General features: G+C 31.5%; 6 protein-coding genes and 1 long non-coding RNA gene across 11 annotated transcripts; 4 read left to right on the top strand and 3 right to left on the bottom strand.

Annotated features, from left to right (window-relative positions):
• Positions 1 to 938: 938 nt before the first annotated feature.
• LOC111419996 (dihydroorotate dehydrogenase 2) lies at positions 939 to 3,059 on the bottom strand. The gene is made up of 5 exons (XM_023052900.2): positions 2,981 to 3,059; positions 2,330 to 2,923; positions 2,072 to 2,278; positions 1,621 to 2,015; positions 939 to 1,569 (listed from the first exon to the last, which is right to left on the bottom strand). The coding sequence occupies exons 2-5, from the start codon at positions 2,348 to 2,350 to the stop codon at positions 1,023 to 1,025; spliced, it is 1,170 nt and encodes a 389-aa protein (XP_022908668.2). The 5' UTR covers positions 2,351 to 2,923; positions 2,981 to 3,059; the 3' UTR covers positions 939 to 1,022.
• Positions 3,060 to 3,127: 68 nt separating this feature from the next.
• Positions 3,128 to 4,537, top strand: LOC139429215 (THAP domain-containing protein 1-like). 2 transcript variants are annotated; one of them, XM_071194712.1, is made up of 5 exons: positions 3,128 to 3,431; positions 3,489 to 3,534; positions 3,602 to 3,747; positions 3,818 to 3,883; positions 3,944 to 4,537. In XM_071194712.1, exons 2-5 carry the CDS (start codon positions 3,522 to 3,524, stop codon positions 4,352 to 4,354), a joined length of 636 nt encoding a protein of 211 aa, XP_071050813.1. In that variant the 5' UTR covers positions 3,128 to 3,431; positions 3,489 to 3,521; the 3' UTR covers positions 4,355 to 4,537. The 2 variants fall into 2 exon arrangements, with proteins under 2 accessions (XP_071050813.1, XP_071050812.1); XM_071194711.1 differs by having other exon boundaries at positions 3,489 to 3,747.
• An 8,361-nt stretch (positions 4,538 to 12,898) lies between these two features.
• LOC111419994 (glucosidase 2 subunit beta) lies at positions 12,899 to 14,693 on the bottom strand. The gene has a single exon (XM_023052899.2). The coding sequence runs from the start codon at positions 14,655 to 14,657 to the stop codon at positions 13,050 to 13,052; it is 1,608 nt and encodes a 535-aa protein (XP_022908667.1). The 5' UTR covers positions 14,658 to 14,693; the 3' UTR covers positions 12,899 to 13,049.
• Positions 14,694 to 15,341: 648 nt separating this feature from the next.
• Positions 15,342 to 26,482, top strand: LOC111419993 (ADAM 17-like protease Tace). Of its 4 annotated transcripts, none has more exons than XM_023052898.2 (6): positions 15,342 to 15,449; positions 15,496 to 16,376; positions 16,793 to 16,931; positions 25,121 to 25,804; positions 25,860 to 25,975; positions 26,026 to 26,482. In XM_023052898.2, exons 1-6 carry the CDS (start codon positions 15,389 to 15,391, stop codon positions 26,359 to 26,361), a joined length of 2,217 nt encoding a protein of 738 aa, XP_022908666.2. In that variant the 5' UTR covers positions 15,342 to 15,388; the 3' UTR covers positions 26,362 to 26,482. The 4 variants fall into 4 exon arrangements, with proteins under 4 accessions (XP_022908666.2, XP_022908664.2, XP_071050810.1 ...); XM_023052896.2 differs by lacking the exon at positions 16,793 to 16,931 and adding an exon at positions 16,510 to 16,651; XM_071194709.1 differs by lacking the exons at positions 25,121 to 25,804; positions 25,860 to 25,975; positions 26,026 to 26,482 and adding an exon at positions 16,510 to 16,651 and having other exon boundaries at positions 16,793 to 16,881.
• Positions 26,483 to 33,999: 7,517 nt separating this feature from the next.
• LOC111419998 (uncharacterized) lies at positions 34,000 to 40,140 on the top strand. Its single transcript, XM_023052903.2, has one exon. The coding sequence runs from the start codon at positions 34,042 to 34,044 to the stop codon at positions 40,102 to 40,104; it is 6,063 nt and encodes a 2,020-aa protein (XP_022908671.2). The 5' UTR covers positions 34,000 to 34,041; the 3' UTR covers positions 40,105 to 40,140.
• A 5,349-nt stretch (positions 40,141 to 45,489) lies between these two features.
• Positions 45,490 to 45,950, top strand: LOC111419992 (uncharacterized). Its single transcript, XR_002707034.2, has 2 exons — positions 45,490 to 45,579; positions 45,633 to 45,950. It is a non-coding gene; the product is annotated as an uncharacterized lncRNA (long non-coding RNA).
• Positions 45,649 to 52,538, bottom strand: LOC111419991 (glucose dehydrogenase [FAD, quinone]-like). The gene is made up of 4 exons (XM_023052895.2): positions 52,144 to 52,538; positions 51,920 to 52,090; positions 45,975 to 47,257; positions 45,649 to 45,922 (listed from the first exon to the last, which is right to left on the bottom strand). Exons 1-4 carry the CDS (start codon positions 52,340 to 52,342, stop codon positions 45,719 to 45,721), a joined length of 1,857 nt encoding a protein of 618 aa, XP_022908663.1. The 5' UTR covers positions 52,343 to 52,538; the 3' UTR covers positions 45,649 to 45,718.
• Positions 52,539 to 71,868: the final 19,330 nt, after the last annotated feature.

Genomic DNA, 71,868 nt, shown 5'->3' with positions numbered 1-71,868 from the left:
ATACGTACCGTTATAAGCTATAATAACACTTCCTATTCACATTAAACGTTTCAAAAATCTTCAATTTGAAAACCCTCCTCCAAATTAAAAAATAGAGTATAAACAATTTAAAAGTAGAAAATTTTGAAAACTTTTAAATTCGATTATAGGCAACCAACTTCACAAATTGATTCTCCAACTAAAAATGACACCGAATTTTATAAGAATTAAAAATCATGATAAGAATTTCACATCTTACTTTTAATCTTCATATCTAATACACTTCCTTCGCAATATAACGTAATTATTAAATAATTTTCAGCATATTTCGTATATGTACTTGCTTCTGAGGTTCAAGAAATTGTCAAGAGATGGCGCTCTATGGTAATTGTCAAATTATATTTTTACATTTCATATTGTTTTATTTTCCCAAATATTCGAAATATATGAAGTGAAAGTATTAATGGGGTAATATTCGAACAAATTCACCAAGTGGAAATAGAATTTTACCTGAAAATATATCGCATATTTTTCATAATGTTTAAAAAAGAAATATATCATTAAATACTAACTAAATACTACAATACGTACCATTGTAAGCTATAATAACACTTCCTATTCACATTAAACGTTTCAAAAATCTTTAAAATCACTTCAAAAAGTTATAAACTTAATTATAATTGACAGATGAGTTAACTTGACAAGTTCAAAATGGTTTCTCTTTACTTTAATGATTCAACGTTAGATGGCAGTACAACTTGACAACAATTTTATAATGAAAATTTTTATACCAAATATTTTAAATATCTTTCTTACTATAATAACACATTAATAAATACATTATTATGTTTAACATCGAATTAAGACGTTTTCTTTTTTTCTAAAACTTATAATCTAAAAAGTTCTATATCATTTTGTTAATTGATACATAGATGGCGCTGATAAATAAAAACTTCAAATGCAAAATAGAAAATACTTTAATAAAGGCACTTTAATACAAAATAAAGAAAAAGAATAATAAATAATACTTTCGAAAAAACTTCTTATAGAACTTCTTTTCCAACAGCTTCATCAACACATTTATAACCATCCTTTTCCAACAATGCACTCAATTCCCTTTTAATTTTATCAACAATTATAGGCCCTTCGTAAACTAAAGCGGTATAAATCTGAACGATTCTCGCGCCAGCCTTAATTTTTTCATAAGCATCCTGTCCTGAAGAAATCCCTCCAACACCAATAATCGGCATTCCTCCAGTTAATATGAACATGTTTGAAATCATTTGTGTTGAGATATCTTTCAAAGGTTTTCCACTTAAACCCCCAATTTCGGATTTTTCCTCACTTTTTAAATAATCTGGTCGATCAATCGTCGTATTACAAATGATTAACCCATCAACTTTACATTTTTCCAATTTGACCACATCAGCAATATCTATTTGTTCTTCTTTAGTTAAATCCGGGGCTAATTTTAATAAAAGTGATGGTTTATTTTTAAATGGTAAATTATTTCTTGCTTTAACCACCTCTGATAATAATGCGATTAAATTTGATTTAATTTGCATGTCACGTAAACCTGGTGTATTTGGACTAAAAATAACATTTTTAATAAAACAAAAAGAATAAAGATTTAAAAATTACCTGCTTATATTAATAACTAAATAATCAGCTATTGGACCAAATTTTTCTATTCCTTCAACATAATCATGTATTGCATTTTGAGAATCTTTATTTTTGCCTAAATTAATACCCAAAATCGAATCAAGTTTATGATTTGATTTTAAAGATTCAAGTCTTTGAAAAACAACCTGTGAACCATCACTATTAAATCCATATCTATTAATAACAGCCTCATCTTTTTTTAGTCTAAAAACCCGAGGTTTTTCATTCCCAGCTTGAGGAAATAAAGTTACAGAGCCAATTTCGACAAATCCAAACCCTAAATCTTGTAAACCCAAAATTGCTTCACCATGTTTATCAAAACCAGCCGCTATTCCAATTGGGTTTGGAAATTCTTTACCAAATAATTTCACTTTCTATAAATTTAATAAAACATTTTAAGCATTTGAATGACATATTTGTGTTTCTGTACCAAAGAATCTGGATCGGAAAAGCTACTTTTTGGATATAATCTATATTTTCCAGCGAAAACGGCTAATTTATGAGCCGTTTCCGGTTCAAGAACATGAATTATAGGTATTAGACGTTGATAAAACGATTCCTTGTTTTTCACATAATCCATCGCCCCATAAAAACCAAAACCTCCCGCAGTGACAAGAAGCAACGATCTTATTTTGTGCTTAAAAAGAAATATTATTTTTAAAGGAAATTAATAGAAAATTATACTTACTCTACTTGACAAACGATTCATTTTGATTTTTCGGTATTTGAAAGATTAAATTATTAAGGTTATCTTAATATTTGAGGTTAAATTAGGTTAGGTTATAATTTTTTTTTAAAGGTTGGTAATGATTTCAAAATTTAATTATAGGTTATTTATTTCTATTCAAACAAATTTTAAAATGGTTTTAGTTTTTTGGGCCTTGCTGGTGATATTCAACAGCATTTTAGTCCTGGAATTTTGCAAGTATGCCCATAGAAAATAGCTTTGTAAAAATGCAACTTTCTAAACAAAAACTTCGTACTAAAAATTGAACGTATGTGGCGCCATCTGTTGGGGATATTTTGGAATTATTCAGCTAAGAACCGAACCACTAGAATACAGGTGGATTGGGTTTATATATAAAAGCTCCAACCACAGAATAACTGTTTGGAAAGTAGTTACATAGCGGCTCCAATTAACGTTTCGACTGGTTGGGAATTCCTCAGATGCAATTACCTATGGCAATTACACCTGTCAAATAATTCCGCCACATTTGAATATCACTGTATCATATGACATGTGAGTTTCATCTGACGAGCTTCCAATCAGTTATAACGTTAGCTGAAACAAAGTTATAATGTCAATTATAATCTAATTATTTAATCATACCATTATTACTTTATTATACTCTTATCAAAAAATCACTTTAAAATGACGTTTTCATCTGTCATTCTGAACAAACTTCAACTTTTTAAAAGTTGAAGTTAGCGACAAATTTAAAAATATAACACGAATAGAAATCTATACTTTTTAAATTAGAAGAATGATACTGGTAATAATTGTTATTGCTGTCTCTCATCATTCCCACTATTAATAATAAAATTGTTAGTTTAATTAAATTATTTCAGTATAGACGCTAATGCCATCTTACGGTGGGATTTCGACATACAATCAGTTCCCTATCTAACCTATCTAACAATAAGATCCCTGGGGCTGGATTGCATTAAATACATTTTTTTATAAACTTTTTAAATATTGTATTACCTAAATCTATAAAGATGGTAAATTCTTGTTCAGCATTCGGATGTACAAATAGACAGTCAACAGGAAGTGGTTTACAATTTCATCGGTAAATTACAAGATTCAGGTTTGTGGTGATATTATAATATATGTATAAATGTTGCAGATTTCCATTAAATAAGCCTGAAGTTTTAAAAAAATGGATAAAGGAAGTACGCAGGAAAAATTTTAAGCCAACAAAGTATAGTTTTCTATGTAGTAATCATTTTCTTGCTACAGATTACCAAATACGACCAGGTGCCAGCAAAAAATTGCTAAAAGAAGATGCATTTCCTTCAGTGTTTAAAGAATCTCCAAATCACCTTCAAAAGCCTACTCCATCCAAAAGACGTTTATTGTCTAGAGTAATTGAGAAAGAGGAACAAGTAAATACCATTTATATTAAAAATATGTTGAAAATTAAAATATAAATTAGTGTTGTTTTAATCTTTATAGGCTGAAGATATTGAGACCATGCCAAGTACAAGTACTATACCAGACTTATCTGAAATATCTGGACAGGTAAAACTTTATTATCTATTATAGAAGACTTTATTATCTAAATTATAAAATATTTTTCAGAATTCAATGCAATGTGATGTGGGTATTCAGTGTATTATTCAGTCACCAACTAATATAAAATTGAGACAAAAAATTAAGATCTTGCAGCAACAACTAAAACGTCGGGATTTACGAATCAACAGTTTGAAGAATTTACTTCAAGAAATTAAAAAGCGTATCTCAGCTTCTCGTGATGTAGTAACCATGTTGGAAGAGCAATTTAGTGGGTTTCCATTACAAATACTATTACATGAGCGTAAGAGTAACAAAGTTAAAAGCTCTGGTGTGCGTTATAATGATAGCATCAAAGATTTTGCTAAAACTTTGTTTTATTGTTCTCCAAAGGCTTATGCATTTGTTGGAAAATTATTTACTTTACCCCATCCTGCCACAATTAGGAATTGGATGAATAGTTCCAAATGTCAAATTTAACGTTATTAAATGCGCCAAAGAAAATAATTGTGATAAGCATTCATTATTTTTCTTCCCAAACATTAATTTACTAAATGTTTTAAAGAATAATTCCTGTTCGCCAAAAACTCACTAAATTAATATTATTTAATAATGTATAATTTAAGTATAGGTTATATTTCTAATAAATCTAATGAAAAATAAGCTTTGAAGTATTTTTTATATATTTCCTAAATTATAATAACTTAAATATGTATTATTTGGTATTTTTCATCATTATTGAATAATATTATTTGAATTACTGACAATTTTAGTGGAATGTGGACCTTTTGATATATCTAGGCACGTAAAAATAGGCTCTGTAAAGAGGAAAAAGAAAATATACCTTCGACACCATCATCACACTTCAACACCACACCAACTACACTCGGAGGTACTAAACAAAAAAGGCGAAGATAGGAATGAAACTGTTGCAACGAAATTTTCCTCTGTGGCTGATTTTAAGCTAGAATTGATCTAAATGCAAAATGCCAAATTAGAGAGGGAAATTAAAGAAAAAGAGTTGCAAATAATCCAAAATTGTGAATGAAGAAGAGGCCCACCAATTGGATATGAAAATTAAAAATTTGCAATATAAATATTGTTGGAAACACTTATTTTAATCTTAACACGTAATCTTCATCTTGGTTAGGTATTTCATCTCTATATGAGGCAATGTTGTGAAGGATAGCTGTCGCTACTACAATTTGTTGTTGTAGAATCTCCTCTTCCAAACTCCAAATGTCCTCTCAACATTTCTTGTTGTTATATCAGATTTTTGATATCTGCTTTCAGTTTTCATCTGTTGTTCATTAAATATCGGCATTGTGGATATGCACTAATAAAACTTTGTCTCCCATTTAATCGGATACAAATCTAGCTTTTTCACAATTTCGCGAATTATTAATTGTGCATTGTTTTCTAAAAATTTCTCCACCTACAACAATTCGAATAAACATTACTGAATGTTATCTTATTATTAACTCACCTGGAAATTGACGCCGAATATGTGTACCATCTATAGCACCTAAGACTTTTAGAAAACGGGCAATTTGGAAAAACTTTAACCTTGTTTCCATTTTTTCTTAGTCATTTCTTGGCATATATATGTATTAATCTCTCAACTGACATATAGCTTTAGTTGTACGCTTTATAATTAATCAAGCTGCATTCTTATGTATATTCACAAAATTGCTCACAGAAATATAAAAACGTCCAGTAGCATAAAACCACATAGTTAACAAAAATTGCTCAATTGGAGGTATCGGGTTATTCTGAATATAAAAGTATTATGCTTGTTTAAACAGTAGATTTGCTAATATTTAATTAATTGGTTTGATTTCAAACGGCGTCTCTTAAGACGACTAAACCTGAATATATCTCGTTCTAGGTCTAATGTTAGGACTAGTGACAGTGGTAGGTTTTTATTGCAGTAAAACAAGAACTAACACTAGACCTAGAACTAGAAAGTATCGGGTTTAGCCGTCTTGGGAGACGTGGGGCTAAACCCGAATGTTTCTAGTTCTAGGTCTAGTGTTAGTTCTACTTCTAAATGTTATTCAGCGTTAGATTGTAGTATATTTTTATTGAAAGAAAAGTAGAACTGACACTAGACCTAGAACCAGAAACATTCGGGCTTAGCCGTGCGTCTCTTAAGAAGGCTAAACCTGAATGTCCATCAGGTCCATCGCAGTTAAAAGAGGATATTTTATTAAAATCCAAAATTCCAAAATATACTAGTACATCGTTATCAGCCATATATTTTGCATTTTTGTATACTTTCTTTTTTAAATTAAGATTTCTTGCCATAATTCAAAAGTACGTGATGAAACAGTATCTTGTGAGATCCATCTTGCTTTGCTATAGTACAACAAAGACCAGTATTCGACTCTCACATTCTAACACAGTTATAAAATTTACATGCTCTATCACCTGATTCAGTGTGGACTCAGGTGCTTTGATGCAAGAGCTTCTCTATGAATAATGCAATGGGTTCATAGAAACTACATGTGTCCACAATTCGTTGTCTGCATCAGTTATCTATCAGAAAGTAAAAGAGTTATTATTTAAAGAGTATAATTAAGATTCAAAAGAAAATCGACATTCCTTCATGCTATAATTAGGGTTCCAAAACAAAACTGACCTATCGTAACATTCCTTCACACTATAATTGCCGTTTCTTCACGATATAATTAGGGTTCAAAAGAAAACCGACATTCCTTCACGCTATAATTAGGGCACCAAAACAAAACTGACCTATCCTAACATTCCTTCACGCTATAATTGGAGTTTCTTCACGCTATAATTTGGGTTCAAAAGAAAACCGACATTCCTTCACGCTATAATTAGGGACCAAAACAAAACTGACCTATCCTAACATTCCTTCACGCTATAATTGGAGTTTCTTCACGCTATAATTTGGGTTCAAAAGAAAACCGACATTCCTTCACGCTATAATTAGGGACCAAAACAAAACTAACCTATCCTAACATTCCTTCATGCTATAATTGGAATTTCTTCACGCTATAATATGGGTTCAAAAGAAAACCGACATTCCTTCACGCTATAATTGGGGTTCAAAAGAAAACCGAGATTCCTTCACACTAAAAGAGGAACCCTTGCCTGGTATGCTGATGATTCAAAGACAGTTGGATCTGGATTGGTGGACCAAATAGTCTCATTAAATTATCCCTCAGCTCGGACATAACCATTTTTCAAACAGAAGTTCTTGCTAAAAAGAAAACCGACATTCCTTCATGCTATAATTAGGGTTTCAAAACAAAACTGATCTATCCTAAAGCTAGGTGTTCACTTGCGATAAATGCTCCCAAGAGAAGCTATCGAGAGTATTTTTTCTGGTGAACACACATCTAAGAGTAACTATCAGAGAGTCACCACCAACGTTCGGAGAGAGAACAGGTTGAGATTTGTACTCAAGTGGACACGCACTATTATTTATCTATCGTGAAAGTAACTGTCAAAAAAGGAACACTATTCGAATTTTGCTGCGAGTATTCTCAGTATAACACGTTTAAAGATGACGCCTAAAAGAAAATGGTCTCAAGAAGAATTAATTGAGGTGTATAAAGAAAATTCAGTTCTTTGGAATACTAAATCTAAGGAACATAGAAATCGGGAAGCGAGGGATGCAATTTTAACAAATATTGGACAGAAATTTAAACGGGATTTCTACCATTGGTAATATCTAGTTTTCTGACAACATAATTTGGTCTTCTGACAATAAAATTAATTCTTCTGCTAAGAATGTTTGGTTTTTTAATAGTAGTGTGTAGTTTTCTGTAAGAAGGATGTGCTTCATTTGCAATATTTAGTTTTTCACTAGCTATATCTAGTCTTCTACCAACAGTATTTCGTCTTCTGGTAGAAGTGTGAAGTCTTCTGTAAAGTCTTCTGCCAGCAATATCTAGTCTCTTTCAGTAATTGAGGCGTTTAAGTTTACATTTTCTAATAATTTTCCAAAATCGGGAAGCGAGGGATGCAATTTTAACAAATATTGGACAGAAATTTAAACGGGATTTCTACCATTGGTAATATCTAGTTTTCTGACAACATAATTTGGTCTTCTGACAATAAAATTAATTCTTCTGCTAAGAATGTTTGGTTTTTTAATAGTAGTGTGTAGTTTTCTGTAAGAAGGATGTGCTTCATTTGCAATATTTAGTCTTTCACTAGCAATATCTAGTCTTCTACCAACAGTATTTCGTCTTCTGGTAGAAGTGTGAAGTCTTCTGTAAAATCTTCTGCCAGCAATATCTACTCTCTTTCAGTAATTGAGGCGTTTAAGTTTATATTTTCTAATAATTTTCCAAAATCGGGAAGCGAGGGATGCAATTTTAACAAATATTGGACAGAAATTTAAACGGGATTTCTACCATTGGTAATATCTAGTTTTCTGACAACATAATTTGGTCTTCTGACAATAAAATTAATTCTTCTGCTAAGAATGTTTGGTTTTTTAATAGTAGTGTGTAGTTTTCTGTAAGAAGGATGTGCTTCATTTGCAATATTTAGTCTTTCACTAGCAATATCTAGTCTTCTACCAACAGTATTTCGTCTTCTGGTAGAAGTGTGAAGTCTTCTGTAAAATCTTCCGCCAGCAATATCTACTCTCTTTCAGTAATTGAGGCGTTTAAGTTTATATTTTCTAATAATTTTCCAAAATCGGGAAGCGAGGGATGCAATTTTAACAAATATTGGACAGAAATTTAAACGGGATTTCTACCATTGGTAATATCTAGTTTTCTGACAACATAATTTAGTCTTCTGACAATAAAATTAATTCTTCTGCTAACAATGTTTGGTTTTTTAATAGTGTGTAGTTTTCTGTAAGAAGGATGTGCTTCATTTGCAATATTTAGTCTTTCACTAGCAATATCTAGTCTTCTACCAACAGTATTTCGTCTTCTGGTAGAAGTGTGAAGTCTTCTGTAAAATCTTCTGCCAGCAATATCTACTCTCTTTCAGTAATTGAGGCGTTTAAGTTTATATTTTCTAATAATTTTCCAAAATCGGGAAGCGAGGGATGCAATTTTAACAAATATTGGACAGAAATTTAAACGGGATTTCTACCATTGGTAATATCTAGTTTTCTGACAACATAATTTGGTCTTCTGACAATAAAATTAATTCTTCTGCTAAGAATGTTTGGTTTTTTAATAGTAGTGTGTAGTTTTCTGTAAGAAGGATGTGCTTTACCTGCAATATTTAGTCTTTCACTAGCAATATCTAGTCTTCTACCAACAGTATTTCGTCTTCTGGTAGAAGTGTGAAGTCTTCTGTAAAATCTTCTGCCAGCAATATCTACTCTCTTTCAGTAATTGAGGCGTTTAAGTTTATATTTTCTAATAATTTTCCAAAATCGGGAAGCGAGGGATGCAATTTTAACAAATATTGGACAGAAATTTAAACGGGATTTCTACCATTGGTAATATCTAGTTTTCTGACAACATAATTTGGTCTTCTGACAATAAAATTAATTCTTCTGCTAAGAATGTTTGGTTTTTTAATAGTAGTGTGTAGTTTTCTGTAAGAAGGATGTGCTTTACCTGCAATATTTAGTCTTTCACTAGCAATATCTAGTCTTCTACCAACAGTATTTCGTCTTCTGGTAGAAGTGTGAAGTCTTCTGTAAAATCTTCTGCCAGCAATATCTACTCTCTTTCAGTAATTGAGGCGTTTAAGTTTATATTTTCTAATAATTTTCCAAAATCGGGAAGCGAGGGATGCAATTTTAACAAATATTGGACAGAAATTTAAACGGGATTTCTACCATTGGTAATATCTAGTTTTCTGACAACATAATTTGGTCTTCTGACAATAAAATTAATTCTTCTGCTAAGAATGTTTGGTTTTTTAATAGTAGTGTGTAGTTTTCTGTAAGAAGGATGTGCTTTACCTGCAATATTTAGTCTTTCACTAGCAATATCTAGTCTTCTACCAACAGTATTTCGTCTTCTGGTAGAAGTGTGAAGTCTTCTGTAAAATCTTCTGCCAGCAATATCTACTCTCTTTCAGTAATTGAGGCGTTTAAGTTTATATTTTCTAATAATTTTCCAAAATCGGGAAGCGAGGGATGCAATTTTAACAAATATTGGACAGAAATTTAAACGGGATTTCTACCATTGGTAATATCTAGTTTTCTGACAACATAATTTAGTCTTCTGACAATAAAATTAATTCTTCTGCTAACAATGTTTGGTTTTTTAATAGTGTGTAGTTTTCTGTAAGAAGGATGTGCTTCATTTGCAATATTTAGTCTTTCACTAGCAATATCTAGTCTTCTACCAACAGTATTTCGTCTTCTGGTAGAAGTGTGAAGTCTTCTGTAAAATCTTCTGCCAGCAATATCTACTCTCTTTCAGTAATTGAGGCGTTTAAGTTTATATTTTCTAATAATTTTCCAAAATCGGGAAGCGAGGGATGCAATTTTAACAAATATTGGACAGAAATTTAAACGGGATTGCTACCATTGGTAATATCTAGTTTTCTGACAACATAATTTAGTCTTCTGACAATAAAATTAATTCTTCTGCTAACAATGTTTGGTTTTTTAATAGTGTGTAGTTTTCTGTAAGAAGGATGTGCTTCATTTGCAATATTTAGTCTTTCACTAGCAATATCTAGTCTTCTACCAACAGTATTTCGTCTTCTGGTAGAAGTGTGAAGTCTTCTGTAAAATCTTCTGCCAGCAATATCTACTCTCTTTCAGTAATTGAGGCGTTTAAGTTTATATTTTCTAATAATTTTCCAAAATCGGGAAGCGAGGGATGCAATTTTAACAAATATTGGACAGAAATTTAAACGGGATTTCTACCATTGGTAATATCTAGTTTTCTGACAACATAATTTGGTCTTCTGACAATAAAATTAATTCTTCTGCTAAGAATGTTTGGTTTTTTAATAGTAGTGTGTAGTTTTCTGTAAGAAGGATGTGCTTTATTTGCAATATTTAGTCTTTCACTAGCAATATCTAGTCTTCTACCAACAGTATTTCGTCTTCTGGTAGAAGTGTGAAGTCTTCTGTAAAGTCTTCTGCTAGCAATATCTACTCTCTTTCAGTAATTGAGGCGTTTAAGTTTATATTTTCTAATAATTTTCCAAAATCGGGAAGCGAGGGATGCAATTTTAACAAATATTGGACAGAAATTTAAACGGGATTTCTACCATTGGTAATATCTAGTTTTCTGACAACATAATTTAGTCTTCTGACAATAAAATTAATTCTTCTGCTAACAATGTTTGGTTTTTTAATAGTGTGTAGTTTTCTGTAAGAAGGATGTGCTTCATTTGCAATATTTAGTCTTTCACTAGCAATATCTAGTCTTCTACCAACAGTATTTCGTCTTCTGGTAGAAGTGTGAAGTCTTCTGTAAAATCTTCTGCCAGCAATATCTACTCTCTTTCAGTAATTGAGGCGTTTAAGTTTATATTTTCTAATAATTTTCCAAAATCGGGAAGCGAGGGATGCAATTTTAACAAATATTGGACAGAAATTTAAACGGGATTTCTACCATTGGTAATATCTAGTTTTCTGACAACATAATTTAGTCTTCTGACAATAAAATTAATTCTTCTGCTAACAATGTTTGGTTTTTTAATAGTGTGTAGTTTTCTGTAAGAAGGATGTGCTTCATTTGCAATATTTAGTCTTTCACTAGCAATATCTAGTCTTCTACCAACAGTATTTCGTCTTCTGGTAGAAGTGTGAAGTCTTCTGTAAAATCTTCTGCCAGCAATATCTACTCTCTTTCAGTAATTGAGGCGTTTAAGTTTATATTTTCTAATAATTTTCCAAAATCGGGAAGCGAGGGATGCAATTTTAACAAATATTGGACAGAAATTTAAACGGGATTTCTACCATTGGTAATATCTAGTTTTCTGACAGCATAATTTAGTCTTCTGACAATAAAATTAATTCTTCTGCTAACAATGTTTGGTTTTTTAATAGTGTGTAGTTTTCTGTAAGAAGGATGTGCTTCAGTTGCAATATTTAGTCTTTCACTAGCAATAGCTAGTCTTCTACCAACAGTATTTCGTCTTCTGGTAGAAGTGTGAAGTCTTCTGTAAAGTCTTCTGCCAGCAATATCTACTCTCTTTCAGTAATTGAGGCGTTTAAGTTTATATTTTCTTATAATTTTCCAAAATACTGCCAAGCCACTATTAAGCTTTAACGTCCACATCCTCAATGTTATCAAATTGCAAATATGAGAGTAGTTTTTCTAAACTTTTCTATTTATTTCTATAATTTGATTGTAGAATAACAACTCAAAGCATTGAAATGGTGTTTTCGCATTTTTCCGGCTCTTTTGATGCCTGGCAAATGTGTAACAATATTTTGTTTCCGCGTCCTTACATCTCTTGGATAATACATTTTGTTCCGCCTTTGCCAAAATAATAGGTTGTCTTTGCATGTTTGTTTGTGTTTAGTTCACTTGATGCACAATCATCTTGCTCGTCGTCATCTTCCTCGCTCCCACTGTCATGATTACTTCCACTTACGTTGTCTTCCTCACTTTCAGGATTGGATCCAATCGATTTTTCATCCTCTTCTAATTCATACACATGCTAAGGAAACATCGAATTACTAATATGCATGTACATAGCAAAGATGGGCTCTTGCTATAAATAAATTTGCAGCGAATTTTTTAGTTACCTGTGTGGTAGGGATCCAGGACGATTTGGAATCTTTTACGTTTGCTCATAAAGTTGTGGAAAGGTACTGTGGCGTCTGAAATGATAGGGCATAAAAGTAAAAACGCGCGAGGATTTTAAAACTTTGGGGTATGATACCCCACCACACAGACGCCTGGTTAAGACGGCTAAACTCAAATGTTTCTAGTTCTAGTGTTAACTAGAATCCATTCGGATTTAGCCGTTTTGAGAGACTTGCGGCGATTTTTAAACCACGCAATGATTCTTGAATTTTTCCCACATTACTTGAAGATGAATATACCGGGCCTAAAAAATAAATTAAAGGATAAGAAAGGTTTAAATCAACTTGAACACTTAAAGTATAAATATTTATTTATTCATGATAAATCGCGTAGGAAAAATGGTGTTAACCTCAAAAAAAAAAGAAGAAAAATAACCTACACTTCTTATACAAAAAAAAAGTACAGTATCAATGAATTTTTCTATTCGTATTCAAAAGAGCACATTAAAGTTCATCATGTATATCATCATGCGATTCGGAAGGAACATCTTTACACGCGGCCGGCGTCATAAAATCAAATAAATATTCGCACCTATTCGGCTCAGACACGGCAGTAACCTTATTTTCACCGCCGCAACTTAAACGAACTTGTGTTGACCTTTGGGGTCCATTCCAACAAGATTGGCCCCTATCGTATAGCATCATTGAGTAGTGATCATCTTCAGGACCTGTCCATTTCGACCAAACACCTAACCTAGTTTCTGATGAGCTTGATTTTGGTTTTTGTACTGCACTATCAAAGGGACATAACTTATAAATGTATTCATAATCGGTGTATTCGAAACATTGACCATCTAAGGTTGCGAATTCTTCTTCAGGACCAAAATCTTTCTCTAAATAATCTTGAATATCTTTAACTTGTCTTTCAATATGATTAACTTCTTTTTCTGCATCACCAAATTCTTTACGGGCGTGATTAGCTTGATCAATGAGTTTTTGAGTGTCCTCATCGTATTGAACGGTGGGGGTTGGTTCTGGAGCTTTTTCAATGGGTTCTTCTTCTTCATCTTCCTCTTCTTCGGGTTCTTCGTGATCAAGATCATCAGAATCTTCGGTTTCATTGTTTGTTTCAATATCATCTATGTCTTCATTACCTGCTTGAGTTTGAGTTTCTTCTCTGTCAGTTTCTTCTGGTGGTTTATAAAAACCATCTTCAATCAACATGTATGGTTTAATTTTGGTCCAAGAATCAGCTAAAAATTCATCAAATTCAACTTCTTCTTTTGAGTTCAAAAAATATTTTGCTTCTTCCTCAGAGACCTCACCATTACGATCTTGATCAAATGTCTTCCTTGTTTGTAACTCAGAGATATCAATTTTACCATCACCATTTGAATCTAATAAGATAAATTTCTCTGTTGCTTCTTTTTTATTTTTTTCGGCTTCTTCCTCCTCTTTTCTTTTTCTTTCTTCCTCTTCAATTTCTCTGTATTTAGCCAAAGCAGCATTTTCTAACTCCTCAATTTGTTTTTTTAACAACTCCTTTTCTTCTTTAATCTTTTCAGCTTCACCTCTATTTTTTTCCAACTCGGTTAATTGTTCTTTCTTTTCTTGTCTTAATTGAACACCTTTTTGTATTAAATCAGCTCTTAACTGTTTACCAGCTTTTAATAAATCCGCCTTTTTTTGAGCCTCCTCTCTGGCGCTTCGCCCCAATTCATTGCAATTATTAACACAACCCGTTTTTTCATTGGAATATTCATCAGAACCATCACAACAATCGCAAACACCGTCATTAACACGTGATGATGCGATATTTAGGGATTTATGACCGGCGTTTGTACAGTGAAAAACACCGTTGGGGCAAGCCGCTGTACCTGGTTCATCACTTCCATCCAAACAATCACAATAATCATCGTTTATATGTGTAAATGGAATTGTTAAGCTACCATCGAAACATGTAAAATCTTCGCCTGGATTATAAAGAGAGGCTCTTGATAATGACACTCCGCGGGGCCTTGGCACTTCAGATGATGAGATTAAACTAATTAGGGCTAAGTAAGATAATAAAATATGGCAAAAATTCATGTTTTTTTGTAAAAAACTTGCCATGTTTCACCTTCAGTTTCGCCGGTTGTATTACGAGTGAAGTGAGGTACAATGTTGATATGTCACAGTTATCACACGTCATTATCATAAAAGTTTATTTAAATTCACTTTTAAATTTACTTAATTATTTAGATTAATAATAAGGAAATAAATGTGATTAATAAATAAATATTGTTTTAAATGATTTACTTAAATTTATTTCGGTTTAGAGTGAAGTTAGATTATAATGCACAAAGAAAATTAAGTTAATCAAATAATAAATTAATCTTTATTATAATACCAATAAAAATAATTACGATTTAATATTAAATTTTATAATAAAATCATTTCGTATTTAATCAAATAAAAAAATTAATTGCAACAACTTCAAATCACTTCAAATGTATTGATCATCATGTAAATGTAAATGTAGATATAATGATACTTAATTATTTAGATTAATAATAAGAAAATAATTCTAATTAATAAATAAATATTGTTTTAAATGATTTACTTAAATTTAGTTTCAGTTTAGAGTGAAGTTAGATTACAACGCATAACGAAAATTAAGTTAATCAAATAATAAATTAATCTTTATTATAATACCAATAAAAATAATTTCGATTTAATATTAAATTTTATATTAAAATCATTTCGTATTTAATCAAATAAACAAATTAATTGCAACAACTTCAAATGTATTGATCACCTGACAACTGTCAAATGTCAAATATGTACTTAATAAATTTTTAAAAATGAACTTCATTTTCAAATATCTCTTAATTTTACTTATTAATTTCGCTTTTTGTATAAACGGTAAGTTAAATATGTTACAATTACAAAATAATAACTTTTATTTTAGCTTCTATTTATAAAAACTTGAAATATTTCGAAACACTCCATGCTGATGACCTAAACCATAAAATAGTTAAAAGAGGTTTAAAAGAATCGAACCATAAATTCAATAAAATTAAAGAAATCAATTTTCAAACTTTGGGGAAAGATTTTCGTTTAATTTTAACCCCTAAGAAAGATGTGTTACATTCGAAATTTAAGGCATATTCAGTTGACGGTGATGGAAAAGAATCCTCCATCCACATTGACCATAATTCGTTTTATGATGGACGAGTTTTTGGGGAGACAACGTCCCATGTAAGCTTGCACATGGACAATGATGGTGTTATGACCGGATTTATTCATTTACCAGAGGAAATTTATCATATTGAACCTTCTTGGAGACATTTACCCATTTCTGATAATCGAACTATGATTACTTATAAACAATCGGATATTAAATTAAGTTGGGAATTAGACAATTTAAATGAGTTTGCACCAAAAACTTGTGGTTACATTAAGGAAGGATTAGAATTAGAAAGTGATGATGACGAAGAAAGTCCTTGGTTATCTGAGGTGCATCGAGAAAAACGACAAATTGATCAATATGAATATACTCCAACAAAAACTAGGTGCCCGTTGTTATTGGTTGCTGATTATCGGTTTTATCAAGAAATGGGTGGGAGTAATACAAAAACTACTATTAATTATTTGATTAGTTTAATAGATCGAGTTCATAAAATATATAATGATACAATATGGCAAGATCGACATGAAATCGATGGCTTCAAAGGAATGGGGTTTGTTATTAAGAAAATCGTCGTTCATAATGAACCGACACATATTCGTAATGGCGATGCCCATTATAATATGAATCGAGATAAATGGGATGTTAGAAATTTATTAGAGGTATTTATTAATTAATCTGGATTTGAATTAACATTTAATTAGTATTTTTTTGCATATTTGAGCATGATTTTTGATTTTTTTAGGTTAGTTTGATTCTTTTAAGTGTTGATTTATAAATGTAATCTTTTTAAAGGTATTTTCAAGACAACCTGACATCAAACGATTTTGTTTAGCGCATCTATTTACGCACCAAACGTTTAAAACCCAATCTGTGCTTGGATTGGCCTATATCGCTTCACCGAGACTGTATTCGCATGGAGGAATTTGCACCCCCGGTTATTATTAGATTTTTGTTTTTATACTTATCTTTCTTGAAGCTTTTTTTGTCTGTTTTTTGTCTTAACATGTTTGTTATTTCTTTAATACGATTTTCTTTGGTGGAGGTGTGTTAACAAAGGTATTTTTTACACATACAGGTTTTTAGCAGGGAGTATACTCATAAAGACTTCTGCTTGGCTCATTTATTCACCGATTTAAAATTCGAAGGTGGCATTTTGGGGCTTGCTTATGTTGGTTCACCTCGACGGAACTCCGTCGGTGGTATTTGTACCCCAGGTACTAATTAACCGTTTAATAGGCCCCATATATCTGCAAACAAATTCCGCAAACTGACGTTGCACAATTATTTATTACAACAAACTTCAATTGATTGTGTTGTGTAAGCATGGAAACATGATGTTTGAGGAAGCAGCCTCTTTAGCTATAATAATTGCTGTTGCGTCGAAATGGATGGTGTTAGAAAAAGGAAAAGGAAACAGAGTATGGATGAGAGTGGTTAAAGAAAAGGTCACCCAAATCTTCTCAAAAAACTTAAATTGAGTTCACCATTACACTATAAAAATTATTTACGAATGGATCTCACTACTTTTGATGAATTATTGGTCATGGTAACACCACTTATACAGTGAATTTCACTTAAAGCGGCATTCACACGATCAATATACAGGTTTTCGAAAAGTAACGGATAAATTCGTTAAAACAATTCAGAACAGTTTATGGAAAAATCGCTGAAACGGGTCTAAAGATTTAATTTTTTTGCAATTGTTTGGTATAGATTTTAAATTTTTTCCACCATTTTTAAACGAGTAACGACGTCATCGATATTTTTTTCAAATAGCAATACCCCATTTCTATTACAGAATATGAAAGAGGACTTTTTTCTAAATCTAGGACAGTCAATATTAATATTGGTTACATAAGAAAATTTTCGAGAAAAATTATGTTAAAGTTCCATTCATTTAAGATAGCAAAATAGCAGTAGCTATGCGTAACCATGGCAACCAACTGTTTCAGATAACGAAAATTAATCATAAAATATCTAAAATAACTGGTTAATAAACAATAAAACAACTAATTAATATTAGTTGCATAAGAAAATTTTCGAGAAACGTTATGTTAAAGTTTCATGATTTTCCTTTCATTTAAGATAGCAAAATAGCAGTAGCTATGCGTAACCATGGCAACCAACTGTTTCAGATAACGAAAATTAAACATAAAATATCTAAAACAACTGTTTAATAAACAATAAAACAACTAATTAATATTAGTTGCATAAGAAAATTTTTGATTTTTGAGTTTCATGATTTTCCATTCATTTAAGATAGCAAAATAGCAATAGCTATGCGTAACCATGGCAACCAACTGTTTCAGATAACGAAAATTAATTATATCTAAAACAACTGTTTAATAAACAATAAAACAATTAATTAATATTAGTTGCATAAGAAAATTTTCGAGAAAAATTATGTTAAAGTTTCATAATTTTCCATTCAATTAAGATAGCAAAATAGCAGTAGCTATGCGTAACCATGGCAACCAAGTGTTATCAAAAACAACTGTGTTAGATATCAAAAATTAATCATAAAATATCTAAAACAACTGGTTGCCATGGTTACGCATGGCTACTGCTATTTTTCTAACTCAAATGAATGGAAAATCATGAAACTTTAAAGCAATTTTTCTCGAAAATTTTGTTATGCAACTAATATTAATTTTGCCTGTACCAAATTCAGAAAAAAATCCCCTTTCATATTCCGTATAAGAAAATTTTCGAGAAACATTATGTTAAAGTTTCATGATTTTCCATTCATTTAAGATAGCAAAATAGCAGTAGCTATGCGTAACCATGACAACCAACTGTTTCAGATATCAAAAATTAATCATAAAATATCTAAAACAACTGGTTAATAAACAATAAAACAACTAATTAATATTAGTAGCATAAGAAAATGTTGAGGAAAAATTATGTTAAAGTTTCATGATTTTCCATTCATTTAAGATAGCAAAATAGCAGTAGCTATGCGTAACCATGGCAACCAATTGTTTCAGATATCAAAAATTAATCATAAAATATCTAAAACAACTGGTTAATAAACAATAAAACAACTAATTAATATTAGTAGCATAAGAAAATGTTGAGGAAAAATTATGTTAAAGTTTCATGATTTTCCATTCATTTAAGATAGCAAAATAGCAGTAGCTATGCGTAACCATGGCAACCAATTGTTTCAGATATCAAAAATTAATCATAAAATATCTAAAACAACTGGTTAATAAACAATAAAACAACTAATTAATATTACGATCTAAAAAATAAGAAAAAACATAAAATTAGAAACAATTTTAACATCATTTAATAACAAAGCATTCAAGAAAACATATACAGGGTGATTCATAAGTAATGGGCCAAATTGTAAATGTACGTTCAGGAGGCCAAAATAATAATATTTTCATTAACAATAATGGGTCTTAGTCTGCTCCTTACTGAGATACAGGATGTTAAAGCGAAAAAAATAAAATAGATTAATAGATCAGCTACTTTTCTACATAATGACTCATAGTTGACTTATAGTTTTTGTAAGGGTAAACAATAATGTGTGAGAGGATTTGAGTTAACTCGTAGATGTCGCCACATGCGCCATATGAATTAGCTTAATTATGAGCTACTGCAAAAGGTTTTCAACATGACCACCACCAGCATTTATACACGCATTTAACCGTTTGGTTAAGGATTGTCTGACTTTAAAAAATGTAGCAGGATTATTTCGTATTGAATTGGCTGCATCTTGAATTCTATTCCATAACTCGTCTCGTGTATTTATAGTAGGTTCAGCATAGACCATTGATTTCATGTAACCCCACACATGGTGGCCACTGAAATTCACTACCACGTCCAATCCAACGGTGAGGGAATGTTTCATTCAGATGTTCGCGCACAGCACGTGAAAAATGTGGAGGAGCACCGTCTTGCATGAACCACATATTTATTCTTAGTTGTAATGGAAGATCTCCCAAGAGGTCGACTAAGTCATTATTTAAAAAAATTAAATATGACTCTCCATTTAAATTAGGAGGTAATTCAACTGCACTACACATTTATTTTAAACTCGTGCTGGAAATGTCTATCTTTTTTTAAACGAGGGTTTTCGGTTTCCCAGGCATGACTATTTCGCCAATTAAAAACTCCGCGTCTGGTAAAGGTTGCTTCATCCGTGAAAAGAATGTTATTTAGGAATGTTGGATTATTATTCAATTTTCCTTTTAGCCACTGACAAAATTGAACTCTGATTCGATAATCTGTTGGAAGTAAATTTTGCACAGGTATAAAATGATAGGGATATAAATTTTCCTTGTGTAAAATTCTAGTCACGGATGGTTGGCTTATTCCAGTTGCTGCAGACAATCGACGAGTGCTTATTTCAGAATTTTGCGCAATTCTTACCAAAATTTCATCTTCTTGCTGCGGAGTGATAATCTTAGGACGTCCTGTATGATATTTTGGACGAAATGAACCTGTTTCACCCAATCGATTATAAATATTTTGAAATATCTTCCGGTTTGGCTGCCTTCTGTAAGGGTACATTTCACGATATTTTCTGGATGCTGCTTGCCCAGAAAAACGTTCTTGTGCGTAAACGCATAACATGTCTCTCATTTCTTCGTTTGAAAAGTGATTATGTCTCGGCATTTTGATTTATGTTAGGACAAGAATGAATCAGTTTACTTAACAATAAAATGTTTTAAACTATTCATTAAACGTAAAAGCTCATTGACGCATGTGGCGACATCTACGAGTTAACTCAAATCCTCTCACACATTATTGTTTACCCTTACAAAAACTATAAGTCAACTATGAGTCATTATGTAGAAAAGTAGCTGATCTATTAACAAAAATCTATTTTATTTTTTTCGCTTTAACATCCTGTATCTCAGTAAGGAGCAGACTAAGACCCATTATTGTTAATGAAAATATTATTATTTTGGCCTCCTGAACGTACATTTACAATTTGGCCCATTACTTATGAATCACCCTGTATAAAAGAAGAGATGAATTCAGATTTTGAAAATTAAGAGTGAAACTGACGTGGCTATTGTTCCTGAAGATGACTAAAAAAGAATAGTCGAAACCGGTTGAGCCGAAAATAAAGAAAATTCCACCCTTCTGAAAAGGAAAGTTTTTTATTCACATAAATATTCTAACAAGATGGTAAGTAATAATATTAATGATTAATGATAATTAATATGAGTTGTATAAGAAAATTTTTGAGAAAAATTATTTTAAAGTTTCATGATTTTATTCATTTAAGATAGCAAAATAGCAGTAGCTATGCGTAACCATGGCAACCAACTGTTTCAGATATCAAAAATTAATCATAAAATATCTAAAACAACTGTTTAATAAACAATAAAACAACTAATTAATATTAGTTGCATAAGAAAATTTTCAAGAAAAATTATGTTAAAGTTTCATGATTTTCCATTCATTTAAGATAGCAAAATAGCAGTAGCTATGCGTAACCATGGCAACCAAGTGTTATCAAAAACAACTGTGTCAGATATCAAAAATTAATCATAAAATATCTAAAACAACTGGTTGCTATGGTTACGCATGGCTACTGCTATTTTTCTAACTCAAATGAATGGAAAATCATGAAACTTTAAAGCAATTTTTCTCGAAAATTTTCTTATGCAACTAATATTAATTTTGGCTGTACCAAATTCAGAAAAAAATCCCCTTTCATATTCCGTAATAAAATGCGATGACGTCATAACTAGTTTAAAAATGGCGGAAAAATTTAAAATCTATACCAAAAAATTGTAAAAAATTTAAATCCTTAGATTCATCTCAGTGATTTTTCTATAAACCGTTTTTAATTGTTTTAACGAATTTATCCATTACTTTCGGGAAGCACTGTGTATTGTCAATATCTGAGTATTGACAATATTATTGAACGTTTAGAGTAGAAAGATTGACAGATTGCCAATATTGATGGCATGGTTTGACAAAAACCAAAACATTTGATATATTGACAATAAATATTGACAGTCTGAGGGAGAGATTGACAATCCTTAATCTTTTGGAGTAGTTACGCGAACCTCATTCAACAAATTCATGTGAGAAAATGTGTCTCTCTCTTTAAAAGCCATTCCCTAGCCCATATTTTCTTTTACTTCCAGCGTTTTATTGTTAAGCTAAAATAGCTTTTTGACAGTATGACATCTTTGACTGCCAGCGCAAAACTAAGTAGATCGTCAATAAATATTGATAGTCTGAGGGAATTACAATGACAATTCAATATTGATCGTGTGAAGGCCGCTTAAGATACAATATACTAAAATATATTTCCATAGAAACCAGGGCGTACCTACACTTAGCCACAAAATTCTTCGTGCAGGTGAAAAAATATAACAAAATAACCGATTATTTATAAATTTTGCGATACATTTCGTTATCGAAATGTATAATGTAAAACAGTTAATAACGTTTTATGGATAAAATAAAGCATATTCTATTTAAATAAATAAATAAGTAAAAAAATATCGTTTTTTGATGTCATGAAAATGTTCGTACATTCTTACTTCGTTTAACTTTAGTATATCGTAAATTCTGATGTGTTAAGACATGTTCAGTGCGAAAATATTCGTAAAGTATTAAAAGAACCTATTTTGAGTGGTCCAATATTGGCGACAGAGATGTCGAAAGAAACAATAAAGGATATCCATCCAGAATGTATTCGTCGGCTGTTACGAAAGCAAGGTTTTAATGAAAGACAAATGCGGAAAGAGCTTTATCAATCCAAATTTTGGATTGATAAAGCAAATTTCAATTTTGGAACACCGTTTTATTTAGTGATGAATCTAAATTCACCTACCTCAGTCGCCTGACCAAAATCCCATAGAACATTTATGGGACGAAATTGAAAGAAAGTTGCGACAAAATAGGATAAAGAAGCGATTTTGAAAGAATGGGAGAATATTAAGCCCGATGTTTCTAGAAACCTAGTATCGTCGATGCAAAACCGTTTAGAAACTGTTTTAGAACAGCAAGGAGCACCAACACGATACTAGTTGTTTATGTAATAGGATTTTTCTTCAGTTATTTTGTTAATAACTCATTGTACGAACACTTTCGTGTGATCAAAAAAAGTAATTCATCTTTGTTATCTTTTTTAATTCTTACTAGAAGCATATATTTTAATTTTTAATCATTATTAATTGTTGGAAATTTGTAAAATGTTTTATAACAGTTATAAATAAACGTTTATTTTGTTTATAAATACGAATTTCTGGCCTGTACGAAGTCTTTCGTGACTAAGTGTATACTTTGTCCCACATAAAATGCAACATGTCAATATAATTTGACATTACAACAATAAAAATAAAAATTACAATAAAAATATACAACAATCTAGCGCTGAATAACACATAAAACTAGACTTACACTAGCACTAGATTTAGAACTGGAAACATTTCTCAGACGCACGGCTAAACCCGATACTTTCTAGTTCTGAGACGTGCGGCTAAATTCGAATGTTTCTAGTTCTAGGTTGTGTTAATTCTAGTTTTAATAGTCAACCTAAGCCTTGACGGAGTTTATACCAACTCTAAACAATTTCGTTGCTAACGTTAAATCGCTATATACAATTTTTCAATTAGTGTTTTCGTGTTTTGTTTGATAAAATAAGACTTTTCATTTGGATATATTGTTGAAACTTGCTAATTAAGAAATTTTCATTCGTTTTTGCCCAGGCGAGTTAATTTAATGCAATAATTTCTGCTTGAAGGCAATCTTGAAAACAATAAAAATCTATAAACGCATCCATTTGAGTGCTTAATACAGCTAATAAAACACTCAATTACAAAATAGTATATTAAAAAACAAGTTTCGTAAGACACGCTTGAAGTCTTATGAAACGTGTTTTTTATGCTATTTTTTGTAATTCGCGTTTTTATACTTTTTTTTAACAAAAATAAAGTAAATTTTGGCAATGTAGGGAAATAGGTATGTAGCAGTTGGTAACACCGGAACACTTGAAAATAGAAACTTTGAATTGACAATTAGAAACTGTCAAAACACAAAATATATTCACCTGAAAAAAAAGTTTGATGTACACCTCCCAAAATAAGAGAAATTGCTCAGAGTCCATGTCCTCATCATTGTGGACCTTGTATTTGATGCTAAGAACGTGTTTAAACATCCATAGACAAAAATTGTCACATTGACAACTAGAAAAATTAATGACCCAATGTCACCAACTTGAACTGGTTCCATAAAATGTTACTAAAATCTCATTACAGCATCGGATGCTGTAAAGAGTCTCATTACAGCACCCGTTTCAGTACTGTTATAGCTTCCATTACCGTAGCGAATTACAAAAAATACATTAAAACATTAAAAACTTGAAATTAAAATGTTCTTCAATAATTTTCCTCAACTACTTTAATTTAGGAATATTGGAAATTTGTATATAAAACGATAGCAGAATATTGTAACATTTTATCTTCCTGATGGCCTGTTCTACATGAATCCTGACTTTTGCAATTTGCTGTGTTTCGTATACTTGAGATTCTGTAAACTGTGGTGTTGTTAAAAACGGTGGAAGCAAGTGGTAAGAAGGTCCTTATTAAGAAACCTTTATTTGCCAATATCAAATCTCCAGGCACCATCTGATCCAAAACTTTGCTCTCCTCCACAATAGATCCACGTCATTATAATATTGGTCACTGTAGCTGTACTGCAACTGAATCTAATACTCAAATCTTCATGTGGGAGATTGAGCCTCAACTTCATTAATGTGATAAATAGCTGATCAATTTTAGGAATGATTTGAACATTCCATCCAGCATAATAGTGTTAGTTCTAGTTTTGCACTATCACCAGAGCTAACACAAGACCTATAACTAGAATCATTCGGGTTTAGCCGCCTTGAGAGACGTGTGGCTAAATCCGAATGTTTCTAGATCTAGGTCTAGTGTTAGTTCCAGTTTTAATTGTTATTCAGCGTTAGATTGTGGTATATTCTTATTGAACGAAAAGTAGAACTAATACTAGAACTATCATCATTCGGGTTTATTTATTATGTTCAAGTGCACAGTAGTTTCGTAACTATGGTTATTGTATTCACATATTGCGAGTTATATGAAATTCCCGGTACAAAAACAAGACACACTATTGAGAGAAGCAATTTCACCACCTTCTACTAACACACGTGAAATTGATACACAATGCAATTGGTTGCGCAACGAATGGCGTTGGGCAACTAATTTGAAACAATTTTGAATTTCTGCAACGCATCAATCAACACCATACACTACACAATTTTTGCAAAATTGTTTGCGCAATTTGTTTGCAGTTGTATTGTGCCTATAATGCACACATCTAAAGAGTATTGTGCATTAAAAACTCTTCGTAACCCAAAAAAAATTTGATAAATCTTTTAATTCTTGTTGAAATTTTTTTTTAGAATACTTCAAAAATGGATACACCCTTTATTTAAATTCTGGTTTAAGCTCAAGTCGAAATCATTACGGTCAACGTGTTATAACCCGTGAAGCCGATTTAGTAACAGCCCATGAATTCGGACATAATTGGGGGTCGGAGCACGATCCGGATATCCCGGAATGTTCACCGAGCGCCTCACAAGGTGGTTCTTATTTAATGTACACCTACAGCGTAAGCGGATATGACGTCAACAACAAACGATTTTCTCCCTGCAGTTTGCGTTCGATTCGAAAAGTGTTGCAAGCGAAATCGGGGCGGTGTTTTTCCGAGCCGGAAGAAAGTTTTTGTGGGAATTTGCGTGTTGAGGGTGATGAAGAGTGCGACGCGGGATTATTAGGAACGGAAGATAACGACGCTTGTTGCGATAAGGATTGTAAATTGAGGAGAAATCAAGGCGCCGTTTGTAGCGATAAGAACTCGCCGTGTTGCCAAAACTGCCAATACATGCAAGCCGGGATTAAATGTAGGGATGCTCAATATCAAACTTGCGAACAAGAATCTAGATGTACCGGAAAACAAGCAGAGTGCCCCAAAAGCCCTCCAATGCCCAACGGAACCGATTGCCAAGAAAAAGGGAAATGTAGAAACGGAAAATGCACACCATATTGTGAAACTCAAGGTTTACAAAGTTGTATGTGCGATATAAGTAGGTTAAATAATAATTAATTAATGTATTTATTAATTTTATTTATTTTTGATAGTTGAAAATGCATGTAGGAGATGTTGTCGAACGAATATGAATGAAACGTGTTTTCCTGTTGAGCCTTTAGATGTTCTCCCCGATGGAACTCCTTGCATACAAGGATTTTGCAACAAAGTATAACCTTAATAAAATTAATTCTTATTAATCACGTAATTAATTATTAGGGAAATTGCGAAAAAACCGTGCAAGATGTAGTCGAACGTTTCTGGGATATAATCGAAGATATAAACATCAATAAAGTCCTATTATTTTTAAGAGATAATATCGTAGGAACTGTCGTGCTTGTAACAGCTCTTTTATGGATACCAACCAGTTGCGTTATTAGTTTTATCGATCGTAAACGACGAAGGGAAGAAATTAAAAGGAGAGAATGGAGGAGTAAAGCTGATTTGATTCATCCTTCAGTCGCTCGAAGAGTTGTTCATATTCGAGTGCCAAGAGCTGCTCCAGCAAATCCCATTCCTCAAAGTTCTAATTCTAATTCAGTAATTCCTGAATAAATAAATAAATAGGATGATTAATTAGTTATAGATTGTACTTAAAACGTAACAAATCTAGTCGGACAAATTTTTTTATCAATTTTAATAATTTTTTTGAAGTATTAATAAAATTTTAAAAATAGGATATAGTTGAGACTCCTCAAATAATAAACACTCCTAATTTATCCCAAACGATGACCAAATAAATTTCATTTTAGATTTGAAATTTAATGAGTAATGTCTTAATTAAAGACGTGAATGTCTATTATAATTGGGACTGGTTTCGTAATTTCGAGGTCCGGAGGATAATGAGGAACAGGACACGGTTAATTTACCCGTTTATAGCGTGCAATGTACCGTCTAGTATGTAGGTAATGACCCGTACGCGTTTGCGGCTGCCGGTGTTAACCGCATGCGGTCCCCGTTAACGTCCCAACCCACCACCATTTAGAACTACCTCGTCCTCAATATTATTTAACAGATTTCCGGCGCATCCACCATAAATGTATTAATTAAAAAAACTTTAAATAGAATTCATCTATAGTAATGGTAAATAATGTTATTTGTGAGTTATGAATTTGAGTATTTTTTTTTACTTTTAGATGTCTATAGGAAATAACAAAAAATGTAGTACACATAATGCCTCAGCTGCAAGGAACAATAACGTAATTTAACTTTAAGCCAAAATCGCTTTCGGTCGAGGTGTTACAATATATGTTGTCTATTAAGCTTTGGTCGGATATTAAGAACCTATTACTTAGTACTCCACCATTCACAGGAATTAGTATCTCTTTTAAATGTTAGACAATGCAGATAATCATCAAGTTCAACCCGAATAGGACTTTTTTCATTGAATACAACTTTATTTATCAACAACATAACAGTTTTTTCGAATTTTGCAATTTTCGCCGATTAAGTTGTAAAAATTCGTATAAAATCCAGTTCTTGGAATATGAGTATGAAAATTTCCCAAAGTGTTAATAAAAGTGTCCTCTTTCCAATGAACTAACCCATTTCGAAAAATACCTCTTAGTTTTTGAGAAATAAATTTTTGAAATAATCGACAATTTTTTCGAATTTTGCAATTCTCGCCAATTAAGATTTAAAAATTCGTATAAAATCCAGTTCTTGGAATATTAGTATGAAAATTTCCCAGAGTGTTAATAAAAGTGTCTTCTTTCCAATGAACCAACCCATTTTGAAAAATCACTTTTAGTTCTTGAGAAATAAATTTTTGAAATGATCGACAATTTGTTCGAATTTTGCAATTTTCGCCAATTAAGTTTTAAAAATTCGTATAAAATCCAGTTCTTGGAATATTAATATGAAAATTTCCCAGGGTGTTAATAAAAGTGTCTTCTTTCCAATGAACCAACCCGTTTTGAAAAAAAGCTTTTAATTTTTGAGAAAACAATTGATAAAATTTTCGATGTTGCAATTTTCATCGATAACTTTCAAAATTCGCTATAAAATTCATTTCTTGAAGGATCCTTGTGGAAATTTCACCAATTATTAATTAAAGTGTCCCCTTTTAAATGCAAGAAGCCGTTTTGAAAAATCACTTTTAGTTCTTGAGAAATAAATTATTAAAATGATCGACAATTTTTTCGAATTTTGCAATTTTCACCAATTAAGTTTTAAAAATTCGTATAAAATCCAGTTCTTGGAATATTAGTATGAAAATTTCCCAGAGTGTTAATAAAAGTGTCTTCTTTCCAATGAACCCACCCATTTTGAAAAATACCTTTTAGTTTTTGAGAAATAAATTTTTGAAATAATCGACAATTTTTTCGATGTTTTGCAATTTTCCCGATTAAGTTTAAAAATTCGTATAAAATCCAGTTCTTGGAATATGAGTATGAAAATTTCCCAGAGTGTTAATAAAAGTGTCTTCTTTCCAATGAACCAACTCATTTTAAAAAATACCTTTTAGTTTTTGAGAAATAAATTTTTGCATTAATCGACAATTTTTTCGAATTTTGCAATTTTCGCCGATTAAGTTTTAAAAATTCGTATAAAATCCATTTCTTGGAATATGAGTATGAAAATTTCCCAGAGTTGTAATAAAAGTGTTCTCTTTCTAATGAACTAACCCATTTTGAAAAATAGCTTTTAGTTTTTGAAAAAACAATATTTGAAATTTTGATAAAATTTTCGATGTTGCAATTTTCATCGATAACATTCAAAATTCGTTATAAAATTCATTTCTTGAAGGATCCTTGTGGAAATTGCACCAATTATTAATTAAAGTGTCCTCTTTTTAATGCAAGAAGCCGTTTTGAAAAATCACTTTTAGTTCTTGAGAAATAAATTTTTTAAATGATCGAAAATTTTTTCGAATTTTGCAATTTTCGCCAATTAAGTTTTAAAAATTCGTATAAAATCCAGTTCTTGGAATATGAGTATGAAAATTTCCCAAAGTGTTAATAAAAGTGTCTTCTTTCCAATGAACCAACCCATTTTGAAAAATACCTTTTAATTTTTGAGAAATAAATTTTTTAAATAATCGGCAATTTTTTCGAATTTTGCAATTTTCGCCGATTAAGTTTAAAAATTCGTATAAAATCGAGTTCTTGGAATATGAGTATGAAAATTTCCCAGAGTGTTAATAAAAGTGTCTTCTTTCCAATGAACCAACTCATTTTGAAAAATACCTTTTAGTTTTTGAGAAATAAATTTTTGAAATAATCGACAATTTTTTCAAATTTTGCAATTTTCACCGATTAAGTTTAAAAATTCGTATAAAATCTAGTTCTTCGAATATGAGTATGAAAATTTCCCAAAGTATTAATAAAAGTGTCCTCTTTCCAATGAACCAATCCATTTTGAAAAATAGCTTTTAGTTTTTGAAAAAACAATATTTGAAGTTTTGATAAAGTTTTCGATGTTGCAATTTTCTTCGATAACTTTCAAAATTCGCTATAAAATTCATTTCTTGAAGGATCCTTGTGGAAATATCACCAATTATTAATTATAGTATCCTCTTTTTAATGCAAAAAGCCGTTTTGAAAAATCACTTTTAGTTCTTGAGAAATAAATTTTTGAAATGATCGACAATTTTTTCGATTTTTTTTGAAGGGGATCCGGTATCCGGCTTTTCGCAAAATCACTATCCGTTCCATCACTATTGTCTAATATTGTATTTGTTTAGTTAACACATTGCCTCAAAAATTACAACAACAAAGAAAAAGAAAAATATATCAAAATATATAGAATTTACGTATATAAACTAATTATCATGGTCAACTTTACACGACGCAATTATCAAATCCTTAAACACGCATAGCGAGTCACAAAAGACATCATCCCCCCGCGCTATGATGTAAATGGTCGCACGTGCGCCTCATTCTCAACATGGGAGAGCTCTGGAAGACATTCGTACGAGGAGTAGGCATGTAAAATAAATAATCGGGCCGAAGACATGATGGGGAGGAACACGAAAATTAACGACCTCAAGAAGGATAGGAGAATCAATAGTATCATTAATTATTTTATGGAATGTTAAAGCATCTCCACATGAACGAATCTGATGCAGCGATAAGAAGTTGAAGGAGGCACTGGCTGATACGCAAGCGATGTTGCTTTTAAAACAATTCTGGTAATATATATACAGGGTGTTACAAAGGGGTGCTGCAGAAACTTAAAACGCTATGCACATACGCAAAATACAATCTTCTTATGCGTGACGCTCATAACGAAGCCAAGCCTGCGCCAAGCCTTAGCAACAGCTCCATCAACGTGGTCTTCAAACGTTAGTTTGACATCAAAAGTGACGCCAGAATCTCTTTAGGTATGGTATCATCCCCCAGTCTATAATCGAATCTGATCGTGCCTGCCTTCTTTGTAAAAAAAATAACATTACATTTTTCAGGGTTCAGTGTTAAGAAATTTGAGCTGCAATAAATACGTAGCGCATCAATGTCGCGCTGTAGCCTCGAGCAAAAAATTTTAAATTATCAACATACATCAAGCAATGAGTGTTTAATTATTGAAAAAAAATCGTTGATATAAATATTAAATAGAAGAGGTTCTAAATGATTAATATTTATCTTCGGAGTCCTTCCACGTGTATAGGAGACAAATAAGATATTTGTCAATATCAAACATACGAAGTTTTGAAAGAAGCAGAGTATGATCGACTCGATCGAAAGCCTTACTAAAGTCAGTATCAATGGAGTCAACTTGAAAGGAATCATCCATAGACCCAACAATAATTCACAATAAAAATAAGTCTTATAAATAAGCTTTCCAAGTATTTTACTAAATAATGGCAATAAAGAAATAGGTCTATAATTAGATACCATACCACGATTTCCGGATTTAAAGATAGAGCTTCCTTCCAAACACGTGGAAAAACACCAAATTGAATCGACCGGTTATATATAACAGTTAAAGGAAAAGAAAATGACTCACAACAACTTCTAATTATGATGGCAGGAATAGTGTCCGCTCCTGGTCCTTTCGATGCATCAATTCTCTTCAAAGCCTCCTCAACCTCCGAATGCTCAAGGCATATCGCGCAATCTCGATCAAGATTAAGCTGGTTGTTAGACACAACACCAGTTTGAGTAGGTATAAAGGCAGAGTGAAAGTAGGAGGTAAATAGTGAAGAAATAGCTCAAGCACCGGTGTCAGCAACACTGTTGTGAGTGACACTGGCGGGAATATCATTCTTCCTTTCCAATACTTAACGAATGACCAAAAAAACCTTGGATTTGAAGCAATTTTTGTCTCAGCGTTCGAAGTGTAATTCGATCAAGAAGAAATTTTGCCCAACCTTTTAGAAGGGAAAAGGTGAGATAATCAATGTAGCTGCCATAGTGCTTCCACCTCCTATCGGCCTTCTTTTTTTCTTGAATCATCTGCCTAGTGCCAAATGAAAACCACATTGGACAACCTCCCATTATCTCACATGGATGTAATCGCTGCAAGATGAATATTAAGAGAATCAAAATCATCCCTGTGGTGATTGTAAAAGACGTAATATTCGAAACTAGACGATGTGGCAATCGCATAGGAGATCTAAAGTGTAGTATGAGCAATATCTTCACGAATCAATGGGTTATCGCTTAACCCTTTGTGTCCCGACGGTACTTTAAAGTACCTGTAATTTTAAACACTCATTTTAAACTGTAGTTATCTATTCGGCGCATTTAGAGCTGTCTGTACTTTCTACTATACAAGTGTATACAAGAAATAATCTGTATAAAAAACGTCGCAATCCGCACTGTAGGATTATTAGGTACACTTTAAATTTATTCATCCAGATGTGAGGTTAGAAGTTAAGTGAAAAGTGGTGCTGTTGAATTTTGTTGTTCAAGAAGGTATTTCTTTGATAAATGGTTATTAGGTGTGATTATTACAGATCATTTTAAAAAGAAAACATTGAGCTTAAATTTAAAATAAATCTCATTCCTTAATTGTAATAAACATGGTTTCTAAAAATTTTTAAATTAGCATATTTTTTGACTCTTTTAAATGTAAGTGTTGTTTCAACATTTTTTTTCTTAATATTTTTCCAATCCAACTCAACAATTATTATACATCATTCTAAAGAGAAAGCTTTGAGCTTTAATTTAAAATAAGTTTCATTCCTTAATTTCAATAAATACGGCTTACAGGAATTTTTAAATTAGCATATTTTTTGACACTCTTAGGTTATACGAAAATGTAAGTTTTATTTCAACTTTTTTTTTTCTCTATATTTTTCCAATCCAACTCAACAATTATTGTACATCATTTTAAAGAGAAAGCTTTGAGCTTTAATTTAAAATAAGTTTCATTCCTTAACTTCAATAAATACGGCTTCCAGGAATTTTTAAAATAGCATCTTTTTTGACACTCTTAGGTTATACGAAAATGTAAGTTTTATTTCAACTTTCTTTTTCTCTTTATTTTTCCAATCCAACCCAACAATTATTATACATCATTTTAAATAGAAAGCTTTGAGCTTTAATTTAAAATAAGTTTCATTCCTTAATTTCAATAAATACGGCTTACAGGAATTTTTAAATTAGCATATTTTTTACATTTTTAGGTGATTCGAAAATGTAAGTTTTGTTTCAAATTTTTTTTTCTCTATATTTTTCCAATCCAACCCAACAATTATTATAGATCATTTTAAAGAGAAAGCTTTGAGCTTTAATTTAAAGTAAGTTTCATTCCTTAATTTCAATAAATACGGCTTACAGGAATTTTTAAATTAGCATATTTTTTACATTTTTAGGTGATTCGAAAATGTAAGTTTTGTTTCAAATTTTTTTTTCTCTATATTTTTCCAATCCAACCCAACAATTATTATAGATCATTTTAAAGAGAAAGCTTTGAGCTTTAATTTAAAATAAGTTTCATTCCATAATTTCAATAAATACGGCTTCCAGGAATTTTTAAATTAGCATCTTTTTTCACACTTTTAGGTTATTCGAAAATGTAAGTTTTGTTTCAATATTTTTTTTCTCTGTGTTTTTCCAATCCAACCCAACAAATATTATACATCATTTTAAAGAGAAAGCTTTGAGCTTTAATATAGAATAAGTCTCATTCCTTAATTTCAATAAATACGGCTTCCAGGAATTTTTAAATTAGCATCTTTTTTGGCACTCTTAGGTTATACGAAAATGTAAGTTTTGTTTCAACATGTTTTTTGTCAATATTTTTCCAATCCAACCCAACAATTATTATACATCATTTTAAAAAGAAAGCTTTGAGCTTTAATTTAGAATAAGACTCATTCTTTAATTTCAATAAATACGGCTTCCAGGAATTTTTAAATTAGCATCTTTTTTGACACTTTTAGGTTATACGAAAATGTTAGTTTTAACTCAATACTCTTTTTCTCAATATTTTTTTAATTCAACCCATCGATTGTTATACATCGATTTAAACATAAAGCTTCAAGCTTCAATTTAAAATAAGTTTTATTTCTTAATTTCAATAAACACGGTTTCCAGGAATTTTTGAATTAGCATCTTTTTTGACACTTGGACTATGCGAAAATAGGGGGATTGCATATTTTGCTAAAATTTTATTCCAAAGGCCTTTACTGAGTGTATTTTGATAGCGTTTTAATTCTTTCTGATTCTGTCACAAAGTTTCAAAATGTTTGACTTCTTGGGACACAAAGGGTTAAAATTACGTTATTCATATCAGAACTTAGCAATTATTAAATCTAAAGTATTCTGACAGGTGCCAACGTGGTGATTGAATTGAATCAGCCCGTACAGAAACGGAGTGTCAAGCGACACAATGACGGGAATTGACATTGAGAGATAAAATATACACAACAAACATGAATCAATGAACCGCCACCACGCATTGTTATGCCAAATATAATGCCTCGGCCGTAAGTGACCTCGGCTTAGTCAAGGTCGTTTGCGACCAAGGCGCTACAATATATGTTGACCAACATTATATCATATATAAGGAAGGAAGCAACCTCGGTTTAATCATGGAACAATATAGATTTGTGGTTTATCTTTAAGCTAATGCACACCAAGACATCTTTTGCTTACGATTTACTCGCATCTCTTAAATTTATTGAGAAACCGACTTCTCAATATTTAGAATATTTCATCATTTACTTCAAATGGTAATTTATTTATTAAAAAAAAAATCATGATATCGATTACTATGTGTCAAATAAAAAAATAAATTGTCAAACTCAACAAAAAAAAAATTTTAAATAAGTGATTCCCCAAAGTAATGGTGAAACAAGTAAGATTAGATAACGACGAATTAAAACGATCGGATTCCCGCGATATAGAATCAAGCGATTACAGCGTTACATTTGAACCGGTACCAGAAGAAGAAGAAGATTATTTCACAAAATTCAACACGTTAGCGGGATGGCAATCAATTTTATTGATGCAATTTCAAATCCAAATGAAAGCGGCAATTTTATTCAGTATTTATGTAACGTACATTTACTCGATGGTCGAGTTAGCATACGCCTTCGGATCGAATAAAACGATTTACATCGAATCGACACCCGGAAGAGAAGCAATGAACAGCGTACTTTACACGGGCGATGTGATTTACGCCTTGGATTGTTTGAGCATGTTAATTTTTAAGCGAGTGAAATGGAAAGAAATTGGTTATCGTTATAAATCACGCCCAAATTTCATATTAACCCTCGAAATAATTAGTTTGATCCCATTAGGACCATTTTATAGCACCATGGTGAAACCAACAATGAAAATTTCGTCCGTTTTACGATTACGATATACTTTAAGATTAGTTCGATTGCATTCATTTTTTATTGAAGCTAAAGATTACGTTGGGAGAAATTCGTATCTTTTACACTTATTTTTGTACGTCGCATTTTCGGTGTTATTAATCGTTTTATCAACAACGATCGCTTACATTCATAATTGTAACGAAGATGGATCTTGCAATGAAGAACCTAATTATGAAATTTACACGGAATCTTTATACGTAGCTTCGGCGATTTGGACGTTCGTTGGTTGTACGAGCGAAACGAAAGATTGGGTTTTGGATAATGTTTTGGTGGCGTTTATTGGGTTTTTGATGGTTTCCTTTTTTAATGGGTATTTCGTTTGTGGTATTTTGAGGAAAATTCGGGCGAAATGTTGTTATATTAATACGTGTATGTGGCAGAAGAAAACGATTGCGATTTGGAAGAAGGATTTTGTTAAGGAGTGGACTAGGTATCATAAGAAATATGAGGTTTTGATGGAGGATTACGCGGGGATTTTGTGGGAACGAACTCGCGGGATTTATCCTTCTTTGTATTTGTGGAAATTTTTGCCCCCGATTATGTATAAGGAGATTTTTTTGGATACTTGTTGGGTTCCTTTGAAGCATAGCCATTTATTTCGGAATGAGGAGGTTTATTTTTTGAGGTTGTTGTCGCAAAGGGTTGAGCAAAGATTTTTTTGCCCCGGTGAGATTATTTATAGACGGGATAAATATAAGACTTGCATGGTTTATATCGTTTCGGGGACCGTTGATATTTTATCGGAGGAGGATGGGGAAACCCCGATTATGTCTTTGTCGAGCGGGTCGTGTTTGGGGGAGTCGAGTATTATAATAAGTTATCCCTCAACGAGTACGGTGATGAGCCGAGATATGTGCGATGCGGTTATTTTGCATAAAAAGGATTTTGTGCAATTATGTTTATTGTATCCGGAAAAAATGAAGAGGGTTATTTCGGTTATTAATCTCAGATATGTTTCGGCCCGCTCGTTTAAGATCATTTCGGAATTTCAATTTAACAACGTTGAGTATGAAGAGAGAGTGGGGGTTTTGACGATGAAGTGGTTAAAACATACTTTAAGATCGTTGCTATTTAACGTTAGAAAAATGGGGGATTTATTAAATAGGAGGTATTTATCGAAATTGGAAGAAAACGTTTTTTGCACTAAATACTTGGATTTATTGGCCCAAGCGGAGGATGAAGATGTAATAACCGACACGGTTTTTATAAAAACCCAATTTCCTTTTGTGTTTAGACCCAATTCGGTTTTAACGAAGCTTTGGAACGCGATCGTTTTGACGTTATTGAGTTATTTGTTGATTTCGTATCCGTGGTTTATGGTTTATTACATCGAAGATCGTTTATTTTTCGAAATAAGTTTCGGGGTGATCAGTTTTTGTTGGATAATCGATTTGTATTTGCGATCATCGATCGCGATTAAAACGAAATATTACAATTACAACACCGTTTCGGATATTTTGATTCACAATTTTTCGTCGTTTACGTATTTGTTGGATATTTTCGCAGCGATCCCTTGGGAGGTTATTTTTTATTTAATCGAGGGGAAGTTAACCCAAAATTATAGCCTCTTAGCCTCGGCGAATCGTTTAGTTAAAGTGTACAAACTCGAACAACTCTTTACTACGATCAAAGTCGAAACGAACACTTTGGTTTTGTTGACGATAACGAAATTTTCGATTTATCTGATTATTTTTTGGTATTATTTCGCCGCGGTTTGTTTTATGTTGGGGAGGTCTTCGATGAATTATGTCGATTTTATGGGGTACGTCGAAAAATTTGATTCGAATTCGACGTTGCATCAAGTTTTTATGTCGATGTTTGGCGTGATCGAGTTTTATTGCGATTTAGATGTGGCCGGGTTTCCTTTCGCGAAAGGAACCGGCTCAAAAATCGTTTTGATCGCGTTCCAATACATCCTCGAATGCTTCAATATCTGCTTCATTGCGTATTTAGCGGCGATTGTGACGATGAATCGCATCGATAAGCACCGGATGCAAGAATACACCAACAACATGGAAATAACGATGCAATGTTACAAATTAAACCCGGTTCTACAAAAACGCGTTTGGAGATACATCGATTTGCAGTATCGAGGTACTGGGATTTATTTTTTGATTTCCGATGAGATTTTCGCGGAGATTCCTAAAGAACTCGCGGTGGTTTCGCGTGGGATTCATTTGGGGGATGTTTTAAAAAACGTTCCGTTATTTTATTACCTCGAGGATAACGTAATTTATGAAATAGCGAACGTTGCGATGGTTCATTTGGTTCCTGAGAATGAGGTGATCGTGCAAATTGGGGAATTCGTCCCGGAAATTTATATTTTAATCCAAGGGGTGTGTCGCATGGAGAATTTTCGGGGCGAATACAAACTTATCGAGCAAAATGAGACTTTTAACGCGCTCGAAGCTTGTTTGGACGTGAAATCTTTGGTGACGATTCGTACTGAAACGCCGTGTTCTTTGGTGACGATTTCGATACAAAATTTAAAGGCGGTTTTGTTACAATTTAAGTTGAATTATGACCATTTAGAGACTGCGATTAATTCTTATCCGTATTGGTCGAGTGTTGTTAAGGTTTACCCGAAGATAACTAAAATAATCGATGAGAAAAAATTGGTTAAAAAGGAATACAAGTATTTTGGGTACTTTTTAAAAAAACGAACCAAGAAATACGCCGCTTATAAAGAGGGGTTCACCCCAAAAACGGCGATTTTTAAACCGTTCCTTTTAAGAATCGTCTTCTCAAACAACGGGAAATTCGTGTATTATTGGGAATTTACTCGGGGTGTTTTTATTTATTTAACAATTTTGATGATTCCGCTTTTGCATGTACGAGAGGATCGGTTGTATTCTTATAAAATTTTCGTGTGCGATTTAGTTGCTTATATCGATATTATTTTGCGGCACAATTTTTCTTATTACAACGAAAAAGGGCTCGAGGTGATGCACCCGATGAAAACGGCGAAATATTATTGGAGCCACGCTTTCGCCTTAGATTTATTCGCGAGTTTACCTTTCGCGAAAGTCATCTCATTATTGTTCGGGTCATCGATACAAGAATACAAATTGTTTCAATACAATCGGTTCCTACAAATTTACCGATTCCGTTACACTCTCAACAATTTCTTCGACACCAAAGTCCACCTCCAACAATTAATGATCTACAAATACCTCCCTTACGTCCTTGTTACAATCACCACGTTATCCTCGATTTTCGTCAAACAAACCTGCAGCATAACATTAAAAAAAATCGATTGCACCCCAGATAGTAGCTTACAATCAAAAATTAAAGCCAACACCTCAATAGCTGATGTAATCGGGTGGGGGATTTACATCACAACGAGCTCATTAACCTACAGTAATCACTATTTGGTTCAAATTGGTACAACTCACGAATTGATTTATATCTCTTTGTGCGCGTTTTTAGGGATGATTTTAATTTATTTATTGCTAGCGAAAGGAATTGAAAATTGCATGGCAATAAACCGCGATTTAAGCGTGTACCAAGAAGCGATGCAGCGATTAAATTTATTCTTATCGTATCGAAAAATCGATAAGCACCTCAAAAACGAATTAATAAACCATTTTGAGTATCGCTGGAAAAGAACTAAAGGAAAAAGTATCCACAAATCATTCAAATTCTTTAAGCGCTCCTTCAAAGTCGAAGCTCTCTACAACATTTACGGGATCCTTTTAACCGAATCAACCATTTTTCCGACCCCAAACGAAGGATTTTTTCGAAGCTTACTCTTAGAAGTTGAACATGAAATGTATTTAAAACGCGGGTACATATACAGGGTGAACGATGTAAACGATGACGTGTTTATTTTATTAAAAGGAAACGTGCACGTCGTTGGAGCTGATGGAAATCGATTGACTCAATTAAGTTCGGGAAGCATTTTCGGGAATTTAGATAATTGCCCGATTGGAAGAAGAACTTTAAGTATAATAGCGTCAAGTCACGTCGATGTTTTGCGATTTAGCAGCGCCGTTTTATTCAGACACCTCGCAAATTTCGACCATTTACATCGCCACTTCAAAAAATTAACTCAATTCGACACCGATTATATCCCCGAAAAATCCTCACACGTCCGAGAAGCTTTGCATTTATTAACAAGCTCAACTCAAATAATCAAACCATCTTTATCAAGTTATTTCGAAAAATCCGCATTTTTTAAATGGAAAATATTTAATCGAAACTTATTCATTGAATTTTGGGAGAAATTCGTAATCTGCTACGTCTCTTATTGTAGCTATTTCATAGAGCTTTATCATTTAACGACGTTATGCGACTCATATTTGATTTATTGCCTTCTTTATTCGATCGATTTAATTTTTTTAATCAAAATTTATTTGATGTTTCACACCGCTTATGAAGACGAATACGGAATTGTCATAAAAAATCATTCAGCGATCGCCAAAAGATACATTAAAATGAAAATTGGATTTATTTTAGACGTTTTTACAACTTTACCCCTCGACGTTTTTATGTACGCATTCCAAAACACATCTTACTCAAGATACATGTACCCGATTCTTCGATTAAATCGATTACCACGGATTGTTATTGCAATGGCAAAATTAAGAAGTTTAACTCAAAAATTAAACGTAACCGTTTTATTCGTTAGGATGTGGTATTTAGTAACTTGGACTTTAATTGCGATGGTCACAATCGGATCAACTTTATTATTTTTTAATTACAAATATTACCCAAATATGTCACAAAGACTCTTTAATTTCTTAACTTGCATACAATACGTAATCAACAGTTGCATTTCAACATCAAAATCGATTCCAATCGATAAATTCGAAATAAATTGGGCATGGACGATGTGGATTTCGACGGTTTTAATATTCTCAAAAGCAATCTTATTATTTTTTATAACCGAATGTTGCTCAATATTAATCGTTGTTAATCACACGAGAAATTCTTACGAACAATTCATGATTTTTATCAAATCGTACCTCCACAAAGAAAATATTTCGATCCCTTTAACCGAAAGGGTTATTGATTACTCAAATTTGTTATGGGCGTATCACAAAGGGGTGCAATTCCCCGTTTTATTAGACGAAGCCCCTTATTATCTAAAAGAAGCACTTTTAGACTCAATGTTTGGATTCCACTTAAACAATCACCCAATCATGAAAAATTTACACAAAGATTTGACACGGCAAATGACCGCGAGGATGAAGACGTTAGTTTTTTTCCCCGGCGATAAAGTCACTTACGTCGGGGACATAGATAGGTGCATGTATTTTATCGACGAGGGCGAAGTGGTCGCTTTAAGTGAAGACACGATGTACTCCGAGGTGATTCAAGAAGTGTTACACGTCGGGGAAATGTTCGGAATGCAGCAAGGGATTTTATACAATGTGGGACACAATTTCACGTATAAAGTTACTCTTTATACGGTTTTGGTTGCGTTAAAACGAGACGATTGGATACATTTATTGGATTTTTATCCAGCTTCGAAACATGTTATTTCTCAAGCTTGTGGTGTCAAATTAGATCGTGTTAATTTATGATCACAAATAAAAATATATTTATGTTTACTTTGATTATTTTTATAAAGTTATTATAATTATAATTATATTCCAAAACCATTCGGATTTAGCCATCTTGAGAGACAAATGGCTAAACCCGAATGTTTCTACTTCTAGATCTAGTGTTAGTTCTAGTAACAATATTAGGTAGTTAACACTAGATAGTGCTAGGTTGTGTATTATTAGTGAACTAAAACTAGAACTAACACTAGATCTAGAACTAGAAACATTTAGATTTAGCCATGCGTCTTCAAATGTTAACGGTAACACTCGAGAAACGGAGCGTGTTATAAAAAACTTTTGAAGCAATAGTTATTGCAAATTTTATTCTTAACAATATTGCTCTCTTGCACTTTTACTACTAGATGCGTCAATATCGAGAAAACTACGAAAATATAAAATTTTGATGAATTTGTTGCTTTTTCAAGTTGTTGATGGTAACACTTGGGAAACGAAGCATGTTATAAAAAAACGTTTGGAACAATAGTTATTGCTAATTTTATTCTTAACAATATTGCTCTCTTGCACTTTTACTGTTAAATGCGTCAATATCGAGAAAACTACGAAAATATAAAATTTTAATGAATTTGTTGCTTTTTCAAGTTGTTAATGGTAACACTTGGGAAACGAAGCATGTTATAAAAAAACTTTTGGAACAATAGTCATTGCTAATTTTATTCTTAACAATATTGCTCTCTTGCACTTTTACTACTAGATGCGTCAATATCGAGAAAACTATGAAAATATAAAATTTTGATGAATTTGTTGCTTTTTCAAGTTGTTAATGGTAACACTTGGGAAACGAAGCATGTTATAAAAAAACTTTTGGAACAATAGTTATTGCTCATTTTATTCTTAACAATATTGCTCTCTTGCACTTTTACTGTTAAATGCGTCAATATCGAGAAAAATACGAAAATATGATAATTAGATGAATTTTTTCTTTTTCAAGTTGTCAATGGTAACACTCGGGAAACGGAGCGTGTTATAAAAAAACATTTGAAACAATAGTTTTTGCTAATTTTATGCGTAACAATATTGCTCTCTTGCACTTTTACTGTTAAATGCGTCAATATCGAGAAAAATTCGAAAATATGATAATTGGATGAATTTTTTCTTTTTCAATTTGTCAATGGTAACACTTGGGAAACGAAGCATGTTATAAAAAAACGTTTGGAGCAATAGTTATTGCAAATTTTATTCTTAACAATATTGCCCTCTTGCACTTTTACTATCAGATGCGTCAATATGGACAAAAAATACAAAAATATGAAAATTTGATAAATTTGTTGCCTTTTTTAAGTTGTCAAGGTTAACACTCGGGAAACGGGGCGTGTTATAAAAAAACTTTTGGAACAATAGTTATTGCAAATTTTATTCTTAACAATATTGCTCTCTTGCACTGTTACTTTTAGATGCGTCAATATCAATAAAAGTACGAAAACATAAAAATTTTATGAATTTGTTGCTTTTTCAAGTTGTCAAGGATAACACTTGGGAAACGGAGCTTGTTATAAAAAAACTTTTGGAACAATAATTATTGCAAATTTTATTCTTATCAATATTGCTCTCTTGCATTTTTACTTTTAGATGCGTCAATATCGAGAAAAATACGAAAATATGAAAATTTGATGAATTTGTTGCTTTGTCAAGTTATCAATGGTAACACTCGGAACGCGAAATATGTTATAAAAAAACTTTTTAAACAATAGTTATTGCAAATTTTATTCTTAACAATATTGCTCTCTTGCACTGTTACTTTTAGGTGCGTCAATATCAATAAAAGTACGAAAACATAAAAATTTTATGAATTTGTTGCTTTTTCAAGTTTTGAAGGGTAACACTCAGGAAACGGAGCTTGTTATAAAAAAACTTTTGGAACAATAGTTATTGCAAATTTTATTCTTAATAATATTGCTCTCTTGCACTTTTACTATTAGATGCGTCAATATCGAGAAAAATACGAAAATATAAAATATTGATGAATTTGTTGCTTTTTCAAGTTGTCTATGGTAGCACTCGGGAAACGCAGCGTGTTATAAAAAAACTTTTGGAACAATAGTTGTTGCAAATTTTATTCTTAACAATATTGCTCTCTTGTACTTTTACTGTTAGATGCGTCAATATCGAGAAAAATTCGAAAATATGAAAAAGTTATTGGTACCTAGAGTTTTTCGTTTTCGAGTTGTCTGAAGACGCACGGCTAAACCCGAAACTTTCTAGTTCTAGGTCTAGTGTTAGTTCTAGTTTTAATTGCCATTCAGCGCTTAATAAGATTCTATAATAAAATGCTTATATTTCTTAATGCAATTTTAAAACAAGACAACTTAATCTATCTCAAGCGTAAATTAAGTTATCCTTATAGAAACTTAAGCACAAAGTATGAAATAAGTTAACCCAACACTAAATCAAGCCAATCAACGAAGGAACCTCAAATCAACACAATTACAAAGTAACCCAAGTCATCTCCTACGCAACTTAATTACGAAGTAATTCATCTTGAAAATAAGAATTGGTGAAAAATGGTGAATCCAACACCAAAGCAATGCAATTTCAATACAAATCACTAATAACTCAAACACAAATTTACTCAACGCTAGAACAACTTAACCACAAAGTAAACTCACAGTCAAATCAGTTCAAGGACACAGTAACGCATATCTGGTTCCAAAGTACTTCAAAATAAAAAAAATTATATTGTAATATACAGGGTGGAACAAAATTATGGAATGTAGCTAGTAAATACCTAAAAGTTGACGGCCTAAAACAGCCCCAGATGACGACACAAAATTAAATGTGCTCTTGGCTGTTCAAGAACAACCTCAAAATGCCCTAAGAAATCTATCTGGGCCATAATTGCGACCATAATTTATTATAACTGACATTTTTTTGACGTTTATTATTGATATAAAGGGCATCATTTACAGTTCCGATTTTGATTCTAATTTGCTTATTAAATATTGTCAGAAAATTGATTTTTTCTCATGCTTTTTCTTATAAAACCTGATGATGCGATATATCAATCGAATAGAATGAAATATGATCCATCAAAATATGCAAAAAACCTATGTATCAAATTTAAGATAACAATGTTGGTTACCATAGCAACGATACAAACAAAGCATGATGAAATTTGCCAAGAAATTCCCAAAATAACTCGAAAACGAAACTCGGCTTACAGTTATACGAAAAGTATACATTGTTACACGATTCTGCCTCGGCCATGCAACCTTGGTTTAAAATTTAGCAAAAAGTATACATTGATACAAGATTCTGCCTCGGCCGTAAGTGACCTTGGCTTAAAGTTCAGCAAAAAGGGTACACTATTGATTGGTTAAGATAACCGTGAAGTTACAGTTGATGCTATATTGGCATAATATTGGATAATACAGTGTGTTAATTAATTATAGTATGTAACCAATAACGCGATTGGCGTATTGCAATACGAATACTGTGATATTGGTTGCATACTTGCAATAATGACGTCGGGTACGATAATTAATTAACATACTGTATATACTGGTGTTCCTGTAAGCCGTGGCATAATTTTAATTACAAATACTAGAGTTAAAATGATGATGATTCGTGTACAAATTTTTGGTCTGCACCCATAAATGGATATATCTTAGCCAATTATGGGTTAGACTTTCAAAGTTAAGAAATTTTTAAGAATTTTCTTAAATATTTTCAATGTGGTTTGACTTAGAAAGATAAAATTTGGCAAACAGTGCAATTTTATCATAAAAAATCGTTTAAGATCACGTTTGAATATACAATATACAATTACGGGATAAATGCTATACAGGTGTCCATAAAGGTTATTTCCTTAAAACTGTTATATTAGGTCACAAACTCTTAAATTTTACAACTGATTCTAAAAGCCTATTTCTTAAATAATTCTAATTTCAAAATTATTTTCACTCTTAGCAATTTTTATTTAGACGCATCGTTTTTGAGTTATTCGCAAAAAAAGAAAGACAAAAAGATACAACCTTGATTATGAAATGTTTTCATTAATCGTAGGTGCCTATGAACTAAGTGTTGTAAGTGTTGACAGTACAAGAATTAAATATTGTTGATCATCCGTTGTGAGTACACTTTTTCCATATTGTGATAGAAAAATGTACTATTGATGCTGAGTGTTTAGAAAAAATACTGTTTATTGATGACCATTAATTTGACATATTGCTTTACTGACGATTTCTTTTTATGGGCGCCTACGATTAATGACAGTATTTCATTGATGAGATTGTATTCTTTTGTGAATAACTCTAAAACGATGCGTTTAATTAAAAATTTTTAAGAATGACATTTATGACATAATAACAAAGTTTTAAGGAAATAATCTTTGTGGACACCTGTATAGCATAGATCCCGTGGTTGCATACTTTCAAAAGTGATCTTAAACGATTTCTCATGTTTAAAATTTTTTTAACTTTGAAGGTCCATATCTTAAGCATTTATGGGTTGGGTTGGGTATTTGTGATTAAAATTATGCCGCGACTTACAGAAACACCCCTGTATATTGTAGCGCCTCGGCCGCAAGCGACCTCAGCTTAACGGTAGTTGGCTTCCGACACCTTACATTTGATTCTATATTGATACAATATTGGATAATATACAGGGTGGTTCAGTTTTTAATCGGGAAACTTAACTAGGATGTAGTACTTGTCAAAATAACACAATTTTTTTATATAAACATAGGGTCGCAAGTCTTTTGTTTTCGATCTATGAGCTGTCAAAGTTGAGCTAAAAATTTACATTTTATCTTTTATTTCGGGTATGAGTAAACCATAGAATTTGAAATTTTGTATGTATGTACTACTGGTTAATATCTTATTATCTGGTTATCACCCTGTATATTCTAGCGCCTCGACCGCAAGCGACCTCGGCTTAAACCCTTGGGTTAAAGTGAAGCAAAAAAATTGTTAATCCTTATCTTCGAGATTATGAATCTTTATTTAGTTGATAAATTTAAAATGTTAAAACTGATTTTATTAACATTCTTATTTCCAGCTGTTCATCTGTGTGTCTACAATAACATAATTGTTGTACCAAGTTTATCGCGACCACATTCGGCTTACAAGCGCCCTACTAACTAATGGTGCTCTAATCCAATTTTAATTACATCGAGTGTGCAGACGAGGCGCAGGTTGCAACCGCAGCCACCCCCGAAACCTCACAGCTTTAACCCCCCTACATAGCCACCCTTACCATTACCACTCCCCGTGCAGATTGCGGTCTACCGGAGGCGGCAATACCACACTGAATAAGCCATTAGGCGTAATGCTGTTGTATATACGATTGTATCAAAGTGGTTCTTAATTAATAATAAAAATTAATCAGTGTCAGTGTCATCTTTGAAACTTAATCAAAATTTTATTTTAAAATGTTGATTTTAGTTCCTCTTTGTGAGATAATCTTATTTTTTTCGATATCAACTTTGGGGATATTGAGGTATCATTTTATTTAATTTATTTTAACTTTTTATTAAAAGAAAGTATTTTTAGGTCTCGCAAAAAAATAAAAGGTAAAAAGAGAATTTAATAAATTAAAAATCAATATACATTATGTACAACATTAAAATAGATTTAAATTACGAATTTTTTAACCAAAACTCTTTGATTAAATCGGACCCTTTCTCCCCAATCATAATAATCGGCGCGTTTGTGTTGGCACTAACCAAAGTAGGCATTATGGAGCCATCAATCACCCTGAGGCCTTTAACACCATAAACTCTCAGTTGAGGATCGACAACGGCTTCTCTATCCCAATAAGGACCCATTTTTGCTGTACCAACCTAAAAATATAATTTATTCAGGATTTAATAGTTTTTATTTCGAATTTTTTACCGGATGATAAATTGTTACTGTGTATAATCGAATCATACACTCAAAATATTGATCGGTGTACTCCGGAATATGACTACATTGCGGAAATTTATGATGTCGACTTCCGTGTTTTCGAAAAGCTTTCGTATAACCCAAAGCAACCCCGATTCTTGCTCCATCAATCAAAGTTTTCAAATCGTGCTCATCAGCGAAATAATTAGGATAAATTAAAGGATAATCAAACGGATTTGAGCTTCTCAATTTAATAACTCCCCGACTTCTTGGACGTAACAGCATCGGAATAAAACTAAAAGCGTCTCGATTCGAGATCGGCTCAAAAACTTTATTATAAAATTCTTCACTTAATCCGTGAGCTTTTCTCAATTGAGCCCCCGCATCCGAACTGGTCGCACCGCTTACAAAATGAAACTCTATATCCGGATAATCATCGCTTGCATTCACATATTTTGTGTTAACGAACGCCAAACCTTCAACTCCGCCGAGTATTGTTAAAGGACCCGATCCCATGACGGCGTATTGTAAAAGAGGAGATGCTGCGTAAATCCTTTCTAAAGTAATCGAAATCGGTTCATCAATTAGAAAAGTTAATCCACCGAGTCCGACGTGATCTTGCAGATTAAATCCGACCCGCAAATCTTGAATTAAAGGTATGTTGTGTTTGATTAATTCTTCTTTTGGACCCACGCCGCTCAACATCAATAATTGAGGGGTATTAACCGATCCCGCCGATAAAATCACTTCTTTTCTTGCGCGAATTCGATGAATTTTACCATCCCTATAAAACTCAACCCCGTAAGCTATTCTAGTACTCGGATCGATTAATACTTTCGTAACGTGAGAATGCATCGCAACGTGAAGGTTTTGTCTTAATCTAACCGGTCTTAAAAACGCTTTCCCCGTTGAACATCTCGATCCGCGTCTAATCGTTCCTTGGGCGATCATAAAACCGCTTTGAAATTGGCCGTTTAAGTCTCTATTTTCGTATCCTAGCTCTTTTCCGCCTTCAATAAAACTTGCTAGCAAAGGGGTGTGATAAGGGGCTTCTGTTACGGTTAAAAAACCCCCTTTTTTGTGATACGGCGTTTTTGTTAGATACGGATTTTCGTTGTCTTCGGATTTTTTGAAATAATAAAGCGCGTCCGCGTAACCCCAACCTGGATTTCCTAGGGATTCCCAATGGTCGTAATCTTTTCGATTTCCTCTAACGTATAACATGTAGTTTAAAACTGATGAGCCCCCGATTACTTTTCCGCGTGGCCAATTACATCTTCCTCCTTTCATTGCTACAAAAAGTTATTAATAACAAATAATTAATAGAGTAAAACTAGTTTTAATTGCTATTTAATTCTAGATTGTTGTGTATTTCTAACATTCGGGTTTACCCACACGTCTCTTAAGACGGCTAAACCCGATTATTTCTACTTCTAGATCTAGTGTTAGTTCTAATAATTGTATTAGGTAGCGCTAATTAGCACTAGATAATGCTAGGTTGTGTATTATTAGTGAACTAAAACTAGAACTAACACTAGACCTAGAACTAGAAAGTTTCGGGTTTAGCCGTGCGTCTTCAGGTGTTAATGGTAACACTCAGGCATGCTATAAAAAAACTTTTGGAACAATAGTTATTGCAAATTTTATTCTTAGCAATATTGCTCTGTTTCACTTTTGCTCTGAGATGCGTCAAAATCAAGAAAAATACGAAGATATGAAAATTGGATGAATTTTTGCTTTTTCAAGTAATTAATGGTAACACTCAGAAAACGGAGCATATTATAAAAAAACCTTTCGAACAATAGTTATTGCAAATTTTATTCTTAGTAATATTGATCTCTATCACTTTTGCTCTCAGATGCATCAATATCGAGAAAAATGCGAAAATATGAAATTTGGATGAATTTTTGCTTTTTCAAGTTGTTGGTAACACTTGGGAAATGGAGCATGTTATAAAAAAACTTTTCGAACAATAGTTATTGCAAATTTTATTCTTAACAATATTGCTCTCTTGCACTTTCACTATTAAATGCGTCAATATCAAGAAAAATACAAAAATATGAAAATTGAATGAATTTGTTGCTTTTGCAAGTACTTAATGGTAATACTCTGGAAACCGAGCATTTTATAAAAAAACTTTTAAAACAAAAGTTGTAGCAAATTTTATTCTGAGCAATATTGCTCTCTTGCACTTTTACTTTTAGATGAGTCAATATTGAGAAAAATGCGAAAATATGATATTTGGATGATTTTTTTCTTTTTCAACTTGTTAATGGTAACACTTGAGAAACGGAGCGTGTTATAAAAAAACTTTTAGAACAATAGTTATTGCAAATTTTATTCTTAACAATCTTGTTCTCTTGCACTTTTACTTTTAGATGTGTCAATATCGAGAAAAATACGAAAATATGAAAATTTGATGAATTTGTTGCTTTTGCAAGTACTCAATAGTAGTACTCTGGAAACGGAGCATTTAAAAAAAAAACTTTTTGTACAAAAGTTGCAGCAAATTTTATTCTGAGCAATATTGCTCTCTTGCAGTTTTACTTTTAGACGCCTCAATATCGAGAAAAATACGAAAATATGAAAATTTGATGAATTTGTTGCTTTTGCAAGTACTCAATGGTAGTACTCTGGAAACGGAGGATTTAAAAAAAAAACTTTTAGTACAAAAGTTGTAGCAAATTTTATTCTGAGCAATATTGCTCTCTTGCAGATTTACTATTAGATGCGTCAATATCGAGAAAAATACGAAAATATGAAAATTTGATGAATTTGTTGCTTTGCAAGTACTCAATGGTAATACTCTGGAAACGGAGCATTTAAAAAAAAAAACTTTTAGTACAAAAGTTATAGCAAATTTTATTCTGAGCAATATTGCTCTGTTGCAGTTTTACTTTTAGATACGTCAATATCGAGAAAAATACGAAAATATGAAAATTTGATGAATTTGTTGCTTTTGCAAGTACTCAATGGTAGCACTCTGGAAACGGAGCATTTTAAGAAAAAACTTTTAGTACAAAAGTTGTAGCAAATGTTATTCTTAGCAATATTGCTCTCTTGCAGTTTTACTTTTAGATGCTTCAATATCGAGAAAAATACGAAAATATGAAAATTTGATGAATTTGTTGCTTTTGCAAGTACTCAATGGTAGTACTCTGGAAACGGAGCATTTAAAAAAAAAACTTTTAGTACAAAAGTTGTAGCAAATTTTATTCTGAGCAATATTGCTCTCTTGCAGTTTTACTTTTAGATGCGTCAATATCGAGAAAAATACGAAAATATGAAAATTTGATGAATTTGTTGCTTTTGCAAGTACTCAATGGTAGTACTCTGGAAACGGAGCATTTAAAAAAAAACTTTTAGTACAAAAGTTATAGCAAATTTTATTCTGAGCAATATTGCTCTCTTGCACTTTTACTGTTAGATGCCTCAATATCAAAAAAAAAACGAAAATATGAAAATTTGATGAATTTGTTGCTTTTGCAAGTACTCAATGGTAGCACTCTGGAAACGGAGCATTTAAAGAAAAAACTTTTAGTACAAAAGTTGTAGCAAATTTTATTCTGAGCAATATTGCTCTCTTGCAGTTTTACTTTTAGATGCGTCAATATCGAGAAAAATACGAAAATATGAAAATTTGATGAATTTGTTGCTTTTGCAAGTACTCAATGGCAGCACTTTGGAAACGGAGCATTTAAAAAAAAACTTTTAGTACAAAAGTTGTAGCAAATTTTATTCTGAGCAATATTGCTCTCTTGCACTTTTACTTTTAGATGTGTCAATATCGAGAAAAATACAAAAATATGAAAATTTGATGAATTTGTTGCTTTTGCAAGTACTGAATGGTAGCACTCTGGAAACGGAGCATTTAAAGAAAAAACTTTTAGTACAAAAGTTGTAGCAAATTTTATTCTGAGCAATATTGCTCTGTTGCAGTTTTACTTTTAGATGCGTCAATATCGAGAAAAATACGAAAATATGAAAATTTGATGAATTTGTTGCTTTTACAAGTACTGAATGGTAGCACTCTGGAAATGGAGCATTTAAAGAAAAAACTTTTAGTACAAAAGTTGTAGCAAATTTTATTCTTAGCAATATTGCTCTCTTGCAGTTTTACTTTTAGATGCTTCAATATCGAGAAAAATACGAAAATATGAAAATTTGATGAATTTGTTGCTTTTGCAAGTACTGAATGGTAGTACTCTGGAAACGGAGCATTTAAAAAAAAACTTTTAGTACAAAAGTTGTAGCAAATTTTATTCTGAGCAATATTGCTGTCTGGCAGATTTACTTTTAGATGCGTCAATATCGAGAAAAATACGAAAATATGAAAATTTTATGAATTTGTTGCTTTTGCAAGTACTTAATGGTAGCACTCTGGAAACGGAGCTTTTAAAAAAAAACTTTTAGTACAAAAGTTGCAGCAAATTTTATTCTGAGTAATATTGCTCTCTTGCAGTTTTACTTTTAGATGCTTCAATATCGAGAAAAATACGAAAATATGAAAATTTGTTGCTTTTTTAAGTTGTCAATGGTAACATTCGGGAAGCGAAGTATGTTATAAAAAAACTTTTGGAACAATAGTTATTGCAAATTTTATTCTTAACAATATTGCTCTGTTGCACTTTTACTTTTATGCGTCAATATCGAGAAAAGTACGAAAATGTGAAAATTTGATGAACTGAAATTTGAAATTTGTTGCTTTTTCCGATCCAACTTATAAATATGACAGCGCCATCTATCGATCATCAGGTAAATTTTAAGCTGTGCCATCTATCCATCATCAAGTAAATTTTAAGCTGCACCATCTATCGATCATCAGGTAAATTTTAAGCTGCGCCATCTATCGCTCATCAGGTAAACCACCCCCTTTTTAGTTTCACTACACGCCACCAGATGGCGCCACATGAATTTTTAATGTTCCGTGCTACGACGCGACGTCACTTACTGCGCATGCGCGGAGGGCAACTTACCTCTGGTCATCGAGATACATATAATTTATATAAACATAGTATATCTCGATGCCTCTGGCAGTTATTAACATCGTGTTTGATCGTGTTCTTTCAAAGTGACGTCATTTTTAGTATTGGGCCGACTGGATAGATGGCGTTATATTGAATATTATGTAGATATCTATTTATCTTGGAAGCTAGAAAGTACAAATATTTTAGGACTTAAGTAGTCATTTCGTCCATTTGTTTTTCTACTGTTTTCTGTTTACGTTGCTTGTCAAATTTGTTGGTGTTTGGATGTGGCTTTGTGCTTTTTAAAGACTTTAGAAACTTTAAAGAAATTTACGAAATTTTATTCGTGGTAAGTACATTTGATATACTTTTTTTTTATTCATTTGGGGTTATATTTGAATACACCACACTGATGTCACCGGCAAATAACGCCCGGATTGCCAATTACACATTGTTTTATTCATATATTATTATGTGTTATATTATTATCTTAACACATTGTTTATAGTTATTCTTCTTTTATATTAAAATAAGACTTTATGTTTATGATAATGATTTTGATAAAAAGATTCTTAAAATACACAAATGTCTTTTATTTTTTTATTTAATTCCACGCAAAAAAAATATTAGAAAATTTGATATTTAAGAGGTATCACGTTTGAAATAGCCTCTATTAGTAATGGGCCAAGCCGTTCGGAGCGCTGGTGCTTTTACGTAAATGTCACATCTATATAAGTTATCTATGGGGAGCAACTTCCGCTCCAGAACCAGCATTAATACACTACTGATGCGTCAATATCGAGAAAAATATGAAAATAGAATACATTTGTTGCTTTTTCACGTTGTTAGCAATCCATCTTAAGAGGCGCATAGCTAAGCCAGAATATTTCTAATTCTAAATCTAGTTTTAGTCCTAGTGTTAACTGTAGTTTAGTTGTTATTCAAGGCCAGATAAGAACTTTTTTTACTGTAATGATTTATATTTACCTAAACATGCATTTCCTTGAGGTTCACTTTTATATTTCCAATCTAATTGGGATAATTGTAAATAAGCTGCCATTATTGGAACATCTGAAATTTCAGTTTCATCTCCTCCAGCTTCTAAAAGCAAAACGTTCCAATTCTCTTGCTCTGTTAATCGATTTGCAACAACGGCACCTAAATCAAAACATTTTTCTTTAAATTGTTTAATTAAAATGGATAAATATTACCTGCTGATCCCGCCCCAATCACAATAAAATCATAAACACTTTCCATTGAATCCGTGTCGGTATCAATCGGTCTTGATTCTGGGTCCATCATATCGTATTGGAAATAAGCAATAGCTGCGACTAAAGCTGGAAGGAAAACTCCCATATTTGAAGCGGCCGCTGCTCCCAAACCGACTAAAGGGGCTGTTAAAGCACTCATTTCGTCCAATTAATTTAATTCATTAATAAAGTAACAAAACACTTTCACTTATGTCACAAAACGGTTAAATATTAACAAATACAACATAAATTTTTTGTAAAAACTTTTAAGGGAGACTTTTAAGATACCACTCGTATCGGTAGTGAACTTGACAGTGAGGTAATTGAGGCATTCCGAAGGAAACCGCAGTGTGTGTGTCGGTCAGACACCGCTAACCCAGCAACTCTTCTACATTGTTGACCCACTTTCAACGGTTGAAGACGTTCTCGGTCTCTTTAAGGCACTTAACGGTTACGATTTAATGTTAAATCACAGTTTTAATTTAGAAATTCATAAATTTATAACTGTTATTTATTAATTAATATACTCAACGAAGCAAATTTTCGAAAATATTTTCAATTTAATTCATAGAAAAGTAAAAATAAAAATAAAATTTAAAACGAAAACGAAAATGTGTTAATAAATAAGTTGGTAAAGCTACGTTTCTCGCTGCACGTAGACAGTGAAAAGAATGACGGTGACGCAAAAAGAAAGTTATTGCGAGTAATTTATGTTTTTAGATCGACTAAATTAAATTTTGTTGTTTCAAAAACTAAGGTATTTGCGTTTATAACGAAACGCACCAAGTTTTTAGTCTATATATGAGTTGATTTTGCTATTTTTCAAGAGATGGCGCTTAATGAAAAATAAAAATTTTTTTCAAAAATCTCTAACTTTTTTATTCCATTGCCAAATTTTTATTGCGTGTTTTCATCGTGTTCTATTAACCATTTTATATATTTTAAGACCAAGAAAAACGCAGTTTTGTTCATTTTTTGAACTAAATTTGCTAAATTAAGTTATAAATTACAGTCGAAATATCGATACTTCTCTGTTTGAGATTAATAAGAACAGAATGGTTGTCAGTGTATGTCTATTAGGTTACTAACTACAACGGGGGCTGAAAACTTCAAAACTTTATCAAATCTAAGTTTTAGAATCTCGAATTAAGGAGTAATAACCTCACTTTAATACAATGTTGCAAATGCATCTATAATTGTTCGTCTTAAGGTCTCTGAGTCTATAAAAAATCTAAAAAGTGTTAAAAAATCTCAGAAAGTTCCAAAAATAGGCAAACAGTATGTGACAAAAACTGTCAAAATGTGCCAAAAAATGTCAAAAAGTTTCAAATAATCTCTAAACATGTTAAAAAGTATTTACAAACTCCTAATCGTCCCAAAGAACTTCTGCTTCTTTTACTATTGCTCTCAGATGTGTCAATACCGAGAACAATACGAAAATATGATGAATTTATTGTTTTTCAGGTTGTTAATGGTAACACTCTGGAAACGGAACACGTTATAAAAAAACTTTTAGAACAAAAGTTGTAGCAAATTTTATTGTTAATAATATTGCTCTCTTGCATTTTTACTTTTAGATGCGTCAATATCAAGAAAAATACGAAAATATGAAATTTTGATGAATTTGTTGCCTTTTTTGGTTGTTAATGGTAACATTTTGGAAACGAAGCATGTTATAAAAAAACTTTTGGAACAATAGTTATTGCAAATTTTATTCTTAACAATATTGCTCTCTTGTACTTTTACTTGTAGATGCGTCAATATTGAGAAAAATTCGAAAATATGAAAATTTGATAAATTTTTGGTTTTTCAAGTTGTTAATGGTAACACTCTGGAAACGGAGCATGTTATAAAAAAAATGTTAGCACAAAAGTTGTAGCAAATTTTATTGTTAATAATATTGCTCTGTAGCACTTTTACTTTTAGATGCGTCAATATCAAGAAAAATACGACAATATGAAATTTTGATGAATTTGTTGCCTTTTTTGGTTATTAATGGTAACATTTTGGAAACGAAGCATGTTATAAAAAAACTTTTGCAACAATAGTTATTGCAAATTTTATTCTTAACAATATTGCTCTCTTGTACTTTTACTTGTAGATGCGTCAATATCAAGAAAAAAAAGAAAATATAAAATTTTGATGAATTTGTTGCTTTTTCAAGTGGTTAATGGTAACACTCGGGAAACAGAGCGTGTTATAAACAAACTTTTCGAACAATAGTTATTGCAAATTTTATTCTTAACAATATTGCTCTCTTGTACTTTTACTTTTAGATGCGTCAATATCGAGAAAAATACAAAAATATGAAAATTTGATGAATTTTTGGTTTTTCAAGTTGTTAATGGTAACACTCTGGAAACGGAGCATGTTATAAAAAAAATTTTAGAACAAAAGTTGTAGCAAATTTTATTGTTAATAATATTGCTCTCTAGTACTTTTACTTTTAGATGCGTCAATATCAAGAAAAATACGAAAATATGAAATTTTGATGAATTTGTTGCCATTTTGGTTGTTAATGGTAATATTTTGGAAACGAAGCATGTTATAAAAAATCTTTTGCAACAATAGTTATTGTAAATTTTATTGTTAACAATATTGCTCTCTTACACTTTTACCTTTAGATGCGTTAATATTAAGAAAAATACGAAAATATGAAATTTTGATGAATTTGTTGCTTTTTCAAGTAGTTAATGGTAACACTCGAGAAACGGAGCGTGTTATAAACAAACTTTTGGAACAATAGTTATTGCAAATTTTATTATTAACAATATTGCTCTCTTATACTTTTACTTGTAGATGCGTCAATATCGAGAAAAATTCGAAAATATGAAAATTTGATGAATTTTTGGTTTTTCAAGTTGTTAATGGTAACAGTCTGAAAACGGAGCATGTTATAAAAAATTTTTTAGAATAAAAGTTGTAGCAAATTTTGTTGTTAATAATATTGCTCTCTATCACTATTGCTCTCAGATGCGTCAATATCGAAAAAAATACAAAAATATGAAATTTAGATGAATTTGTCCCAAAAATAGGCAAACAGTATGTGACAAAAAATGTCAAAATGTGTCAAAAGGTGCCCTAATATGCCAAAAAGTGTCGAAATATGTAAAATAATCTAAAAAGTAGTCGTGTTCTCCAAAATCATCTGTTATTGATCAAATAGGATCTTTTGATGATGAATATAACGATGTTGAAGAGCAAAAGTCGGATGTTACCATGCGAGTGTCAAAAATTATCAAGAAATATCAAATTGTTGCGTTAGTAAACCCCTGATAGTTCCAAATAGGGTCGAACAATATGTAAAAGAATGTTATAATGTGTTAAAAAGTGTCAAAAGAAGTCAAATAAGCTCAAAACGTGTCGAAATGTGTCAGAAGGTTGCAAAAATTGGCAAACAATATGTTTCAAAAACTTTCATAATGTGTTAAAGAATATCAAAATGTGTCAAAAGGTACCCTAATATGTCAAAATGTGTGGAAATATGTAATATAATCTAAAAAGTATTAAAAAGTCTCAGAAAGTTCCAAAAACCGTCAAACAGTACGTGACAAAAACTGTTATAATGTGTCAAATAATCTCTTAACATGTTCAAAAGTGTTTACAAACTTCTAGTAGTCTCAAAGAACTTCTGTTTCTTTTATTATTGCTCTTAGATGTGTCAATATCGAGAAAAATACGAAAATATGAATTTATTGTTTTTCAAGTTGTTAATGGTAACACTCTGGAAACGGAGCATGTTATAAAAAAACTTTTAGAACAAAAGTTTTAGCAAATTTTATTCTTAATAATACTGCTCTCTTACACTTTTACTGTTAGATGTGTCAATATCGAGAAAAATACGAAAATATAAAATTTTGATGAATTTGTTGCTTCTTCAAGTTGTTAATGGTAACACTCGGACAACGGAGCGTGTTATAAAAAAACTTTTGGAACAATAGTTATTGCAAATTTTATTCTTAACAATATTGCTCTCTTACACTTTTACTGTTAGATGCGTCAATATCGAGAAAAATACGAAAATATAAAATTTTGATGAATTTGTTGCTTTTTCAAGTAGTTAATGGTAACACTCGGGAAACGGATCATGTTATAAAAAAACTTTTAGAACAAAAGTTGTAGCAAATTTTATTATTAATAATATTGCTCTCTTTCACTATTGCTCTCAGATGCGTCAATATCGAGAAAAATACAAAAACATGAAATTTTGATTAATTTGTTCTAAAAATAGGCAAACAGTATCTGACAAAAACTGTCAAAATGTGTCAAAAGGTGCTCTCATATGACAAGAAGTGTCGAAATATGTAAAATAATCTAAAAAGTATCAAAAAGTCTCAGAATGTTCAAAAACCGTCAAACAGCATGTGACAAAAACTGTTATAATATGTCAAAACATATCAAAATGTGTCAAATAATCTCTAAGCATGTTAAAATGTGTTTATAAACTCCTAATAGTCTTAAAGAACATTATCTACCACCATAGAGACGTACCATATGGTTTCCATCTTCAACCGGATCGGACAATACCTTTCTCCTTTAGTCTTGTAGGAAGGGTTCATGGTTGTCTAATGGTGGGTGCAAAGTTCGACCTTTCAAACTAAGTCTCTACGTGTCCAACCCAAAAAGGATTCTGTTCCAAATCCTTTCACATTAACATCTTCGTTGGCAAAGGCGTTGGAGTGGAAGTTGGTACAATATCTCAATGTCCACGCATTTGAACACGATATAGCTCTAAAAATGTAATCTGATCATCGTATTTTCTAAGATCATCTGTTACTAATCGAATAGGATCTTGTGCTGATGCTGGGCTCTAGGACTTTGTGGTACTAGACCACCACAGATGGAATATAACGATGTTGAAGAGCAAATGTCGGATTTCACCAAGCAAGTGTCGAAAAGTATCAAGAAATATCAAATTTTTGCGTTAGCAAAACCTCTGATAGTTCCAAATGGAGTCGAACAATGTGTAAAAAATAGTTATAATGTGTCAAAAAGTTGCAAAAATTGGCAAACAATATTGTTACGTGCCAAATTTTCATTTACCTTTGTTTTGTTTTGTGTTGTTACTTTGTGTGCTGAGGTGAAATATGAGTTGCATTTCGCGTTTAGGGTTTTGAATTTATTATTTTGATTTATTGTTTTTTTAATTTTAATTACACTTTATTTCAGTGACGATCGTAATGGAGTTTCCTTTAATCCTTTTTTTTTTTTCCTGAACTAAGTTTTCCTATTATTTAATTCTTTTCTTTAATTTCTTATTTTAAACTTGTTATTTTTCGTAATCTTTCCTTCTTTTATATTCTTCCGTCTTTTCTTTTCTTTGAGCGTTCCGAGTTTGCGTTAAGGATCTGATAAGGTGGGGGTTGTTAGATATCGGAAACGGATAATTGACATCTTGATCATTATTGGTCCATCGACGATACGTTGAAGAACTGTGTGCATTAGTTGAATTTTGGTGACGCCATTACGGCATTTTGGAAATTAGTAGCTTTTCTCCGATTTTCGGGATTTTACACAGTTTCTTTGTTGTTGGAAAACGAAGTTTTCGTTATTCCGATTACGGATTTATCCGGATATATATCGTATTTGCTTAAAATTTTTTTTTGGACCTAAGCCTCGTTAGATCTTGAGGCTTTTTAGTTACGGTTATCGTAACATTCAATCGTTTCCAATTTTTCTTCGCCCATCAATTTTTTTCTTTGCTGGGAGCATTTTGGAACCAAGGAACCCATCGCCATTTTGACGTTTTCGAAACCTTTCCTAACTCCACGCGACGCCACGGGAATAAAGGAAAAGATCTGTTATCAAGGGGGATAAGGTCAGATATTTTATTTTAATAAAATTCGTCGGCGGAAATTTCATTTTTAAAAATTCAAGGGAAACAAAGAATTGGAATAAGAATTTTGCGTTTCTTTTTTTGGATATCGTTTTTTTTTTATTAATTTTTTTGTGTATTAAGCGCTTCACGCGTTTTCTTTTTTTTATAATTTATAGTTACAATTTTTTTTGTGCTTCCAACTCATTATTTTTTTATTTGTAATATTAAATTTTATTGGCCCGTTTTTTTATATTTTCTCCGTTGATTTTGATTTTTTTTTAAAACGCTTTCGGAGAAAACTTGAGCTCAAGGTACTCGGGAACGTACGCGAGTTCAATTAAGATTTTTTTTTGATTTGAGTTTTTCTTGTTTAATTTGTCTTTTTGGCTAATAATTTTTTTATAATTTTTTTTGTTGTTATTGGAACACTCATTTTTTTTTTATTCAAATATTTACCTTTTCCTTTTTATATATATATTTTTTTTTTTGCTTTATTTAATAAATTTATTTCTTTATTGCAACTCATATTCGCTTCTTGATATTTTTTTTGTCTTGTTTTGTTGTGTTGTTGTCAATGTATTATTTGTTACAACTTTCCTTTCCATCACACTTCTCAGTTAGTGGACATCGTGGAAGAAACTGAGTGGCGCCTTTATAAATCGAACCACCCATCTTCACTGAACAGGCCGTGGATCCGCGATTGTTGATTTAAAGTTGTAAACATTTGTTTTGGTCAGTTTTGCTGTTGTGTTGTAAAAGGCGTTACAATATGTACTTTCATAATGTGTTAAAGAATGTTAAGATGTGTCAAAAAGTTTCAGAACATGTGTTAAAAAGATCCAAATATTTTTAAACAATATGTGTCAAAATTTGTCATAACTTGTTAAAAAGTGTCACCATGCTTGGACTTCATCAAGTTATAATTTTTGAGACAAAAACTTCATTTATCATCAAACCTCAGTCAATAAGATTTTATCCATAAACAGATTGAGCACCTGTAATAAGAAGTTTTGTTTCAAAAACGTACGTTATTATAAATCATTGCTTCTTGTGCGATTTGGCCTTTATGAGAGGAAATTTTAAAATGATTATTTAAATAAAATCACTACTACTAAACCCCAGTACAAATTATAATTAAGATTATCGTCAAGATTTCTTGCTCAAAGGAGATTAGGGGGCAATTATCGACCTCCGAGACTCCAAGTTTACGCTACGAGTACAAACCGGAAACGATCGTAATTGTTACTTGTAATTTATGATCCGAGATAATTCAGTAAAGGAAACTAAAATTAACTTGGTTCGGACTTATTCTTAGTATAGTCAACCAATATAACGCTTATTCAAAATTGATTTTTCTTCATTAAAAAAATCTATACCAACCCAGAACTAAAAAATGAAAAGAACACAAAACCAAAAAAATCTAAAAGACGTTAAAAACTGGACGTGAAAAATAAAAGCAACAAAACGCAGCAAGCGGTGGGCGGTCCAAAAACAAAAGAAGAACGCGAGGCCGTAAACGAAGTTATCGGCCGGGCGCGACCGTACTGAAAGCAAAAAGACCATCACCCCGGGTCCCATTATAATCGACCCGGCGGTCCGCAATTAACCCCTTTTTCCCTGTGCCCCAGTGCTGCCGCAACCGACGAAACATCAATAAAACGAGCAGGCCGAGACAACCTCCTCCGACGCCCTCACACGCGGCTAAAAAGGGAACTAAGTTTAACACACCGCCATCAATACACGTGTGTAACGGTGGTAGTTTTACTTCATGTTTTATCAACAAGTAAATTGTGTTTAAAAGTGTAGATTTGAAATAAATATTTTTATGTTTATGTTGTTACGGTCCTGTAAATATCGAAATACTTATAGGTTGAGGATAGAAAGAGATGGTTATAGATACACGTGAAACAACCGGCGTAGACACACGGTTAAAAAGGCCGACGTTGGGCCATTATAGTAGCTACTCCTCGCGGATCCGCTGGATCCGCTCTCGGTCTCGTAGCACAACGTGTGGAAACACGTAAAAAGAGGATAAGAGCGCGAGGCAGGGAAAGCAGTGGTGGACGAGGTGATGGTGGTAGAGAGAAGGGTGAGGGCGAGACGAAAGAGGACCGGAGTCGGCCTTTGGGGCCATTAGCGCGAACGAGATATCAACCCGGTCTCGTCGCGGCACTCTCCTTATCGCTCTAATGTAAAGTGTCGCTCTTTATCCTTTAAGTAAATGGGCGGACGCAGAGGTTCCCCATTGGCGGGGACCATCCTCGTGACGGGAATGCTTTCGGTCCACGTGGACCGAGAAATAACACCGTCTCACTCTTCTTAAGGTATTTACAAGGGTGGATCAAAAAGTTATTATTTTATTACTTTTTTTGTTTATTAATTATCTTCGAGTCAATATCGCAGTCAACATCACATCAAATAAAAAACAAATAAATGCACCCGATTGTAACGCGTTAGAAATCTTTCTTAAAAGTTAAATTGGTTGCCTATATTAGAAACTTATCAAGGTGGGTTGTTTAAACGACACCGGTGATTCCCAAAACTTCATAATTCCAAGATGTTTGATCTAACTCTAAGTAAACAAACAATAAAATGAGATGAGATCCAGTTTTCAATGAACAGTCCATTTTGAAATATCTCTTTTGATTCATGAGATATAAATCATTGAGAAATTTTAATCGGAATTTTGAGAATAATTTAAAAAACGGAGAAAAATCGGTTTCTTGGAAAATTGAAATGAGACTTCGCTTAATTATTAAAGAAAGCATCTATTTTCTTTTTGGTTCTTGAGATATAAGTTATTGAAGTGAGTTAGAAATTTTTACCGATTCATTGATATAAAAATTCGAGAAAAATCGGTTTCTTGGAAAATTGGAATGAAACTTCCGTTAATTATTAAAGAAAGTGTGTACTTTCCAATGAAAAAGCCCGTTTTGCAAAATTCTTTTTGGTTCTTGAGATATAAGTTACTGAAGTGAGTTAGAAATTTTTACTGATATTGAGATTAATATAAAAATTCGAGAAAAATCGGTTTCTTGGAAAATTGGAATTAAACTTCTCCTAATTATTAAAGAAAGCCTCTACTTTCCAATGAAAAAGCCCGTTTTCAAAAATTCCTGTTGGTTCATGAGATATAAGTTTTTGAAGTGAATTAAAATTTTTACAGATTTTGAGATTAATACAAAAATTCGAGAAAAATCGGTTTCTTGGGAAATTGGATTGAAATGTCCCTTAATTATTAAAGAAAGCTTCCACATTCCAATGAAAAAGCCCGTTTTGCAAAATTCCTTTGGGTTCTTGAGATATAAGTTATTGAAGTGAGGTAGAAATTTTTACAAATTTTTGGCATTCATATAAAAATTCGAGAAAAATCGGTTTCTTGGAAAATTGGATTGAAATTTCCCTTAATTATTAAAGAAAGCTTCCACATTCCAATGAAAAAGCCCGTTTTGCAAAATTCCTTTTGGTTCTTGAGATACAGCTTATTGAAGTGAATTAGAAATTTTATCGATTTTGAGATAAATATAAAAATTCGAGAAAAATCGGTTTCTTGGAAAATTGGAATGGAACTTCACTTACGTATTAAAGAAAGTATCTACTTTCCAATGAAAAAGCCCGTTTTGCAGAATTCTTTTTAGTTTTTGAGATACAGCTTATTGAAGTGAATTAGAAATTTTATCGATTTTGAGATAAATATAAAAATTCGAGAAAAATCGGTTTCTTGGAAAATTGGATTGAAATTTCCCTTAATTATTAAAGAAAGCTTCCACATTCCAATGAAAAAGCCCGTTTTGCAAAATTCCTTTTGGTTTTTGAGATATAAGTTATTGAAGTGAATAAGAAATTTTACCGATTTTGAGATTAATACAAAAATTCAAGAAAAATTGGTTTCTTGGAAAATTGGATTGAAATTTTCCTTAATTATTAAAGAAAGCCTCTACATTCCAATGAAAAAGCCCGTTTTGCAAAATTCCTTTTGGTTCTTGAGATACAGCTTATTGAAGTGAATTAGAAATTTTATCGATTTTGACATAAATATAAAAATTCGATAAAAATCGGTTTCTTGGAAAATTGGAATGGAACTTCACTTACGTATTAAAGAAAGCATCTACTTTCCAATGAAAATGCCCGTTTTGCAAAATTCTTTTTGGTTCTTGAGATATAAGTTATTGAAGTTAGTTAGAAATTTTTACCGATATTGAGATTAATATAAAAATACGAGAAAAATCGGTTTCTTGGAAAATTGGAATTAAACTTCTCCTAATTATTAAAGAAAGCCTCTACTTTCCAATGAAAAAGCCCGTTTTGCAAAATTCTTTTTGGTTCTTGAGATATAAGTTACTGAAGTGAGTTAGAAATTTTTACTGATATTGAGATTAATATAAAAATTCGAGAAAAATCGGTTTCTTGGAAAATTGGAATTAAACTTCTCCTAATTATTAAAGAAAGCCTCTACTTTCCAATGAAAAAGCCCGTTTTCAAAAATTCCTGTTGGTTCTTGAGATATAAGTTATTGAAGTGAATTAGAAATGTTACCGATTTTGAGATTAATACAAAAATTCGAGAAAAATCGGTTTCTTGGGAAATTGGATTGAAATTTCTCTTAATTATTAAAGAAAGCTTCTACATTCCAATGAAAAAGCCCGTTTTGCAAAATTCCTTTTGGTTCTTGAGATATAAGTTATTGAAGTGAATAAGAAATTTTACTGATTTTGAGATTAATACAAAAATTCAAGAAAAATTGGTTTCTTGGAAAATTGGATTGAAATTTCCCTTAATTATTAAAGAAAGCTTCCACATTCCAATGAAAAAGCCCGTTTTGCAAAATTCCTTTTGGTTCTTGAGATACAGCTTATTGAAGTGAATTAGAAATTTTATCGATTTTGAGATAAATATAAAAATTCGAGAAAAATCGGTTTCTTGGAAAATTGGATTGAAATTTCCCTTAATTATTAAAGATAGCTTCTACATTCCAATGAAAAAGCCTGTTTTGCAAAATTCCTTTTGGTTCTTGAGATATAAGTTATTGAAGTGAATAAGAAATTTTACCGATTTTGAGATTAATACAAAAATTCGACAAAAATTAGGTTCTTGCAAAATTGGATTGAAATTTCTCTTAATTATTAAAGAAAGCTTCTACATTCCAATGAAAAAGCCCGTTTTGCAAAATTCCTTTGGGTTCTTGGGATATAAGTTATTGAAGTGAGGTAGAAATTTTTACAAATTTTTGGCATTAATATAAAAATTCGAGAAAAATCGGTTTCTTGGAAAATTGGATTGAAATTTCCCTTAATTATTAAAGAAAGCTTCCACATTCCAATGAAAAAGCCCGTTTTGCAAAATTCCTTTTGGTTCTTGAGATACAGCTTATTGAAGTGAATTAGAAATTTTATCGATTTTGAGATAAATATAAAAATTCAAGAAAAATCGGTTTCTTGGAAAATTAGAATGGAACTTCACTTACGTATTAAAGAAAGTATTTACTTTCCAATGAAAATGCCCGTTTTGCAAAATTCTTTTTGGTTCTTGAGATATAAGTTATTGAAGTGAGTTAGAAATTTTTACCGATATTGAGATTAATATAAAAATTTGAGAAAAATCGGTTTCTTGGAAAATTGGAATTAAACTTCTCCTAATTATTAAAGAAAGCCTCTACTTTCCAATGAAAAAGCCCGTTTTCAAAAATTCCTGTTGGTTTTTGAGATATAAGTTATTGAAGTGAATTAGAAATTTTATCGATTTTGAGATTAATATAAAAATTCGAGAAAAATCGGTTTCTTGGAAAATTGGATTGAAATTTCTCTTAATTATTAAAGAAAGCTTCTACATTCCAATGAAAAAGCCCGTTTAGCAAAATTCCTTTTGGTTCTTGAGATATAAGTTATTGAAGTGAGGTAGAAATTTTTACAAATTTTTGGCATTAATATAAAAATTTGAGAAAAATCGGTTTCTTGGAAAATTGGTTTGAAATTTCTCCTAATTATTAAAGAAAGCCTCTACTTTCCAATGAAAAAGCCCGTTTTACAAAATTCCTTTTGGTTTTCGAGATATAAGTTATTGAAGTGAATAAGAAATTTTATCGATTTTGAGATAAATATAAAAATTCGAGAAAAATCGGTTTCTTGGAAAATTGGATTGAAATTTCCCTTAATTATTAAAGAAAGCTTCCACATTCCAACGAAAAAGCCCGTTTTACAAAATTCCTTTTGGTTCTTGAGATATAAGTTATTGAAGTGAATTCGAAATTTTACCGATTTTGAGATAAATACAAAAATTCGAGAAAAATCGGTTTCTTGGAAAATTGGTTTGAAATTTCCCTTAATTAATAAAGAAAGCTTCCACATTCCAATGAAAAAGCCCGTTTCGCAAAATTCTTTTTGGTTCTTGAGATATAACTTATTGAAGTGAGGTAGAAATTTTTACCGATTTTGGCATTAATTTAAAAATTCCCGAAAAATCGGTTTCTTGAAAAATTTAAATGAAACTTCTCTTAATTATTAAAGAAAGCATCTACTTTCCAAAGAAAATCTCGTTTTTGGAAAATTCCTTTGGGTTCTTGAGATATAAATTAATGAAGTGAATTAGCAATTTTCACCGATTTTGAGATTAATTTAAAAATTTCATAAAAATCAATTTCTTGGAAAATTGTTATGAAACTTTCACTAAATATTAATAGAAGCATCTTCTTCCTCATCAACAAGGCCGTTTTGAAATATTCCCTTTGCCTCTTGAGATCTGAATGATTAAAATTAATTACAAATTTCCTGTAAAACTGATTTTTCTTAAAATTGTTCTGCTATTTTCAAAATTTATTAATAAAGGCATCTTAATAATGGTTGAAGTAAACTGTAAAATCATGTTGATTATTGATTTGATGTAATTGCAAGGAAATGAAAATTGTTTCTTTGGGATAAAAAAATAAATAAAGTTGGGGTTGTGTAAACAGGTAAAACGCTACCAAAAACAGTAATCCCACGTCGGACAAACACCGTCGGCAGCCGATAACGTTCCAATACGGTCTTCGTCGTTCGGGCGTTGGTAAGAAGGAGGGACAAGACGAATCAATAAAAGTTAATCTTGTTTCTCAAACCCGTTGAGCACAGTTGAGCAATTCCACTCGGACAGACTCCAAGATCGGAGCTGTCCTCTTTCGTTTTCTCCTTCTCCTTATCGTCCTTTTTCTTCTTCTTTCACGTCCATCCGTTGGGGCTTTTAAAATACCGCTGAAGTGCCAGAATCCGGTCGGGCAAACCGAGTCGATTTTCTGACCTGCCGAGTGTTTGCGGTCGTATGGATCTTCCACGGATTACAGACTTTATACAGGACCGTAATCAAAAAAATCTTATTCGTTAACAACATTTTTTTTTACAATTTCCTTATCAATTAATTCATTTTATTTTAATTTCATTTAATTACTGTTGAGGTAAATAACATTTCTTGTTTGTTTATTTTGGTTATTGAAATTGGGATTAAAATAATTGTTAAAGACGGATCTGATTTGTACTGTCTCGTTTCTTCGGAAAGAACGGTTGTCCTTGTCGTTGAAACGCTTGGGGCGGCGTCCCTGCGGCCGACTAAAGTTCTTCGCGGCACCGCTAATATCCAATTTGTCCCAACGGAAACTTTTATCCGTCGCCGGCGCCGAGTGAGACGAAACTACGGTTAAACTTTCCGGTTATTACGTGATGTAAATAAATGATACAAGTTTCCTTATTAATTTTGATGAATTTCTTTTCGACCGCGCAATTCCTTTCTTTTCCCGGTCCTTTTTTATCCTATACTCTAGTTTTTAATTCGGAGGAGTAAAATAAGGATGTCTTCAGCCGCACGACTAAACACAATACTTTCTAGTTTTAAGTCTAATGTTAGTTCTAGTTTTACACTAGCACTATCACTAGAAGTAACACAAAACCTAGAACTAGAATCATTCTTCAGTCTTGAGAGACATGCGGAGACCATGTGGAGACCATGACATGTGAGACTATTGTGTTAGTTCTAGTTTTGCGCTAGCATAAGATATTACTATATTGTATATTTTTATTGAACTAAAACTACGTATTCAGACGCTCGGCTAAACCCGAATGTTTCTAGTTCTTGTATTAGTTCTAGTGATAGTGCTAGCGTAAAACTAGAACTAAAACTAGACCTAGAACTAGAATCATGCAGGTTTAACCAATTGAGATTTTTCAAAATGGACTTGTTCATCGAAAAGTAGACACTTTTCTTAATAAATCCTGAATATATGATAACAATTTTCCAAGAAATTGATTTTTCAGGAATTTTTGTTTCTCAAATGTATGGCTATAATTACTTTTTGACTTCTTTAATTTATATCTCATGAACCAATTGAGATTTTTCCAAACGGACTTGTTCATCGAAAAGTAGACACTTTTCTTAATAAATCCTGAATATATGATAACAATTTTCCAAGAAATTGATTTTTCAGGAATTTTTGTTTCCCAAATGTATGGCTAAAATTACTTTTTGACTTCTTTAATTTATATCTCATGAACCAATTGAGATTTTTCAAAATGGACTTGTTCATCGAAAAGTAGACACTTTTCTTAATAAATCCTGAATATATGATAACAATTTTCCAAGAAATTGATTTTTCAGGAATTTTTGTTTCCCAAATGTATGGCTAAAATTACTTTTTGACTTCTTTAATTTATATCTCATGAACCAATTGAGATTTTTCAAAATGGACTTGTTCATCGAAAAGTAGACACTTTTCTTAATAATTCCTGAATATATGATAACAATTTTCCAAGAAATTGATTTTTCAGGAATTTTTGTTTCCCAAATGTATGGCTAAAATTACTTTTTGACTTCTTTAATTTATATCTCGTGAACCAATTGAGATTTTTCAAAATGGACTTGTTCATCGAAAAGTAGACACTTTTCTTAATAAATCCTGCGTATATGATAACAATTTTCCAAGAAATTGATTTTTCAGGAATTTTTAAATGATTCGGTATAAATTGATAATGAAATTTAACAGTTTGTATCTCAAGAACCAATTCGAAATTCTCGAAACCGACTTGCTCATCGGAAAGTATATCAATTTTTGTATAAATCCTGAAATGAACATGCCTAATGGTCAAGAAATTGATTTTTCAGGAAGCTTTGTTTCCCAAATGTACGGTTAAAATTTCTTATTAACTTCACTAATTGATATCTCAAGAACCAATTGGGATTTTTCAAAACGGACTTGTTCACCGAAAAGTAGACGCTTTTCTTAATAAATCCTGAAAATATAATAATAATTTTCCAAGGAATCGATTATTCAGGAATTTTTAAATAAATCAAAAAAATTGGTATTAATTGATAATGTAATTTAACAGTTTATATCTCAAGAACCAATTCGAATTTCACGAAACGGACTTGTTCATCGGAAAGAACATCATTTTCTTAAGAAATCCTGAAATGTTCGTGCTTAATTTTCAAGAAATTGATTTTTCAGGAATTTTTTTTCCCAAATATACGGTTAAAATTTCTTATTGAATTCACTAATAGATATCTCAAGAACCAATTGAGATTTTTCAAAACGGACTTGTTCATCGAAAAGTAGACCCTTTTTTTAATAAATCCTGAAAATATGGTAACAATTTTCCAAGAAATCGATTTTTCAGGAATTTTTAAATGAATCGGTATAAATTGATAATGAAATTTAACAGTTTGTATCTCAAGAACCAATTCGAATTTCTCGAAACCAACTTGTTTTTCGGAAAGCACATCATTTTCTTAATAAACCCTGAAATGTTCATGCTTAATTTTCAAGAAATCGATTTTTCAGGAATTTTTTTTCCCAAATGTATGGCTAAAATTACCTTTTGACTTCTTTAATTTATATCTCATGAACCAATTGAGATTTTTCCAAACGGACTTGTTCATCGAAAAGTAGACACTTTTCTTAATAAATCCTGAAAATATGGTAACAATTTTCCAAGAAATCGATTTTTCAGGAATTTTTAAATGAATCGGTATAAATTGATAATGAAATTTAACAGTTTGTATCTCAAGAACCAATTCGAATTTCTCGAAACCAACTTGTTTTTCGGAAAGCACATCATTTTCTTAATAAACCCTGAAATGTTCATGCTTAATTTTCAAGAAATCGATTTTTCAGGAATTTTTTTTCCCAAATGTATGGCTAAAATTACCTTTTGACTTCTTTAATTTATATCTCATGAACCAATTGAGATTTTTCCAAACGGACTTGTTCATCGAAAAGTAGACACTTTTCTTAATAAATCCTGAATATATGATAACAATTTTCCAAGAAATTGATTTTTCAGGAATTTTTGTTTCTCAAATGTATGGCTATAATTACTTTTTGACTTCTTTAATTTATATCTCATGAACCAATTGAGATTTTTCCAAACGGACTTGTTCATCGAAAAGTAGACACTTTTCTTAATAAATCCTGAATATATGATAACAATTTTCCAAGAAATTGATTTTTCAGGAATTTTTGTTTCCCAAATGTATGGCTAAAATTACTTTTTGACTTCTTTAATTTATATCTCATGAACCAATTGAGATTTTTCAAAATGGACTTGTTCATCGAAAAGTAGACACTTTTCTTAATAAATCCTGAATATATGATAACAATTTTCCAAGAAATTGATTTTTCAGGAATTTTTGTTTCCCAAATGTATGGCTAAAATTACTTTTTGACTTCTTTAATTTATATCTCATGAACCAATTGAGATTTTTCAAAATGGACTTGTTCATCGAAAAGTAGACACTTTTCTTAATAATTCCTGAATATATGATAACAATTTTCCAAGAAATTGATTTTTCAGGAATTTTTGTTTCCCAAATGTATGGCTAAAATTACTTTTTGACTTCTTTAATTTATATCTCATGAACCAATTGAGATTTTTCAAAATGGACTTGTTCATCGAAAAGTAGACACTTTTCTTAATAATTCCTGAATATATGATAACAATTTTCCAAGAAATTGATTTTTCAGGAATTTTTGTTTCCCAAATGTATGGCTAAAATTACTTTTTGACTTCTTTAATTTATATCTCGTGAACCAATTGAGATTTTTCAAAATGGACTTGTTCATCGAAAAGTAGACACTTTTCTTAATAAATCCTGAATATATGATAACAATTTTCAAAGAAATCAATTTTTCAGGAATTTTTGTTTCCCAAATGTATGGCTAAAATTACTTTTTGACTTCTTTAATTTATATCTCATGAACCAATTGAGATTTTTCAAAACGGACTTGTTCATCGAAAAGTAGACACTTTTCTTAATAAATCCTGAATATATGATAACAATTTTCCAAGAAATTGATTTTTCAGGAACTTTTGTTTCCCAAATGTATGGCTAAAATTACTTTTTGACTTCTTTAATTTATATCTCATGAACCAATTGAGATTTTCAAAATGGACTTGTTCATCGAAAAGTAGACACTTTTCTTAATAGATCCTGAAAATATTATAATAATTTAGCCGTCTTGAGAGACCTGCGGCTAAATCCGAATGATTCTAGTTCTAGGTCTTGTGTTAGTTCTAGTGGCAGTAGTAGGTAGCGTTAGTTAACATAAGATATTCCTATGTTATATGTTTTTATTAATCTAAAACTACATATAGAAGTATAGATTATGTTGAAATCTCAAATTTTGATACGGACCTGACCAAAATCCAAGAAAAAAAAGATTAAAATAATTCAAACCAATTACTGGTCTAGTGTTAAAACGTTTTTCTCTATGGGATAAAACAATTTCGTAGCCAACCCCTTCGTTATTACCTCGTGTCTCATTCTTCTCCTCTTCTTAATAGCTTTCGTTTTAACGACTCATTCGCGGCGCTTAATTAATGGTTGCCTTCGGCGACGCCAAAGACGCATCGTTAACGGCATGCGGTTCGTTAAGAAAATCATTTTGATAGTCATCATTTATTACGGTTAAACATAGATAATTTTCTCAGTCGGTTTTCTTTATTATTATTAGATTGCTGCTTGATATATTTAAGATTCTACTTAAATTCCTCGACAACGGAACAGGTTCAACATAAAGATTTTAGTACTCTTAATTCGTTTATACAAAAGATTTCAAAATTCTGGAAAGATTGATGTCTATATACCGAAATACGTATTCCTTTTGGTTCTTGAGATAAAAATTATTGAAATCAATAAGAAATTTTTATGGTATTTTTGGATTAATAAATTCCTGAAAAATCGATTTCTTATAAAATTTCTATCATAATTTCAAGATACACTAAGACTTAACTTTTCGATTAACATGTCCGTTTTGAAAAATTTCAATTGGTTCTTGAGATATAAATTAAAGAAGTCCAAAAGCAACTTTAGCAGAATTTTGGGAATCAAAAATTCCTGAAAAATCGATTTTTTGAAAATTAATCATGAACATTTCAGGATTTATTAAGAAAATGATGTTCTTTCCGAAAAACAAGTCGATTTCGAGAAATTCGAATTGGTTCTTGAGATATAAACTGTTAAATTTCATTATCAATTTATACCGATTCATTCAAAAATTCCTGAAAAATCGATTTCTTGGAAAATTGTTACCATATTTTCAGGATTTATTAAGAAAAGGGTCTATTTTTCGATGAACAAGTCCGTTTTGAAAAATCTCAATTGGTTCTTGAGATATCAATTAGTGAAGTCAATAAGAAATTTTAACCGTACATTTGGGAAGAAAAATTCCTGAAAAATCGATTTCTTGAAAATTAAACATGAACATTTCAGGATTTATTAAGAAAATGATGTTCTTTCCGATGAACAAGTCCGTTTCGTGAAATTCGAATTGGTTCTTGAGATATAAACTGTTAAATTACATTATCAATTAATACCAATTTTTTTGATTTATTTAAAAATTCCTGAATAATCGATTCCTTGGAAAATTATTATCATATTTTCAGGATTTATTAAGAAAAGCGTCTACTTTTCGATGAACAAGTCCGTTTTGAAAAATCTCAATTGGTTCTTGAGATATCAATTAGTGAAGTTAATAAAAAATTTTAACCGCACATTTGGGATAAAATATTCCTGAAAAATCAATTTCTTGAAAATTAAGCATGAACATTTCAGGATTTATTAAGAAAATTATGCACTTTCCGATGAACAAGTTGGTTTCGAGAAATTCGTATTGGTTCTTGAGATATAAACTGTTAAATTTCATTATCAATTTATACCGATTCATTTAAAAATTCCTGAAAAATCGATTTCTTGAAAATTAAGCTTGAACATTTCAGGGTTTATTAAGAAAATTATGTGCTTTCTGAAAAACAAGTTGGTTTCGTAGAATTCGAATTGGTTCTTGAGATATAAACTGTTAAATTTCATTATCAATTTATACCGATTCATTTAAAAATTCCTAAAAAATCGATTTCTTGGCAAATTGTTACCATATTTTCAGGATTTATTAAGAAAAGGGTCTACTTTTCGATGAACAAGTCCGTTTTGAAAAATCTCAATTGGTTCTTGAGATATCAATTAGTGAAGTTAATAAAAAATTTCAACCGTACATTTAGGAAAAAAAATTCCTGAAAAATCGATTTCTTAAAAATTAAGTATGAACATTTCAGGATTTATTAAGAAAATGATGTTCTTTCCGATGAACAAGTCCGTTTCGTGAAATTCGAATTGGTTCTTGAGATACAAACTGTTAAATTTCATTATCAATTTATACCGATTCATTTAAAAATTCCTAAAAAATCGATTTCTTGGCAAATTGTTACCATATTTTCAGGATTTATTAAGAAAAGGGTCTACTTTTCGATGAACAAGTCCGTTTTGAAAAATCTCAATTGGTTCTTGAGATATCAATTAGTGAAGTTAATAAAAAATTTCAACCGTACATTTAGGAAAAAAAATTCCTGCAAAATCGA

This window comes from Onthophagus taurus, chromosome 3, assembly GCF_036711975.1.
Source record: "Onthophagus taurus isolate NC chromosome 3, IU_Otau_3.0, whole genome shotgun sequence".
In the NCBI taxonomy this organism is placed as follows: Eukaryota; Metazoa; Arthropoda; class Insecta; order Coleoptera; family Scarabaeidae; genus Onthophagus; species Onthophagus taurus.
Note: the sequence above shows the minus strand (reverse complement) of the source record. Positions and strands in the feature narration are given on the sequence as shown.

Coding starts and splice junctions, on each gene's coding strand:
- LOC139429215 (XM_071194711.1), top strand. CDS start 3,361: ATGGTAAATTCTTGTTCAGCATTCGGATGTACAAATAGACAGTCAACA. Junction 3,432..3,488: donor AGTGGTTTACAATTTCATCG/GTAAATTACAAG, acceptor TAAATGTTGCAG/ATTTCCATTAAATAAGCCTG. Junction 3,748..3,817: donor TAATTGAGAAAGAGGAACAA/GTAAATACCATT, acceptor TAATCTTTATAG/GCTGAAGATATTGAGACCAT.
- LOC111419996 (XM_023052900.2), bottom strand. CDS start 2,350: ATGAATCGTTTGTCAAGTAGA. Junction 2,279..2,329: donor TGAATCGTTTGTCAAGTAGA/GTAAGTATAATT, acceptor TTTCTTTTTAAG/CACAAAATAAGATCGTTGCT. Junction 1,570..1,620: donor TTAGTTATTAATATAAGCAG/GTAATTTTTAAA, acceptor TGTTATTTTTAG/TCCAAATACACCAGGTTTAC.
- LOC111419998 (XM_023052903.2), top strand. CDS start 34,042: ATGGTGAAACAAGTAAGATTAGATAACGACGAATTAAAACGATCGGAT.
- LOC111419993 (XM_023052896.2), top strand. CDS start 15,389: ATGAACTTCATTTTCAAATATCTCTTAATTTTACTTATTAATTTCGCT. Junction 16,652..25,120: donor TGGAGGAATTTGCACCCCCG/GTTATTATTAGA, acceptor ATTTTTTTTTAG/AATACTTCAAAAATGGATAC. Junction 25,805..25,859: donor AAGTTGTATGTGCGATATAA/GTAGGTTAAATA, acceptor TATTTTTGATAG/TTGAAAATGCATGTAGGAGA.
- LOC111419994 (XM_023052899.2), bottom strand. CDS start 14,657: ATGGCAAGTTTTTTACAAAAAAACATGAATTTTTGCCATATTTTATTA.
- LOC111419991 (XM_023052895.2), bottom strand. CDS start 52,342: ATGAGTGCTTTAACAGCCCCTTTAGTCGGTTTGGGAGCAGCGGCCGCT. Junction 52,091..52,143: donor GATTGGGGCGGGATCAGCAG/GTAATATTTATC, acceptor GTTTTGATTTAG/GTGCCGTTGTTGCAAATCGA. Junction 47,258..51,919: donor TCAAGGAAATGCATGTTTAG/GTAAATATAAAT, acceptor AACTTTTTGTAG/CAATGAAAGGAGGAAGATGT.